Raw genomic sequence first — 72,089 nt, 5'->3', positions numbered from 1 at the left:
ATTAGATAAGGGAGGGTTATGATATTATGGTGATATTTGTTTTAGTTGTCAAGTTGGAATGGTTTGCTTATTTTTGACCTGGAGGTCGCAAAGTTATAGTTATAGATAGATATGCCTGGAGTCTAGTTGATCTGTGTTAGAGTTAGAGAAGGTGACGGATTGGATGAATCCTATTGGCTAATTATGAACTAGAATCGTTGCTTGTTTGTCAGCATGTTATTTTGAAAAATGAAAGTTCAAAATATTTCAGAGGTGCAAAGATTATGAAATATAAAATTAAAGCTGTTTTTGAAATTCGACTTTCTTTAATATTTTAGATTGTGGAATGAATGTTTTATAGTTTTTACGTGGTTGATTTCTAAGTCGTGATGACTCTCTATGTTCTGATTTGTCGATTTGTTCTTGGGGTATTATTTTTTCTGTCAATTTTCTATTTTTCCTTTCTTTTTGAGGTATATTTTGATCTAGCTTTTTTGTATTGTTTTTTGTTGTAGTTGATTTTTTATTTTGGTTTTCGAGGTGAATGTCATGTTGTTCCTTTGTTTTATTTTCCGTATGTGGGTAATTTTGAATAACTTTTAAACCTGTGAAAGAATACAATTGAGTTAGTTCGCGTAGTGCGTATTCTTTTGGGTAATAAGGTAATAGATTGTTTCGGTGTTGTACAATTTCTTTTTTGTCTGAGTCGGTGATTTTATATGTGACATCAGTGGGTTTGGCAATTATTTGGTATGGTCCTTTACGAAGGGGTTGTAATTTTTGAGAAATTCCTTTTTGAGTGTTAAAATTGGGTATTAAAACAAATGTTCCAATTTTTAAATCGGAGGCTGGTGTAAAGCGTGAATTTATTTGTTCATTAATGGTTTGTCTTTGTAACAACTTTTTTGTTACTTTTTGGTAAATTTCATTGTGTTTTTTATCTCTGTTTAAAATCCATTCGGTGTGTGTACCGGAGGCTAATTTGAGAATTTGTGGGCGATGAAAATGATCTTCATCGTGTGTATGTAAAGGTAAGTTGTAACAAATTGATTCTTTATTCGGTTGACAATAACTTTGTGCATTTTTATGAGAGTTTGCTGTAAACATAATTGGTTTGCGTGGCTTTTGATTAAAAACCATTTCATATGGTGACATTCCTAGAGTTGTCGTGATTTGTGAATTATATGCTAAGGGAAATAGTTTTACATCTGCTGACCATTCGGTGTATTTTGTATCATTTCCATTGATGATACATCTAAGATATTCTTGTAGTGAACGGTTCATACCTTCGACTAAGCCGTTTGTCCAAGGTGCATGAGATGTACGTGGTTTGTGTTTGATGTTATATAAATGACATAGTGTGATGATTTCGTTATTTATGAATTCTGTACCGTTGTCTGTAACTAAAATTTCTGGTAGTCCGAATTTGGCTATCCAGTGTTCATAAAGTGTTGTGTAAGCGTAATAAGCGTTACAATGTGGTACTGGGTTAAGTGCTACATAATGTGTAAATGCGTCAACAATTACCATAATGTAGGAGTTTCCTTCGGATGAGGGTGAAATTGGTCCTTTTGTATCAAATGAAATACGGTGGTTAAAGTACAAACTTTGTCCTTTAAAATCTTGTTTTTGTGCTATTTGTTTTTGATTTGGATAAGGTTTATTTAGCTGACATACTATACAATCATTGCATAGTACTTTTATCCAAATTGGTGCATTTGGAAAGTAAAAGTTTTGTATGAAATTTGAATATGTTTTCTCTGATCCAGAGTGTCCTTTAATGTTTTGTGTATGTCAAATATTAAAAGCTATAAGAATCATACTTAGAGGGAGACAGGGAACTATAGATTCGTTTAATTGGTATTCTAGAAGGTCTGTGTTTTCGTTAATCGTTGTATTATTAAATTTTCGAAAATATCTGAGGAGTGTTTTATTTCCTAAAATAGTTGTATCTGCCTTGACGGGTTTAGTTTTATATTTGTGCCATGATTTTAGTTGTCTAATTACTGGGTCAAGATTTTGATATTGTTTCAAGATATTAATTGTAATTTTATCTGTTGGGGGGAGAAAAATGTTTTCAATTTCTAATTTAGATAAAGGAATTGTGTCAAGTGGGTCATGGAGGTCAAAAACTTGATTTATTGTGTATTTTGAATCGTTTGTTTGTGGTCCTGATAAATTTATTTTATCAGTTAGATTTTCTTTTTCAATTAATGGAAAAAGGTCTTTTTTATGCGAGTGTCGTTTTACTCTTTTTTGTTGGGTGTTATTTTTTATCCATTGTGAGTATGGAATTGGTTTGAAAGTTGATGTTCCAAGTAGATCAACTTCGTAGTGGTTATTTTGGCAATCTAAATAAAGTGGGAAGTGTTGTAGATTGTTTATCTGTGATTGTTCAACGTCAGTTTTTACTGCATATTTGCATTCTAGTCGGGGTGATGTTTCGTTTTCTGCAAGGTAAAATTTTATATTTTTGGGTATTTCAACTGTAGCTTTACGTGTAAGTAATTCAGGTGGTGTATTTCGACTTAAAGTGTCTGGTAATGCAAGATTTTTTCCTGCTGTCCAAACTATATGTAAGTTTGGGAATTTCATTAGAATTAATTGAAATCTATAAACTCGGTGATTTGGATTAGATTTTTGTGTAAAGAGAAAAATGATTGGTTTGTGATCTGTGAATAGAACTGTTGGATGTTTTGATCCAAGTATCAGAAATTCATATTCTGTTAGTGTATATATTATAGCTGTACATTCTCTCATCTGAGTTGAGAGTCGTAGCTCTGCTTGAGTGAATAATCGAGAATTTGCTGATATAAGATTCATTTTGTTTGTGCCATTGTGTGATTGTAATAATGCTGCGCCGATGCCAAAATTTGAAGCATCGCACATTGCATAGAATGGTTGATTTGGATCTGGAATTGTATTTGAAATTTGTTCAGTTAGGAGTTTTTTAATTTCTTCAAATCGTGTTTGATGTTCTGTGTTCCATTCAAAATTATTTTGTTGTCTAAGTATATTATAGAATGGTCTTAGGTATAATTGCATTTTATAAACATATTTGCTTAAAAAATTCAACATTCCAAGGAATTCTTGGATTTTCTTTTTGTTTGTTGGTGGTTGGAGTTTTTGAGTAGCATCAATGCGTGATTTTAATGGAGTGATTGTTTTTCTTTCTATATTATGTCCTAAGAATTTAACTCGTGTTAAAAAGAAGTGTGATTTATCGGGGGCGGCCTTCAGATTTTCGTTCTGAAGTATTTTGTGGTAGTTTTCTAAGACATTGAACATTTCTTGTTTTGTTTGTGATTGCATAAAAACATCGTCTAAATAAGTGATTGCGTTTTTCTTTAGTATTAGTGGTCTAAAAATTTTGCTCATAAAAGCTGAAAATGCTGCTGGTCCTATGGATATTCCATAGAATAGGCGGTTGAATTCATATTGCTGATTTCCAATAACAAATTGTGTTAAGCGTCGCGATTGTTCATCTAGTGGCATTTGATTATAGGCACTATTCATATCTGCGGTTGTAAAGTATTTTCCGTTTATTTTTGTTAAAATAACTTGTATTGGTTCAATAGGCCAGTTGCATTTTGATTCGTCTATTAGTGAATTAAGATATCTAGCGTCTAGAACTATTTTTAATGATTCTCCTTTTGCTAGGATGATAACAGGGTTGATAAATGTGTTACCTTTTGGTTGTTCTTCTTTGTTTACCGGTGAGATTATATTGTATTGTTCTAAAATATCGAGTAATCTGTTCACTTTATCGTGTAAATGAATTGGTACTTTACTTGCTCTTTGTTTTTTGAAAACTGCGTCAGGTTTTAATGGGAGATGTAGTGATGAACTGATTTTGCCAACATCAAATTTAGATGTTGCATAGACTGATGAATATTTTATTAGCTGTTTGGCTAATTTTTCAAATTCGTCTTGTGTTATTAGTGAATGTTGAAAGTTAAACATTGTTAAAAACTTCTGTTGAGTCTCTGTGTAGTTACTTATGTTGAATGTAGGTTTGAAATATGGAGTTTTTGTGAAATAATCTGTAATTCTTTTTTCATTACTTATTATATTATTTATGGATAATTCTTCATTAAGAATTGTGGATTGACAAATATCTAATAATTGGAGTATATTATTTACGCGGTATGCTTTTTCGTGTACTGGTGATATCGTAGCGTTGGTTTCGCAATAGCCTAAAAGTCCTAAAGGTAATGTTACTTGATAGGGTGTATTGTTGTATACATGTAGAGAAATAATATCTGAATTCGAGTTTTTCAAATATTTTATGGATGAGATTGTGATTTTGAAAAACTTATGGATAGGTTTCAATTCAAAATCTGACATATAGAGTTGTTGTCTATTTTGCTTTTTATCATATTGGTGAATTTGTTTTATTGAAAAATTATATATGTTTCCTGATAGTGGTTTCAGGTGTTTTCTTTGTTGATTATATATCGGATAAAATTTTGAAAAGAATGGTGGTTGTTTATTTAATCTTTGAAAAAATGTTAGGGATGTGTCTTTTGTTTTTGTGTATTTATCTTTGATTTGTATTTTACTATTCAAAATGTTGATTGTTGGTATATATTTAGAGATAAATGGTATTCCAATGATATTGTGTTTAATATCAGTGATATGGAATATTTGTTTAAATGGTTTATTTAAAATTTTATTTTGCTCTATTGTTCTTGTGGGGAGAAGAAATAATTGAATTTTTCCATATTTTACCAATGTTGATCCTTGTGCTGTTGCTAGTTTACTGGATGTTTCAAGGGGCGTTAGTTTTGGGTGTAGTGATTTTATCTCATTCCATGTGGGAATGTTTATTATGTTTGATTCTGCTCCTGAATCAATTAAAAAATCAATTTCAAGATCTGGTGGTTGAAATTCTTTGCTTCTTGGACTTTCTAAAAGAAATGGTATTGTCCAAATTTTTTCTTTGGGTTGTTCTTTTTGTATATTTTGATAGATGTGATTTGTATTCAAGCATTTTGTTTTGTTATTTTTATTGGATTGATTTGTAGTGTTAATTTCGTTAGTTTCCTGTGCCGTTTGTGTAGAATGGATGGGTTCAATATAATAATTGTGAAGGAGTTCTAATTGATTTTCATATATATGTGATGAAAAAGGTTGTTCGTATATAATAGGTTCGTAATCATTTTCGACTGCTATCATATTGATGGAGATAGTGTTTTCTGTATCACTTTCTGAATCTGATGATTCACAGTTTATTTGATTTAGTTGTAGTTCGTTATTTCCTGTGTCATCAATACCTGGGGGGTCTGATGTTGTTTCTGGGTTTGATTGTACTTGATTAATATTTCTTTGATGTTTAGGTGTACTACTTCTGTGGCGATTGTTAGAATTATTATAATGGTTATTATTCCTGTGTGGTGATTGGGAATAATTTCTATAACGGTTATTATAACTTGAATGTCGATTTTGTGAATTATTTCGTGATCTGTTTTGATAATTATTGTTTGGTCTGTTATAGTTTGATCTATTATATGAGTTATTCCTTGATCGATTGTTCGGGTAATTCTGGTTTCGGTTGTTTGAATAACTTCTATTTCGATTATTGGAGTAGTTTCTATTTCTATTGTATGATGAGTTTCGTGATTGATTGTTTGAATAGTAATTATTCCTTGATTGGGAATTAGATCTAGAAACAAATTGTGTTGTATTTGAATTTGATCTGGAGTAGTTATTTCGACTATTTGGTCTATTGTAATGGTTTTGTGATGAATTTTGTGTATTTCTTCGTTCTGGTGATCTTCCTCTATAACTTGAGTTATATGGTGATTGATTTCTCGTGTAGTTGGTATTGTTCGGAAGTGGTTTTCCTGAACTGTTGTTGCTGTATACATTTTTGTTCGGTAGATTTTGATCTTTCTTCATGTATTGGTAGAATGATTTATTCGGTTCTTTATATTTTTGAGGTTTGTTTTGATTGTCCTGTTGTTTTTGTCTACATTCAGAAATACTATGTCCGTATCGTCGGCAATAATTACACCATTTTTTGAAAGATGGTTTGCCTTTAAAGTTTGGGTGTTTTTCATAAATATTGAGTATTTCAGTGATTTTTTCAACGAGGTCTGTATCTGATTCTTGTATATTATTGATATTTGTGGTATTTGTTTCAATTCCATTAACATATTGTAATTTCAGATTTTCTGTTTCTTCAAGTTTCATTGTGATTTCCGCTTGCTCTAGTTTATCTACTAGTTTTCGAAAATCTAAATCGGGCTCTCGAATTGAGGAGGGATGGGATGCTCTCTTTTTTATTGCTATTTTCCTTAATTGAGGTGTTAAGGTCATCATTAAGATTTCTGTCATTTTTGTGTTTTTGTAGTCATGTGTATTTAGTGAGTATGCTTTTCGAACTAGTGTTTCGACACGTACTGCTAATTGTTTGATGGTTTCATTTGGTAATCTGCGAATTTCATTACATAAAACTCTTTGTTGTTGTTTGTTTCTTTCGGAGTCAAACATTTTTGAAAATTCTTGTGTAAATCTTTTCCAATTTGATTTTATTTCTATAGGCAATACTGAAAACCATTTTTGGGCTGCGCCGTCTAGGGTTGTCTGTATCAACGCTGTGTGTCGATGTATCCAGTTTTGATGTAGTGGCGTATTAATTGGTTCAGGTCCTATATTTAAAATTAAATTTGTTGTTACTGCATTTAAATAATCTTCTACAGAATATTCAGGGTCTGTTCCTGTGAACACCATTAATGGTTTGTTTGATGTTATTGATGATCCACCCATAAGGTATGGATTCATTGTCATTTGTAATGATTCTGCTGCATTTGGCATTTGTGAAAAATTAGAAAGTTGATTTTTTGTTATTTCGTGTTGTTGAAGATAATATGGAAGTGGTATTTCAATTTGCATTTGTGTTGGTTGATATGAGTGTGTAATCATTGGGTTTTGTGGCTGAATTGGTTGAAAAGATTGTGTATTAATTGGGTTTTGCATTTGTATTGGTTGTTGATTTTGTGTATCTATCTGGTGTGGAGAAAAATTTCTATGATGTGTATATGGTTTCTGCATTCCTTGTCCGCGATATTCTTGGGTATATGGTGCAAATATATCTGGTTGTAAATGATCATCATCAGAGGATAGGTAATCCGTTTGATGAGGTGCTTGTTTTTCATTTTTATTCCGTTGAAAGAATGGGTAATTTTCACTATGATCCTGTGGAGGATGTGGATTAGCTTGAAAATTTACTGAATTGGTTGTTGCCATTGGATTATTCCAATATTGAGATCTGATTTGATTATTATTATTATTTCGTGGAGGATAGTTTGTTTTTGATGAATGTGTATAATTATAATTATGTTCCGCAAAGTTGTTTCTTGTGAATGCTCTGCGTGTTTTTGACTGTATTGTCATGGGTCTATATGTTTGGTAATCCATTTGTGAATATTTTGGAGCAAGCGAAGGTTTAACGGTTGATTGTAAGGTTACCTGTGCTAGCGAAGTGTTTGTATTTCTTGGTGTAGTTAAATTTGGACGTATTGGTGAAATACTTTGTTGTGTAGTTGTTGTTGTTTGGACAATTTCTTCATTTATGAAGTGTGATGGTGTCTGAATATCTTGCTGAGTGAGATTTCTAGTTCAATTAAGGTTTTCATTGTGTATGACGGTCGAGTTTAAGCTGTTATTTCGCGTATCCGGTAGAAATGTATTGTAGTTTAATGGTGTTGCATCAATGGTTAATGGTACTACTCTTACATAATCTCTGGTATAAGATATTGTACTTATTGCTTGACTTGCAATTGATTGTGGAATATTTATAAATGCATAATGAGACCATTCGGGGTCCCAAACGTAATCTGACTGTTCTGTGATGGCGGTATCATCGTTTGAATTTTGAGGTCTGAAATTTTTTCTTGCTTGTGAAATTAAATCTATATTATGTGTGAAATAATCTATTATAAACCATGCCAAAATTTTTTGTAAATCATGTTTTGTATGTTGTGAAACATCATCTTTGGTGAAATTTTCTTTAATTATATGTAGAAAAGTTGAAAATAGTGTGATTTCATGTCGTACCTTTATATGTTTAGATGTCTCTGTCGGTGAGACATTTGGGATTGGAATTTCGTTCTCTAATATTGAGATATAACTATATATTATGGCAAAAACTTCATTAGTGAATATGGAGTTTGCTCTTTGTGAATTATGATATTGTATGCTTTTTATGTATTCTGAGAATACTTTTGAAAATTCTAAATCAAGGTCGTCTGTTTGAATTACGTATTTGCGGTGATTCGGGTTTGGTGAGCTGAATTCTATGGTGTAGATTCCGTAGTGTTGTGTTAAATTACATATATCTTTCAGATAGTGATCAATAATTTGTCTTTTTATTTTTACATCTGGGAATTTTGTTTTACATGGGCTGATTCCGGGTTCAAATAATTTTAGTAGTAAATTCTTGCAAAGTATATGCTGTCCTCTATCATTAGTTGCATCTACGAGGAAGGGGAAGATATCGTCATCATCTGGACTATCTTCACTTGGAGTGTGTGTTTGGCTCATTTTTTCGTTTAATGACTGTTAATAGGTAATTATCGATGTGTCTAATTGGTTGATTGCAGTTATATAAGTGTACTGGTTTGTGTTTATATTGCTTTTTTATTCGTCTTTTTCCTCTTTTTGATGAATTTGAAGTTGTTTCTGAGTCGGAAAAATATAATTGATCGTGAATGGGGCAATTTTTATCTATAGATTCTTTTAATTTATAGAGTTCGTCTAAATTGCTGGCTTCTGATTCTGAAAATGCGTTTCTATTTTTGGAAAATCTTTTTCGTGTTAATTGTCTTTGTTTAGTTATTATTTTTCTTTTTAGTGTTTGTCGTTTTGTTCTAATATATCCAACTGTTTGTGTGTGAGGTGTGATTACAAGGTCGTATTTTTCGTTTTCTATTTCACAGTTGTGTAAAACGATTGTTTGTTTGTTTCCTAGATTTTTAAATGACATAAGGTTTAGGATGATAGATGCAGAAAGTTGTTAGATGATTTCTATTTTCTTAAATTGTTAGTCCTTACGATTTTTTGGTTAGCTTAACCTGGGTCTATTTGTTCAGGGTTGGAGAGAAAAGTATATCGATTCCGAAGAATGATTTTTTACTTTCTCGTGGCTAGTATAAGCTAAGGTGTTAACTTACATAATCTTACTTAGGGGTAGTGATTGTGTTCAAGGGTTGGAGAATAGTAAATCGATCCACAAGGTTCAGGTATAATTAGAACGCGAGTAGTTCGTTAGATACTATTTTAAACTTACTAAGTCTAAGATTTATCCTGGGTCTGGTAAGAGGAGGGTTCAAGTGAAGGATGAATAACCGAAGTTCTTCACTGTTTATCCTAATTTGAATGATTAGTTTTGTTCAAAAATTTCTATTAGTCTTGGGTTTTTTGAAAGGGTTGGATAGTGAATCGACGTTTGAGGTCGTTAGACACTAGCTAAGTGGGTGAGGGAGAACAAATTTGTTCTTTTTGATCCAAGGATAGGCCTTGATGATCAAGTTTAAATTTAATTAAATAGAAAATGAATTAAGATCCAAGGATAAGCCTTGATGATCTGATTTTAAAATTAAGTGAATTTAAGTTAAAATGATTTAAATTTGTTTAAGAAAAGATTTAGTGTTTTAATGATATTAGTGAGCTTATGATTGCTGTTATGTTTTAGGTGATGAAGCTGAGACAACTGATGATTTTATGATTACTAACAGTTTATTGTCATGCTACTAATTTTTGTTTTGTTTTTCAATAAATATTTTCCAAACATGTTTTATATAATACTGCAGAGTTTTAGGCAAACGATCTGAGATATTTTTATCAATCGTTATTGTATATTAATATTTTGCTTAGCGCCTGTAATGATTATGAAGATTGACTTCAAGATTTAAGTTTGCAAATGAAAATCTAAATTCATTGCTAATAAGATTCTAAATATAAAAGTTTGTGTTGGCTTTTGCCGTACTATCATATAACTATTTGGTAAGTTTCTACTTTGTCGTATGTCCTCTCTTGTTCGAGGTCTTCTTGCGATTCCGGGTAGTTCTATTATCGTTCGGAATATTGGCTCTGATCTATTGAGTCGTAGAGACATTTCGATTAAATTATCGTCGTATAACATTTTTAAAAATGTTTTGTCTAAATTCTAATCTATTTTTGGTTAATTCTAAGCTATTAAGGTCTTGTTCGAGACTTATGGTCGCACCAGATGAGTTATAACCGAGGTGGTTAACTCATAGAGTAATTTCGGATAGGGTACACCGTCTGCTCGTCACGCTATCTTATTTTCGGCCGGATAGATTCGTGCAACTTCTTAGTCTAATACCGATCCTAATCTTACTCTCTCTTATACTATCTAGTCTCAGGTTGTTTAACTAGTCTCTGCTAGGCTCAATAGATCTAGGGTATACTGGTTTATTGCGGCTGCTGAAGTCTTCTTGGAGAGTCAACTAATTTCTAAGTTAAATTCAAATCTCTCTGGTGCTGAAATTACAAGTAATTTCAGCACTTACAAATAAGTGGGTTGTTAGTTAGATGGATCATGATTGGTTAATATTAAATACTTTACAGTGGTAAAATATCTAATTTATCCAATCATAAAATGTAGTTTAGATCAGGTTCCATTTGCTCCTACTTACTTTTGCAACTCAATATCTCAATTTTGAGTTGCAAAATTGAGATATTGAGTTCTCCATCGCTAGCAGAACTTGGACGAAGAGAGACACCCAAGTCTACACAGAACCAGATAGGAAAAAATGCATTGATTCACCGGTATTGGAGCAAAGAAAAGATATTTTAAAAGTTCACGGTGCAGGTCTCTTATGTTCGTTATTTGCACAGGAAAAAACTCATAAAAAACGGGCTTTTATGATCAAACGGTCGCAAACGAATTTGGTATTTTCAAACTGTCGCGACCAAAATTGGTAATTACCAGACCTTGCAGATCGATGCAAGGTGTCCGCGATCGGCGCTACCGAAGGCAAGTTAACCGAGACTGGCGCGATCAAGGAACGATCAAGGAACGTTGTTTGCATTTTGAGACGACAAATCTCGTGAATGATTTAGATTACCATTTACTCCGTGTCTAAGATCATTGCAAGGACGAAATCATATTGGTTTCAAAACTCAAAGATTCACATGTCGAGATAACAAAAACCTAAAACATGGTGTATTACTGTAAAAGTATGCTCGGTTTTGTTTATTTTCAAAAGTTCCTTGCGGTGCCTTTTGCTATGTGGTATGAGACAACGTAAATACGTTTTGGGTCCCCTTTTACGTGTATATTAAGAGTAAGCTGTAACTCTATATATTTAAAATGTGTTTGGACTCCATAGGTTTGGTTTTGGAATATAATTCGCGTACGGAAAGTTCGAGAGAAGAAATTGATTAAAGCCCCAAATGACTTCATGCCCCCAAGGCATCGACCAAGTTTCAAACTACCGAATGATCATTTGAGCGAAGACAAAAAACTGAAACTTCAGAACAGTTTTCATAACGAATCTTTATAAAATCTCAGAAAATCATGTTTTTGCAACCATCCAAGAAAACAAGAAAACTACCAAAAATAGAAAAATCAATTTAGGCTGATTTCGGTTCAACGCCGTTTGAGTTCATCGGCCATTCTGCATGTCACGTAGTTAATTTCCCTTGGTACGTGACTGAATTATTCATGCCGGGCTCATAGAACTGAAACCCATGTTTTGCCACTTTAACCCACGGCTTAAACTTCCAAATTCCCAAAAGAGACCTGTGGAAATATATGCCGGGGAGACGACGGCCTGCTTACTAATTCTTATATAACTGACTAAACAAAAACTCCACTCACGAAATAGCCCAGAACGTGTATTATATTCAACGTTCTTGCCATGTGAAATACTTGGTCCTGTACCGTACCGTGCGACTTTAATAAACAATTTGTGATTTATTAACAGCGGTACAAATTTCCGACATAAGAAATCATATTTATGTTCGTTTCAACAAATACATTTTTTTTTCTCGTGACCGCAAAGTTAAAGCATCAAAACTATGAAGGTTTTTCTTTCATGGATTAATTTTTCCTAGTCCGAAAATAAGAAAAAACTATACAGCAGCTACTGCCCTTTTTTGTAAGCTTTTGAAAAATTCAAAAGAGATTACACAAAACAAGCCTCCTTTGCCTTATTATCGATATCGTAAAAAAAACATATGTTCTCAAATGGACAAGACTAATCAAGCCACGAATGACGCAGAAGACCCGTTAAATAATGAGGATCCGACTGACCCTAACAGCTCTGGCTCGGGTTTCGCCAGTCGTGCCCGGACTATCCCCGACTTATCCCGACTGGGAGGCGACAACACAACTTCGGCAGCTGATTCATTCGAGGTGAACGAGAAGAGGATGCTGGTTGAAGGGGGAGGAGAGGGGGAGGGAGAAGGGGGCAATGAGTCATCGGCTGGGATCCAATCGGACGCAGAAGACAACGCACAAGGAACAGGTATAGTCACAGAATGAGGTTTCAGAAATTTGATTTCTCCTTCGGAGTGCGTATGTGTTGCGGCTTTTCTCTCACAGACGAACAAAAAGAAAAAACTCGTTAACAAATCTACCAAAATTCAAAAATATGACGAGACAAAACTGCTCGTATCGGGGCGAAGCCCTGAATGTTCCGACTGCCTTTCAAAGTCATTGGGTAATGTTTGCTTAAAAACGTTCAAAATAAAATCGACTTTTGTTGAATTTTTGAAAACCATACCCCGACACGCTTTGTAAAGCACAAAATATTATATGTGACATATAGTGAAGTATTAAATGGGTCAAATAGCATAAATCGTTTCAGTTTGGAACGACTTCTAAGGCACGAACTATATGGCCCTTTCATTATCCCAAATTGGTCCAATTTGCAATCTTTAAACTCTTTACGAAGGTAACATACTTTTTTAATTGAAGCTCAGGACAAAAATATGGTCGAAATTATATTTTGAAAACCTTCAAAACTTGCTATTTAAAAAACCAAAGTTATCTGGGGGAGTGAAAACAAAAGTGCCCTAGCAAAAAAAACTCCGTCACTTTATTGTTCCAACTTTCGATACGAAAGTAACGGAATATTTGTGCTCGGTGTGGGTTTTTTTTTCTTCAGACAAATTTCAACTTTTTAACTAGCCATTTTTGACTGAATTTTTTTTTTATCATTCGAAAGCTATTGTTGTCCTGAGCCTAAATTTGAAAATATATTTTACCTGTGATCATTTTTCGTAAAATTATGGGGGTTTAAAGATTGCCATTTTGGCCATTTTGACCAATTTGGGACAAATAACGCGCGATATAATTCGCGCTATTAACGCGTAAGCGGAGATTTAATCCGTCTTAGAAATCGTTCCAAATTGGCTGAACGAAGCTTATTTGCCATAATTGATATGTTACAAGGAACGAAATCTACCTTTTTCTACTTTATTTGGCGTGTGGGGGGATAATTTTCATAAAAAATTTCAAATTTTAGAAAAAAAATTTTCATTTTATTTTATTTCATTTAATTTTTTTGAATGTATTACTGCTGCTCAATAAACCTTAAAAGGCAGTCGGAACAATCAGGGCTTCGCCCTGATACGAGCAGTCTTGTTGTTCCGACTTTCGATACGAAAGTAACGGAATATTTGTGCTCGGGTGGTTTTTTTTTTCTTCAGACAAATTTCGACTTTTTAACTAGCAATTTTTGACGGAATTTTTTAATATCATTCAAAAGGTATTGTTGTCCTGAGCTTAGATTTGAAAAGATATTTCACCTGTGATCATTTTTCGTAAAGTTATGAGGGTTTAAAGATTGCCATTTTGGCCATTTTTTTAAACCAATTTGGGACAATTAACGCGCGATATAATTAGCGCTATTAACGCGTAAGCGGAGATTTAACCCTTCTTATAAATCGTTCCAAATTGGTTGAACCAAGCTTATTTTCCATAATTCATTTGTTACAATGAACGAAATCTATCCTTTTGTACTTTATATGGCGTGTGGGGGTATGATTTTCATTAAAAAAATTCAAACTTTAGAAAAAAATTTCCATTTCATTTTATTTCATTAATTTTTTTATGTTATTACTGCTCCATAAACCTTAAAAGTCAGTCGGAACATTCAGGGCTTTGCCCTGATACGAGCAGTCTTGTTCTATTTGCTTCGCATCAGAACCATCAGTTGGTTTTGCAGACGTGTTTTGACAAATTTGAAATCAAGTAAGCAGTCGAAATGTCATCGTTTTTCAGCGGAAACGGTAGAAAGCGTATCATGATTTCAAAATCGAACACCAAGACATTTAGAAAAATGATATTTATCTATATCAAACATCTATTAAACTTAGACAAAATTTTTATAAAAACATGGTAAAAACTTATTTGAAATGGTTTATCAGTCTAAATAATGGGTTTTAAAGCAAAATTAACGTAAATTTTATCGCGCTTGTTTTCTGCTATTTTTTGGCCTGCTTGACTGATGATTAGAGCAAATGCCATTTGAAGACTAATCATACATTTTAAAATCATACGGGCAGTTTTTTTAACAGATTTTATCAATGTAGCATGAATTACTCAACCCAACTTGATGAAACAGTTTAGTATCTGATTTGTGGAGAAAAAAGCACAATCGAATTCAACATTCATTTCTTTCCCGACTATGTGGTTGAAACATTATTAAAATTAGATATAAAACAGTCTCCAAGCGTATCAATACAAAGATTTTGATTTTGAATTTGAGTAATTTCAATTAACATTTTCAAGAATCACTTGAACTTTTTTGCATTTAAATAGATGTAAGGTCTTCAAGAGGCAAGCAAAAATAGTACGCGATTGTGGGCTTATATATTTAAATGTGATAGCAGTGATTCTTCTTGAGATGATTCTGAAAACACTGGAATTTTTGCTACGAAAATCAACCCAGCAAAAATTACATCATGGTTATGGATATTTCTATATATAACATATAATCAAGCGATACAAACAGATATTAAATCTACGGGCACCGAACACTCAATGGATCATAATCGATTATAGTGCCATTTTACATTCAGAATGGGGGCGTTCAGTTTGTTCATATTTGAGTTCTTGAATAGTTGAGTTCTTTAGGCAGTTTTGCGTGAATACTGTTTTGCTTTGGAACGATGTCAAGAAAGAAGGAAATCTGAAAAGTTGCTGGAGTTATTTGTTTGCTCAGAAACATTTGTGACGCCGAGCTTGGGGAACTAGCGACCATTTTTGTCTTTTCAACTTCCGTCCATTTGAAAAAAAATAACTCTTGTCAGTGATTTGGGATGAGTAAAAAAAGTATTCAAAATAATTTTCGGCACTATTGAACAAAATTTTGATTTCCGGCACTGCTGTACTTCGGCGCTGTTGTACTGCCCCTTCAACATCAATAAAACTACAAAATAAAGCATTATAATTCATTAAAAATTGATCATAATAGTATTATCCTATTAATTTTTATGTCCTATTAGTCCTATTATCCTATTAATTTCTATAACTTACTATAACTGATTATAATTAATTAGAAGTGATTTTTGAAAGGTTTTTGATGAATTTTATAAAACTGTTCTAATAATTATCTCATTTGCTGCGTAGTTCAGTTGCTAAGTATCACGTTTCATATTTCTTTAAGTTTCAAATTAAATTTTGAATGTTTTTGTTTTCTCGACCCCATCATTCCAAACTCCCTCAGCATTTTCAAGTAACCACCTCAAGCCCCTCCTCCCTCCATCCCCTTAGTTGAAGTTCACCCTGCCGCCAACTCGCAACAACCTCGACCTCCCTCCTTCATCAACAACCTTAATGGTGGTAGGAGGCTCTAACTTTTGTTTCTACGTTTTTATCGCCCAACTTAAGCATGTGGGGTATTGTTTGAATGTAGTTGGGAGATTTCAGCAGAAGTTTATTGCACATTTAATTTTCTGCAAAATTGATTATTATAATTGATTATAATTAATTAGAAGTGATTTTTTGAAAGGTTTTTGATGAATTTTACAAAACTGTTCTAATAATGATTAATCAAGTTTAATTGGTTTTACTGGCATAATTAACCAATATCAAGTGCCAGAAATAGCGAACTATAATCAATCATATGGATTTTTTCCTTCGAAATTAATCGATTATATTGACCATATAATCAATAAATTGGTCTGATTGTTTTGTCTCGGAAATCCATTACAATCGACCTAAGCCCATGGGTGCTCGGTGCGGGTAGCTTTGCGCTTATCAATGACCCTGAATGCAAAAGAAGTTATTCATTCAAAATGTCCTTAATCTCACATTTGTTTGTTAATCGGGCACAATCACGATGTGCGTATGGGTGGGTTGGTTTGGGCTCAACTAAACGGGAGATTGAAACAAATCAGGGGTAGTTTCATATTAAAAATTGCCGTGATTTGGACCCTTACAAAAAACTGTCTCCCTTTTGCGAATAACAGCAGATTTTTTGACTACTCGGACTCAAACTCAGCTAAGATAAGAAGTCTTATGTTTGGCTGAAGTCTTGATTTTGAGTCTTGATCTAAAAGATCTATTTATTTATTATTTTGAACATAAAACGTTGATTAACAAATATTTCAATAAAATTAAAGATAACACTATCAGGAAATGTTGAATGAAAAAAAGTTCGTTAGTATCAAAACTGAAACAAAATCGAAATTTAATTTTTTTTTGTAATTCTTTGTTTATTGCTTGCATTTATAACTGTGATTGGAATTTTCTGTGCTCTTTCCTGGTTGTTCATGTTTCAAAAGAAAAAATGTCTAATATTTTATAATTTAAGAACAATCCCTCTCTGAGATCGAAGAGGACGTCGAGATCAGCGACTGCGACAGCCTCGAGTTAGATCCAGAAGCAGACTCCAGTCGCATCCAGGGCAGCAGTGGGAAACTGGGAGGGGCCACTGTGTTCCTGGACACATATGGGGGAGGAGGGGAGGCGGGGTCACTGACCTGTAGCAGCAGCTGGAAGCGACTGACTGGGAGGGGCAGTAGACGCATCACAGGCACTAGTTCACGCGGTCATCGCGATGCAGGTTTAATCACTATTAGCTTACATCAGCTTTCGCAGTTCGTGTAATCCTTGGAAACAGGAGAGGATTTAAGGGAGCGGGGGTGGAGTTGACCGTTTATGCCTTGCTCGAAGACGGGGATGTTACAGAGATTCAGGGGATACCACTTGACTCCATGAACGACCTTCATAATTAAAATGATCATTTTTTCATTTCGTGATTAGGTTGGCATGAGCATTTTCAAGTGATTACAGGTGAATCTGAGTGGTCGGAAGTAATACAGAAAGTAATAAGAAGACAGAGTTTTTCCCGAGGAAGGAGGCTGATTTTTGAAAAAAAAAATGTCAAACGTTTTGTCAACACTTTTTGAAATCGACCAAATTAAATTTTCGAGCTCTTCCAAAACACTTTGAAGAGTTTTGAAAAAAATGCGTTTTTAGGGGATTTTGGAAGGCTATGACCTCAAAAATAGCGTTAAGAAGGCAAGGAATTAATCCTCTAGGATCATTTTTGACTAGAAATAAAAAGGTCAGCTAAACATGAAGTTGTTTTTCTAGATGATGACATCTTGGCAGACGGTGAAGACGGTGAAGGAGACGAAGACGACGACGAAGACGACTATGAGGAGAGACTGTTGAGATTGGAAGAGGAGGTGGAGTACTACAAGGGGGCACTGGAGGAGGCACAGGACAGGTTCCACCAGGGGGACATGCTGTTCATCAAGGACCTCAAAGAGGAGAACTCCAAGTTGGGAAGAGACCACAGAGTGCTGCAGTATAAATACAGGTGAGCTGAACAAATGGAAACTGGATCAGAATCTTTTTCTAAGCGGCTGGACTTTGGAGAAATCGGTCATTGGGACTACACAACTTACGATCCAACTTCTACTAAAACAATCAAAACCAGCAGTTTGGCCAAAATTGTTTGAGCTGCATTCAATTTTTTTGATAAAACATTTTAAAAATGTCGTTTTCAAAAGGTAACGATTTCTCCAAGATGTTGTCTTTACCCATTTTTGAAACAGGAGAGCTCAAAAAGAACTGGCCGAAATAGAGAGCGAAAGGGACGCCCTCCTGTCGGAGTTGCAGAAGAACCCCGCCTCCGAGACAGCAGACACCCGACTGCAGGAGAAGATCAACGGGGGAGGGGGAAGTATAGTGGGTGCTGGTGGGGATGGGGAGGGGAGTGACAACTTGAGACGCCGGCTGAATGAGTCACAGGACGGGAGAAGTAGATTACAGGAAGAGAACTTGAGACTTCAACAAGAGGTTCAAAGAATTAGTCAAGATAATACTAATAATTGCAGACGCAAAAATATATTTTTTCAAAAGCAACTACAGCTTAAAAGTAGAAATATTTATTCAAGATTTTAATATAGACTTTAGGAGCAGCATTAGGGGAGCATTTCTCGTTTCTATAGGCGTGAGGCGACAATTCGTAACAGGTGACAATTCGTAAATGGCGACAATTCGTAACAGTAAGTTAAGGGGTAAATACTGATTCACGCGAGGTATTCCTCTCGTGCCGGATGTAAGCGCAGCGGAGCAAGCGTATTCTACTTGCCAATGCCTTGTTACGAATTCTCGCTCATTGCGAATTGTCGCTAAGGTCCACGCATCGTTTTATGCTCGTGAACTGATTAACTCAAAAATAATAGCAAAAAATGATTTAAGACAAACCTTTTTTGATATACTTTCATTGACGTTGTTGTTACATTTCAGTAATTCTGTTCTTTGAAATAGGTTCAGAGCCTGCAGCAACAGCAACAGTCCTCAAACCCAGCAGCCCAAATTCAAACCCAGAGTTCGAGCCAGATTAGTAGTCAAGAGGATCTCATTCATCCAGATCTAGATGAAAAGCTACTCACCAGACCAAGGATTAGAGTGAGTTCCGCCGCACTTTCGAAAAACTCATCAAAAATTTACCTAAAACGACGCAGTTTCAATGCAACTTTGATATATCATTGATCTCTTTTCTTTTTTTAACTAATTATAAAAATTTTAGAAAAACTTCATTGCTCAGAAATCTCTTGGTACTACTTTTGGTTAATGAACTGCTGTTTCAGTTTGTTTTTGTAAAAAATGTTTTCTGCAAATGCAAAGTTTTATTGAAGACAAGCTTTTTTTCATTTCAGCGTTATTTTGGATTTCTTACTCGGATGAGAGACTATGATGTTTGTGACTTTGTTTGCAGAGGCGTTCCCGCCGAGACAGTGAGTTGGAGGCGCAGGTGGCTAAGCTAGAGAAGGATCTAGAAGTGAGTAGGCAGAGGGAGGATGAGATTACAGAACACCTTCGGGAGGCAGAGGACCACATCGACCATCTAGAGGGTAAGAGGAGGGAACTCTTGTTAAAACGAAACGAATTGGTTTCATGAGGCGGGAAAGAACTAAGGGGAAGAGGGCGCGGACATGAGGGGTAAATACATGATAAGATTAGCCTGCTCCTGCTAACTACCGCCCCCCCCCCCGCTGCTGGATTTCAAAATTCAAAATTCACGCTGCTAAACACGCTGCTGGATAAACAGCGCTGCTGGATTTCAAAACTCATTTTCCTCGATTTGCAAAAAAAAACAGTTATTGCGGATTGATCACATGAAGTGTCGCCAAAAGCAATCACTAAACTGGAAAACTATGAGCAAATCTAGGTTTTGTTATCTGTAATTTTTCTTTAATCCCAGCATTTATGGCCTGATTAAGTGAAAATTTTGCCATGATTCGTAACAGGGGCGGATTTAGGGGGGGGGGGGGGAGGGCGGGGGGGCGGACGTTCTCCTCCCTCAGGGATTCGACCCCCTGCCGACCCAAAGAATCCCCCCTTTGATACTTTTTCAGAAATCCATTTTTGGCCGACCGACCAGAAAATTTAGCCAAAATAGGGGCAAAACAGTGCTTTGGGAGAGCTCGAAAAATCAATTTGGTCGACCTAAAAAAAAAAAAAGGTCGTCAAAATTTTCGAATTTTTTTTGAAAATCCGCCCCCCCCCCCTCGAGAAAATCCTAGATCCGCCCCTGATTCGTAAACATCTTTCCTTATATATCAAATGTTTATGAACCTAAATGGGTTTAAAATGCAGGGCAACTGCAGTTCGTGCAGGATGAAAAGACTAGACTGCTGGCCATCATGGATGCCCTGAAGGCGGACGACAGAGTCCCTGAAGAGCTAGAAGTGTCCAATGGGGAGACTGTGAACACACTCATCGCACGCATACACGAACTGGAGGTCACATCGATTAAAATCCAATCAAAATAATCAAAATTTGAGGCATTTTCTTCTGAATATGGGCCTTAGCCTGATAAGTTTATGACAAGCATTTGTTGGCAACCCGGGCTGGGCTATTCAATTGACAAAATTAATTAAGTTAAGTTTAAAAGTTAAGTTTTTAGGTGTTTTCGTGCTTGAATGCAGTAACCGAAACAGTTTTACACTCAAAAATGGATCATAAAGTTGAAAACAAAATTACTTTAATAGTTCATTTTTTACCCACTTTTTTGTATAAAAGTATAAAGTATAAAAGACAAAACTTTTTTGAATGAACCGAAATTGTCGCTGACAGGACGAGAACCAGAACGTGAGCAGCCAACTGCGTGGCCTGCAGTCAGAGTACGCTCTGCTGGACGAGACTTACCACAACCAGAAGAGACAGTGGGAGGGGGAGGTGGAGGTGAAGGGGAGGGACCTGGAGTTGGTCCACTCCAGACTGGAGGTGTGTGAGAAGGAGAGAGGGGGGCTAAGTGAGACTAATGATGTGCTCAAGAACCAACTGTTCCAGGTAGAAGTATTTGATTTGATTGTTATCCAGTACTTGTTTAAAAAGTGAAAAGGAATTAAAAAGCTGAAATGATTAGTCAGTTGCTGTGCAAATTTTTTTGCAAATTTTTAGAAAAAAAAATTCTTATGCCAGGAAGCTTTGAACACTAAATGAAATTTCGAAAGCTAGTTTTCTTGGAGTAAAACCAACTTTTTCAAGCTCACAAAATTATCCTACTTTAACACATATTCTCTAGCTTTACTCGCTCGTAATTACTCGCTCGTAATTAGACTAAAAAAGTTCCTCCTCACTTTCAACGATCGGAACAATATAGCCTTTGTGATGCTTAATTGCAAAATTTTAAAGTTTTAAATTTTTTGACCAATTTTCTCAAACAACTTGATTTTTTCTGATTAGGGTCTTTTTAATGAGTAAAATCTCGTGCGAAAAAAAAAGAAATGCAGCGCACAGAAATACGGGCCAAAACAAAGAAAAAAATAAAATTTCAATGGAACGTGTGAGCCCATTGTTTTTTTTTGGAAAAATTGACTCAAAATCTTAATCTGAATGTTTTCTAGCTTGAGAACCAGTGCAGTGCGTATGGGAAAGAAGTGGAGGAGTTGTACAACAAACTGCAGGACACAGAGTGGCAGCTGAAGGAGTGCTACAGCGAGATAGCCAATCTGAAGATAGACCTCAGTTTCCACAGGAGTAGTGGATGCCATGCTGGGTCGGCTTCTGTCATTGAACATGTGCACTCCGAGGACTCCGACTCCAACACTGCCCCTGAGAGTCAAGAGGGGGGAGGTGAGAGGCAATGAGTTTTGTGCAGTCACATTTACCGGTTGACCCCACCCCTGTATTTTTTAGCCCCATCCATGAATTTTATGAAGAACGTTTTTTCACGCGGTCGAAGCTTGATAAATTAGGACGAAACCACAAAAATGTCGTTTATAAATTAATTTATTTACTTTGCGTAGAAAATAAAAGAAGAAAAAACCGAATACAAAGTTACGCCCCATTTTCAATGGTCGGAACAAAAATTATAGGATCGTGTTATAGTTTTGAAGTGGAAAGAAAAGGTTGTCGCTAGTCAAAAGAAATTGTTTTCTAAGCAATAGAAGAAATTTTTGACGCCAAACTCATCAAACAGTTCAAAAGTTGTTGCCTTATCACCAGCGAGCGGAAAAAAATTTAAATGTTTTTTTAATAATCAAAAAGATTAACAAAAAACAAAATTAAAAAAGTAAATCAGAAGGAAAAAAATAAATCCATTTCTTACGTTTTTTAAACTTTTTTGTTCCTACTTAAATTTAAAAAAAGTAATCAAAAAGATAATTTTGCGCCTATTCGCTAAAAGGCAAAAAAAATTTCAGAAAAACCGTAAACTTTAGTTGGTGATGAAAAATTTTGCCAAATTCGTTCATGCGCGGTAAAAAAATCGGTATGGTCTGAAACATTTTCAGTAAAAAAATTTTGAAATCCAATGGTTGCCAAAAAAGTGTCTAGAGCAAACATCCGATATGTCAAACATCCACTATGTACAAACATCCGAACTCAAATAAAAATTATGGAATAAAATGACGTTAGAATTTCAAATACAAGACGTAGTTCAATTAACAGACTCCAACTTAGCGTACTCTCGGTTTGAAGTCGCCGGATAACAGTCTCTAGTTTTCATATAGATTCCTACCCTCTGTTGGCAAATAGCAAGAAGCGCACGCGACAACGACGAATCGCCTTCATTCGATCACTATTGCATCGGTTAAACGGATCTTTGCCCTACTTTTTGAAAAATGTCGGATGTTTTCCCTAATAAATCTGTTTTTTGAATGTTGCAACAGTTTTTTTTCTTCTGATGTTTGACAAAATGGTTGCTTACACTGCACCCGTCATAAAAAGCCAGATGGAAAACATGCAAAAAATTTGCGTTTGTAAGATGAAGTTTGAAAATTTTTGTACTTAACTTTTTTCTTATTAGAAAAAAGTTCAAAAAGTAGTTTTTACGACTTAGTTCTTTAATTTTTTTCCGCTCCCGGCTTAAAACATGCAAGCTATGCTGGGTAGAAGTCAGTTTGCTGAAATGAAATAATTTGGGCGCGAACCGAGGCTCTAAAGCTACATAAACTTTAAAACTGACAAAAAAAAACAGGTTTACATGATGTCGTATTTTCAGGCGTAGGAGGCGATAGGGCGGAAGTGACAAGAAGCAGACCAGGAGGAGTAAAAGCAGAACTGGAGAATGCTCTGTTGGAGGTGAATCATATGAAGCTGGAGATGGAGAGGCTCAAACACTCCATGGATGCGAAGAACAGCGAGCTAGAGGACAAACTGCAGGTAGAAAACTCAATAGCTCAAATTTTTGCTTAATTAGCGGCGCATCTCTGTCTCAATAGGGTGAGAGCGCTAAAAAAACAATTGTCATTTTGGGGTTAAATTTTCAATAAAAGGTTCAAAAAGCAACATACGAAAAATTACCTAATCAGCGATTGATCTAGAGGTAAAGACTCTCCAACTCTCATTATGAGTTTCAATTAAAACTCGATAAAAGAAAAAATTAGTAGACTATTGATAAGTAAATATGAGTGGACCTTGTAGATCATAGAGACTTGGAAAGTAATCATGATTTGGATTGTTTTTCAGACTATCTCCAGTCTGGAGTCCAGACTGAGGGATGCGGACTCGATTGAGGAGAGACTGAACAAGACCATCAGTGTGTTGAGGGGAGAGAAGAGTCTGCTCCAGAAAGAGGTAATACACTGCAAAACATGGGGTCACTTCATCCGCTGCTGGTCTTTAGAACTGAGCTAGCATGTTTAAAAACTTTGAAACACTTGAAATCGGAAGTTAACTTTTCCACTATTTTTGGCAGAAGTATCTTCAGAAATGATACTCGAACTCGCTTCAGCTATAGAAAACATAACCGATTTGAAATTCAGTTTCGTGTAGAAACTTAATTTAAAGCTGTTTTATCGAACTTTGTCCTGGTGATTAACAGGTGACTCTGTACCGGACGCAGTGTTCTAAACTGACTGAGGTGAAGGAGGAGAACAGTGAGTTGAACGCACACGTGGCCAACCTCAAAGTCCTCCTCATAGAAAAGACAACCGAACAGAACAACTCATTTGCTGCAGCCAATAAAAGTAAGTAAAGAGCAGTCCAGTAAACCAATTGAAACAGAAGAGAGCATTCATTTACTTGAGAGAGTGTGTTCACTTCATTTTTGATGTGGACACTTTTTTCTTTCTTTTTGAGATCCGAACGGTTAGAGTCGTGCTACTTACTGGGGCTGTGAAGATCTGGGAGATATCATAGTATGTTGCTGAATCTAGATATACAAAGTTTGATAACGGGAATCTGAATGTTCGAATAGTCTGAGGTGATTCTTCTTACAAAAATCAACACGTCTAAGATGATTTTTGGTTGCAAAGTTGTTATTTTTCAAAATAGTTTTTAAAATGAATTTTTTCTAGGAACCTCAAGCTGTTTCCGCATAAACATTTCAGGAACGAGAGCTTGTTACCGCAACTTTGATTGGTTAAAAATTTCGTTTAGTCACTCCATTAAAAGAATAGACCCTTCATAATGTTAAGATAACGTTTTTTCAAAAAATCAAAAAAAAATACGCTACAAGAACTCGGAAACAAAAAAAATGATGCTTCAATGCCTTAGAACTGCCTTATGTTCTAACTGCCTTTTAGCGTGGCGGAAAATGTTTTTTTTTGCGTGAGGCGAAAAATCATAACGGGTGACAATTCGTAACAGGCGACAAATCGTAACAATTAAGCGTGGAACACTTATTCACACGCAGTATTACTCTCGTGCTGGATGTAAGCGCAGCGCAGCGAAGCGGAGCAAGAGTATTCTATTTGCAAATGCCTTGTTACGAATTGTCGCCTGTTGCGAACTGTCGCCTGTTACGAATTGTCGCCTGTTACGAATTTTTGCCGTATCTGTCTTTTGTTATGAAAAACCAAATTTTTTCAGAGATTAATTAATTCGCCGCCTAACCTACAGTGCTAATTTAATTTGTCCAGCCAAGAAGAAAACTCGGAATTTAAAACGCTCTTTTCCCTAATTGGGTTGATTTTAGACACATTATGAGGAGAGCAAAAATTGTTTAGAAATTGAGCAGAATTAATGAAACTGAGCAAAAATTACGCTAAAGCTGCCACTTTCATTGCTGACAAAACTGTACCAAAGTGAGTTTTTTATGTGGCCTAACAAAGTTTAACAAGGGCATTTTTTTCTCATTTTTTTATTGAAAAAATATATTTTTGTTTGATAGCCACCAATGCAATTTTAGTTTTAAAAATAAATTTAAAACATTGCGAAAAAACTTTTTGTGCAAGTTCTTGGAGATTGCGCCCTTCTCAAATTTAAGCTGCCTTAATTGTTTTGACAGCAATTAAAACTGCCGCTTCAGTGCAATTTTTGACAAACTAAAAGCCACAAAATATCAATTTTTTTAGTAATTTTTGGGCCCAACTTCTGAAAAAAAAATTTCACAATATTAATTCTGTCAAAATTTAAGCACGTTTTGCCCTAATATATTTTTTTCTCAAATCGAGCAATAATTTAGCGCGCAATAATCATTTGAAATTGGACAAAATGCCAATTTTCTTACCCCACTTAAAATTAGAAAACATTATTGAGGGCAACTTTTTTTTATTTTCAGCGTCGAAAATCATTTTTTCTTAAGTATATCCGTGCTTGGGAAGCAAAAGTTCGATTTTTTTGACAAAAAATTTTTTCTGTAATGAAAATAAAAAACACCGAGCGTATGTATTCCGTCATTTTCTTCAAAAAACGGATAAGTTACGCTTTTCTCAAATAGACTCGTAAGAAAAAGAGGCATGGTGCGAACTGAAAAATCAAGCAAGTGTTGTTTAATTGTATTCGATCTAAGTTGTTCGATTAAATTGAAAAGCTGTTTGCAAACTTCAAAAACCAATTCCACAGTTTTTGGCATTTGATTGAGAAATTGTAGGGTTAATTCATTGGATCAATTTAAACTTGTCTCCTCATAGAACATAAAATCAAGGCGCCCATAAACTAGAACGAGAGGTATTTTTGCCAAAAAAACGAAGTACAATTTGTACAAAACTGAAGAACTTCCATTTCCAAGAAAACACTCAAGTTGTATGTGAGCCATGAAATGGGTCCTTAACGATAGCTCTTCTCGTTTTAAGAGCAACTATTTTACTGAGCCTTTAAAATTCCAGTTCAGAATTGACATTATCAAATCAAGGAAATCTTTTTTTTAAAGATTTTAATTTTTGATCAAACATACTCAAATTTGTAGCTCAACTGGTTTCAGTAACCTCTAAGTTTTGTCAGCTTTGAAGGTTTTTGATTAAATTTGTAATTCAGTTGAGCTTTTAAGCTTTTTGTTTAATATTTGAACTCAGTTTGAAAACCAATTTGTTCGAATTATAACCAGAAAAAACCAGTTAACCGCAGTTAACTCCCTCGTCCTGTTTATTTCAGAACACAGTTTGGGTGCCAGCTCTGTAAACACAAACAACCTCGCTTCAGTAGAGACCACTTCAAACAATTCCCAGTCAGTCAAAAACCCAGTCGAGAGTCAAACCCAGAACCCTCAAATGCTCCCCAGCCAGACTAACAAACGGTCAAGTTTACCCGCGGGCAGCAGTGGAAACAAAACCCATTTAACCCCACTGGTTGGTACACGAGTAACTACAAGCAACGAGTCGTCTACGAGACGAGAAGGCGCCACCAGTTCGGGAGCCGAAACGAGAAGAAGCGCGAATTTGTCGTTTTCGGCGGACGAAGAAACGAGAGCAGCCGAGCATGATGGTCAGAGCGAGGAGCATGTGTTATCACCACCGCATAGTGCTTTTGCAGAGACACAAAATCCGGTATGTTTAATCCAGAGTAGTCGTCTTTTATCTTTAAGCAACAAAATTTAGCTTAATTAGCCTAATTCTGCTCAGTTTTTGGACATGCGCTATACGAGAAAGAAAGAAAAAAAGAAGGCAAGAAACCAAGAAAAAATTATGATAGACTAAGGGCGAATAAAATGAGGGTCTACTCGGCTGTTATTTGGCGCAAATTAAATGATAACTTCAGTTTGTCGAAACTAAAATAAATGAAAATATTTTGAAGACCATTAAATTTCAAATCCATGATTGCAGGCAGCACATTTAGTGGTTTTTAGCACCATTGTTATAGTAATGCCACAGGGTGGAGCCACGCTCTTCGTACAGTAAACAAGAAACAAATTTTTGAGAGTATCTGAAAAAAAAACATGAAAAAATCGATAGCTATAGTCTATCGGAAAGAGTTAACAGAAAAGTATATGAAGCAGAGCCCAAGTTTTAAAAAAAATGTCAAAATTTCGATAAAAACATGATATCTCAAGCACTAGCAGTATTTGGGGGTTCAAACAATAAGGGAAGATTTACAAACTATCAGGGTGTTTTGAAGGCATTCGATTAATTGTCGGCCAACAAAAACTCATATACCATATTTCCCTTGAATCCAGGTTCGTAGGTAGCAAGTCAGTCTCTGCCGGTAAACATGCCAGCTTTGAACCCCGATTTTGCAGTAAATGTGACTTATGGTTTTTGACAAAGTGATCTGACAATTTATTGGATCGCCTAGTTTTATTTGAAATGTCAAACGGAATGAACGTGCTGTTCAAAAAGGTTGTTGAATAAAGGCGAATTAAAAAACGCATACCAATTTTCAGAAAGTCATACACATATAGCTCGTAAACAGACAATTCCCTGAAAACAGATCATGATGAATTATAGGTTTGTTGTCGAAATTATTATAGGAAATTAACCTTTTGTCGGTGCAATATGACTCACTTTTGAGACAACCCCTCGGTGGCGACCTAATTTCGATCACAGTTTGACAAACTGATCGGCAAAACTCAGTTTACTATCTGCAATAACTCAAATTAAAAATGAAGAGATTACTAGCCGTTCAATTTCAGAATGGTCAACACTTTGCTGATGATGGAGCAATCAGCAGCAGCGCAGCAAACTCATCGGACCAATTGGGAACAGCAGAAGATGCACTGAATAGAATGGACAGACTAATCCAGGGTACTAATGACTCACAACACTCCAAGGGGGCAAAATACCCCGCAGCTGTAAGTATATTTGAGTTCGGGGAAAATTTGTTCTCAAGACTGTAAAATAGTGAAATGGGATAGTTTTTCGTCACATAATTTCCAGCCGGCTTCGAAAAAACTAGTAAGTTGTGGCGTGAATCTAACGCCTTTCCGATTCTAAAAATATAATTCTTTTTTTTTCACTTCAACGCAGTTTCATTAGCTCAGAAAAGCTCGTAGGAGCTCAAGTGTAGTATCATATTCAAGCTCTTTCAGCCACGTTCACATTCCAAATAAAATTAAGAAATTGAAATTTTTAGCAAAATTTGATGACACTGAGCTCAAATTGATGACACCCAAGTCAGGTCAAACTTAATCAATAACTAGCTCTAATTCTTATAACTTAGCAAAATGGCTTTTTTTAAATCAAAAACCACAGAAAATTTTAAAAATAATAACTTAAAAAAAAAACAACTTTTTTTCTATTTAAAATGTGCTCCAGATTTTGAAACTTTTTGTAAGAATTATAATGGCCGGCTTATTCTGAATCAATTGCATTAACAGCCGGCTAACCTTGTTTAGTATTTGGATTATTTTGTTGATTTTTGCTTCCGTTGACAAAAAAATGGTAGAAACTACGTTCAATTTTGTTTTACACTGATTGCAAAGGCCCAATTAAAGATCGAAGTTTGCAACGATTGAAAGTTCTTACTTTCAATTTGTATCTATTAAAATAAGATTCAGATTTTGAAAATGACACCTCTCAAAAAATAACCAGCCTTTTGATATGCACTTAATGCTTAATGCTTGCAACATAACTTTTCTAAATGACGTTGAGATTTTGGAGTCAAAAAAATATTCAGTCAAGCTTTAACTCAACTCTATAACCTAAATGAGGAGTTACTTCATTCATATATTTTTGTTGTGTGTGTGTCTAGAATTTTCAAAGTTTTGGCATTATCAGCTCTAATCACAACAAAAAGGCGCCTAAAACTAATGTTTTTTTTTGCCGTTTGTGGTCAGAACAAAAATTATGAAATTCTGAAAACAAAATCTGACACAGCGGCGAAGCAGAGCTTTGAACGATTTGCGATACATAAATGAATGACTCCACTACTTGCAGATAACTTTGAGAAAAAAAATTTCAAAAAATATATAAAAATTGCAAAAAACCGAAATCTTGGAATTGAATTACCTTTAACAATTTCACAAACAGAGGTGAAGCAAAATTTAGCACTACTTGGAATACAACAAATACATAGCCTGAAAAATGAACGGACAGAAAGAGAGATAACGCCGCAGAAAAACTTGGAAACTATTTTTGAAGAAATATCGAACATTTGATTGATCCAAAAGTTTCCTATTTTGTCTTGCTTTTAACTGGAACTTTTTTTCAATGAAGTATGCTAAAATCTAGGACAAAAAATAGTTAATTAAGCATAAAAACAAAAAAAACGGTATGACGAAAAACGAAAAAAAATCATGACCAGACACACGCTGCTACCAAAAAAACACGTTATTAGAAAAACTTAAAACCTCGACAAAAATCTCCTCGATCGAAATATTAAATTTTTTTTGCTGCTCAGACGACTGAAAAAGAAGCTTTTTAAACCGACATATTATAAACCGAAAGCCCAATTACGACAGAAAAGATCAAATAAAAGCGAAAAAAAAACTGGGCTCTTTTTCCTTCCCCCCCCCCCACCTCACTCAAACATGAATTTTATGGTCTAACGAGTAGTTTTACAAGGTTCATTATGAAGACCATATATGCTTGTTATGGCCTAATTAGTCTGCATGTCAATTTTCACGACAATCGGCCAAAGTGAACAGTATTTTCAAATATAAAAATTTGCAGGTGGGGGGGGGGGGGGGAGGAAAAAGAGCCAAAAACTGATATACTGGAATCGGAGTTGGTATTTCAACATCAAAATCAGATACAAATTTCAAATAGAACGTGCATTTGAAATGTAGATACGCCAAAAATTTGCTTTAAACTGTTCGCTGACCACCAATTTCACCAAAGTCATCCTGTGAACAAAATTTTTCTTTCAAAAACAGGTCTGGTACCCTATTGCAACACCCTTGCTCAAGGGCAATAATCAATTTCATTTTAAACCTGATAAACTTTTTTTTCCTGAAAAAGTAGGTTGGTTTAGCGCAAAAGCAGGAGCAAAAAAAAGAAAAGCTGATCACAAAACTAGATGATAGTCAAGCTTGCGTTAAGGCAGAAGCTTTGGCACCTTAAGCTCAACGAAAGCTTCACAGAAAGTTATATTGATTTTATTTTATATTTGAAAACAGACTCGTGTTAGGTCGAAGCCCTGTAGATTGCACCGCCCTGTAAATACTATGCATTACATTTTAGAGTGTTTTAGAACACTTCCCTCCCCCCAAAAGTCATGTGAAGTACAAAAGAATGCATCTAGTGCGTTAAGTTATGGCTAATAGCGTTAATAGCATAAAAATTATCGCTCAATGATTGTCTTAAATTGGTCAAGCTAACACTAATTAAACAGCCATTATTTTTTAAAAATATTTGAAAAATTGACTCCGAATTTTGGACAAAAAATAACTATTTAAAAATTGGTCAAATTGTCAAAAAACATGTGTCGTAACGTTTTAATTAATCCAACTAGCTTGCTTCAATTTAATTTGGAATGATTTTTAAGCGGCATCAAATGGTCGTTGATATTGTTAAAAGCACAAAATAAATCGCGCATTGATTTTCCCAAACTCCCCGACAATTTTGAAACCAATGTGCTCCAAATCTTGAAAAAAAGCAGACATGTTAGAACGGCAATTCTAAAAAATGAATCAGGATTGCCGGTTGCTGGTTAAGTAACACAGAATGTTCCGACAAAATTCATATAAAAACCGATTTTTTTAAAGTTTCTTCAAATTTGTGTCGTTTTTATTGGGTGGGGTCGACATGATTTAGGCATGATCGACAAATTTTGATTTCAAAAAAATACCAAGTAAGCAATCGAAAAAAATAAAAATTTATCATTTTTTTCTTATTTTTTTTTACAAATTTTATTTTTATTTGTTTAATTCCATATAAGGAACGTTACTCGATCGTGTTTTTTGCTCAAAATTAAACTAAAAACCAAAATTTTTAAACTATTTTTTCTCGAAACTAGAATTTTTTTTGGACTTTTTTTACTGTCGTTCAAATCACGACTGAAGACTGAAAGGGTTTGAATATGATATATACCACTCAACTCTCTCCGATGATTCTTTGTGGTACTGATTTATTTAGAAAATAATTAAATAAACACTAGAGCACACCCGAATACAAAGTTCTTCCCCATTTTCAATAGTCGGAACATTAAGTTTGACGTATGCAAGAATTTATTCCCTTTAAAAAGAACACTCACAGGAGATCGAATTTGGTCTCATTTTGACGCCCTTTTAGTTATAAACTGAAACGGATGTGAAATTTTTCATTTTGTTGACTAAATTATGAGCGAGATACTAATAGCTGCTATCAGGCATGAGAGTCAAATCTCATCAATCGTTTTAGATTATATTTTGTCTTCAAATTTTGCCTTTTCTCCTAAAAAATGGCAGAAGACTTTAAAAAAATTTTGTTGTTTTTCTCAACTATTTTCAATGATGGGTCATTATAATCAGTGTCAATACAATTAATTTTTATTTTTTCTGTTTGCTAGATGCCTGCTGGCAGTGTCGTGAGTGAGATGCAGGAGAAGTATGAACAGATGGTGAACAAATACGAAGTGGAGAGGAAGAAGACTGAACAAGACGTCTCCGACCTTGAGAACATTCTCAGAGAGGTAAGAACGAATCCGAATGGAAATCAATTTGTTATTTAAGTACGCTTAAGTTAAGTAACATTATAACTCTACCTCAAAAAAAGGTTTTCAAAAGTATGCTTTGTGATTTGCAAATTACATTCTTCTTAAGCTTTTGTTGAGATTGATTTTTCTCTTAGGCTGATTTTTCAGTGATGATAATTACATAATGCAAAAGCTGAACAGAAGTGACTCCATGATTTTTATGGCTTAACTTTTGAATCAACAGTTGTTTGTATTTCTAGGTAGAGGAGGAGAAAGAGAAGGTGGAAAAGCGGCTGAAGTTTGAGAAGGAGAGCTGTGAGTTCCACCACAAGATGCAGCAGAAGACATGGCACAAGGACAAGAAGATGCTGGAAAACAAAATTGCCGTAAGCCCTCAATTCTTCCTCCATCCAACACTTGAAAAACGCATTTTTTCTCTGAAAACCATTTTCAAGTGACCCTGATTTATTTATATATTTTGAAAAGATAATTAAAGAAAATAAAGCAAAGTGTTTACTTTCAAACAGTTTTTGAAGTGTTTTTAACGACTTGAGCCATTTTTCCCGAAGTAATGTTGTTTGTTTCTCAAAAAAATCTTTCCGATTTCAATTTGAACTTTACGAATATTTTCTTGTTTGGATATTATTTTCAACCTATTGTTGTTGAACATGTCCAGTTAATTTTTCGTTGTAGGATCTAGAGGCAAAGATGTCTTCAATGGAGAGTAAGAGACGTGTTGTCCTGCCCCCTCTCAGTCGAGAAGTGACCCCTCCCTCTCTGGTATTGGACTCCCCCACTCGCACCCACTCTGATCCCAACAGTGCCGATGAGAGAGAGGATCCAGACAGCGAAATACTTGTGGTGGGTTCTGTCATTATTATCAGTATCAAAAAAAGCTCATGAAATCAACCTGCTGACCTTTCACATGTCCTTTTTTTTACAGAAAACGGAGCCATAAAATCAGGAAAATTTAAACATGCAAGGAAATACACACCTGTAAATTTAAGCAATAACGTAATTTTTTGAAAGCGAGACTATCGAACTTTAATTAAGCCATACACGTTTATGTTCAATGAGCATACTTTGTCATCAAATCGGTGTTATTTTTACAAAAAATTGTTTGCTGTTTTGAACGCGTTTTCAGCTAAACTTGTTTTCCAGCAACGACTAGCTCCTCTCACTATCCCCTCCTCCGTGTCCAGTAAATCCCCCAACCAGCAACAGCCAGTGCCCTCTTCCCTCCTCCTGTCTGCCCCTGGATCCAGACAAGGGTCCAGAGCAGCCTCGCCCAACTTCCTACCCAAGCGGATGGTGGTCGCAGGACCAAGCGGTGGGGAGGGGAAGTGCTGGGAGAGACAGGACCTGGAGTTGCACTGTGCCCACTTGGAGAGTGAGATTGACAGGTTGGAGAATGACTCGGACATGTACAGGGCACAGGTGGATGAGCTCAACTTCAAGGTCGAACAGGTGAGTAATGAATGATACTTAAGAGCTGATTATATGCTTTGGTAGGAAAGATAAATATTAACGAGAACGTAATAAAATCTGGAGAAAAAATTGCCACACTGGGTTTTCTTCATACAGCTAAGCTAACATAGGCTCATAAGAGAATTCTTGAAAAATAATGTTTCGGGGAAAATTCGATTGAACAGCTTCTCTAATACATGTATTAGTTTTGAGTATTGAGAGTCCCGTTAAACATCTCACTCAGAATTCGAACCTATCTAGAACTTCGAGAAGCAATAGTTCATTAAGCAAAGTAAAGATGATTGTTTCTGGTTCAGCTGGATGAGGCGATCATGAAGCAGAAACGGAGCAACGAACTGGTTGAGAAGGAGCGTGAACAACTGCAGCAGCGCTTCGTGAAATCTTTGAGGGAGAGGAGTGACCAGGACGTGGCCTTCAGGGCGGAGAGACAGCAGTGGGCGTGTGAGAAGGAGAAGCTGATGCTGAAGTTGGAGGAGGTGCAGAGGGCGAGGAGTGCCGAACACAGGAAGGTAGGTTCATCGGGGATGACTGCTGGCAGAATGACCGAATGACGGAATAAAACTAAAATCAGCCTTGAAAAATTTGAAAGTTTAAAATTTTAAAATTTTTAACACAATTGATTTTTTTTCACTGTCTAGACGTCGTCCACCATTATGCATTTTCGCCTTTAAATTAGCATTTTTTGTGTAACGCCAACACTTTTGAATCTGTTTTTTTTGTTCATTTCTGATAAACTGATATATGCACAAGATATTACAAAATAACGGTACTTCAAGCGTTGTGTTATATAAAAACACGTTCTTGGAATATTATGATAAAAAATTTATGAACTCATTTAAAAACCTCACCTGAAAACCCGCACACTGACGAGAAACTTTTGTCGCTCATCAAACGGCGCATTAAAATTCAAATCAGCGAAGCTTAAAAAGTACATCTAACAAAGTGTTCGATACTGCCACATCCAGCATATGCCATGGCCTTCTTAGTAGAGGGGACAGCCGCTTTTATTTGCATTTAAAATATCTGAACCATCGGAACACTCGTTTATGTTTCAGATTGAACAGGAAATGTGTGAAGTGGGTGTGAGGCTGCGGGAGTCTGAGAAGGAGAAGATGAAACTGCAGTTCGAGTTAGAAAAGGTGAAACAAGAATTAGAAGCAGTGATGTCATCTGTTCAGTCTCATCAGGCTGCTACTCTATCCGACGGAGCAGAATCAGCCGACGAACTAGAGGTGAGAAGAGTTCAGAAGTTTGAGGCCATTTATCCATGGCGGAAATGATCAGTACGATACCTTATCCAATTCACCACCGCTCGTCCACTTCGCCAGTGCTCCGTACTTGAAGCTACATTAGCTCAGTCGGAAATGACTATTTTTTTGACCTCACAAACCACTGCAGAAAAGTATGAAACAAGATTGTGAATCATCAAATTATCAGTATCAAAATAAACAAGAAGATTTTATAAGCATTTAGACATATACATACTTCAAACTGTGTCGTTTTTTTTTTTCGTGGTGTGGTAAGAAAAGGGTCTGAAGAAAAGCCTTAAAACTTGAAGGTTTTCGATAAAATTCATGAATTTGGAGTATTTAACAAATAACTTTTTCAAAAAATGAAAGTGAAACATTTTTAAAAAATCAAAAAATTATCGAAAATTTTTTTCCAAAATCGAACCCTTTAAAAATGTTTTATTTTTAACGAACTTTCGAAAACTACTTTACTGTTACAAAGTTAGGCTCAATATAATTTACATGGCTTCTACAATAAGCGTACAAAAAGCCATTTTGTTCATTTTATTTGCTCAAAAGTAGAATAAAAGTAATAAATTTTAAACCGTTTTCTCGACACAGAACACTTTTGAAAAATTTTTGAATCACGACTGAAACTGCTCTAAAAAGATATATTACTCAGCTCATTTTCATAATTATGAGATAGCTAATTTTTTTTGCAAAACAACAAAAAAGAGAAATTAAAAAAGCCAACAGACAGTTGCAAAGTAGTGAATAAACCCAAAGAAAAACAGAAAAAAAACGGACTTTTTGATAAAATTTTGACAATTTTCAATTTTTAAAGAAAAAATTATTTGCTTTGTTTTTTGAATTTCCCAAAAATTGTGATTGATACTTTTTTGAGTGTGCCAATCATAAATTGCAGTCATTTTGTGATAGCACTAATCGTGTTTTGATTTGATTGTGTGATTGAGAGGCAAAGATTTTTTCCGCAGTAAAGTCGAGTTAAATTCCGCTTTCGAAACTAAAAATCGATCAGGCTTTGTCACGTCATTTTTTTTGTAATTGGAGAGCGAACTCTGAGTACCTTCTACCAAATGAATTTGAATTGAACTCAAAAACTGTACAGACACCTAAGGGCATTCATAAATGCATTAATTTGTATGAATGCCTTTTTTTGTATATTTTAGCACACTTCAAGTTTCCCTGAAATAAAACTAAAAAAACATCGGGACTTGTTTAAGAGTCTTAACAACGTTCCTCGTCTCTTAAGAACACACCCGAAGAAAACTTCATTCCCATTTGCAATGGTCGGAACAATCATCATTTTGCTTATTAGATTCTCAAAAAACTCAAAGCTCCCATGATAGTTTTAAGATTTCTCAACCAAAGTTTTTAATTGGATTTACACTAACGTCAGATACTTGCATGAAGAAAATTGTTAAGGTAAGTATCAATTTACCAAAAACTTTCAAATTATAACAAGGATAGCCGGTTACTGTGCAAGTAGCACAGAATGTTCCGACCATGGTCTTTAGAAAACTACGGTTTAGAAAATTTTTTCCAATTGAGTGTAGTTTTTTTTTTACTTCGTGTGATAAAAAAAAATTGATGTAACAATATAATTTAGGCATATTAGACAGTCATAGTAACATAGGCAAATCGGACAAAAGGTTTTGAAGAAAAGTTCCTAGAAAACTCGAAAAAATTATTTTAAAAAATCTTTTCAAATTTTTTTGCAGAAAATTTTTGAATTTTTTTGAACTTTTTGATTCCCAAAATTGCACAAAAAAAACTAAGTTTTCACGGCTTAAATTAAGCTCAAATAAGCAATTGTAATTCTACACGGACACCTTATTAGCTCAAAATTATACCAAAAAATCAAAAATTTCAAAGGTCGTTCGAATCACGACTAAAACGGCTGTAAGATGACATATGACTCGACCCATTCCGATGATTATTAGTGGTACCTAATTTTGCGTGGGAAACAAAAAAAAACTAAAAAATACCCAAATACAAAGTTTCTCCCCATTTTCAATGGTCGGAACAACAATTTCCTGAGCTTAATAAAATCAAATATTTTTAAAATCTTTTGGAATGTTTTGTTTCTTTTTTTTGAGAAAATGTTGGTATTTTGAAATTTAACTTACCGCACTATTAGCTCAAAAAAGTAGAAAAACTACAAGTACAGCTTAATGGTCGGATTTCTTAGTTTGGTCCTCCACTTTTGACTTTGTGCTCTAAATCGGCCCGATTAAAAAAGCAAAGTTTTGAACCGCTCGTTTTCGAAGGGAATATACTTTATAAAAAATTGTCGCACAAATCACGGCCAAAATAGTTTTAGTATCAAATACCAGGTAAACACATCTTAAATATATTTCAAATTTGATCTATTTAGATATCGCACTCAACGACTTCAAAATCAGAGCGCCGTAGTGGAGAGAAATTAAAGGAGCTGGAACGAGAATATTTGGAGACTCAATCTATGGTGGACAAACTAGGTAAGTCAGTTTGACACATTTGAATTGAAAATGATTTTTAAGGACGTCTGTTTCTCATCATTGCCATTTAAATTCGGGAAAAAAATTTAAAAAAGAACTCAATCTTTTTCCGTGTTGAAATAACCAAGAAAAGGCATATGCATGTCTTAATCAAGATCATAACAATAGCACGAATTTATTAAGCCTGAACACTTAGTATATTAATCAGTTCGATCGAGTATAACCTTCTTAGCGTTTACTAAAATACTTTAATACCTTTAATAAAAAGATTTAAAAGATTTTTTATATTTTGTTGTGCTAGAGAGTGAGATCGGCCAGTTGCGGGGTGACCGGGAGAGTCTGCGGCGGGAGTTGAGTGAGAAGGAGACGGAGAACCTCTGCTGGAGGGAATGGAAGGAGTCGGAGGCCACCAAGACACTCAAGGAAAGGGAGAACAAATTCCTTCAAGAGAAGGCTAGTTCACGGATTTTTTTACAACTAAAATTTGAACTAAATTCCCACAGGTTTGACGAAAACGCTTATTTTATTACTAGCCTCGAAAATTTTAATTATGGCCTTTGTTCAATGGTGAAACACAGATGAAGAAGTTTTGTGAAAAAGATGAACTGGATAAATGACCGTTTTATTGCAAAACTCGAGCATAAAAAATGGTTTTGGGAAAAAGCTTTCACTAGCAAAAATGAGCAGACACCTAGCTTCTTTGAGCTTGCGCATTTAATTTGAGCAGTAAACATTTCAAGTGTAACTTTAAGTTACCTTCGGCACAATGACCGAGAATTGTCTTCGGTGAAGTTTAACCTTTAACGATCGTGCGGGGTCTCGAGTTTGCGATGTGGTTACACGGTGTAGGTTCTAGACATTACGACTTTCCAAAATTATGAGAACATAATTTACACGAGTCATGAATGGAACATTGTCATTGACTTGCTGACTGTATTACAATTTGTTATCAAAATGCTACAAACTAATTGAAGAAGATCTTAGATTTTTTTTGATCGACTTGGTACAAATTTTTCAAAATTCGATAATATCTTCAAGTTCAGCAGCCTGCATGGTTTTTATGAAAAGTCTGCTTCGTAGGTTGAAGCAACCAAAATTTTCGAAATATTTCACTTTTAAAGTCTTTTTTATCCGGATAGTGACTTTGTCGTCAATGACTTCGTTGAAATATCGGGTCGCAATGTTATAGACTAAAAAAATTCTCAAACAGTCGGACTTGCTCCTTTCTCATGGGTTTCTTCCTTTTAAAACATAGCTTATACGTATTTTGATTGTAGATTTGACCATTTTGGCCAGTATATCATAACTAGTTTTAGAAATCTTCTTGTGGAAATAACCTCTGTGGAAATAACCTCGCAAACAATATAGAAAAGTTGAATTTATGCGCTCAAATTAGTTCTTTAGGAAGTTGATGAGCATGTATGACTTACTCGTTATGTTGCCTAAAAGTGAAAAATGACAGAATTAATAGAGTTACTTGGTCCGGCGTATGAAAACGGCTAAAACTTTAAGAATAATTTTGCGCTGATGAACGAAATCATTCAACAAAAAATCCATTCCGGCAGAAATAATTCGCAAAAACTACTGCTCCAATCTGAATACAGGTGTCTCATTACTAGATGTGTTGTTTTTTGAAATTTTGTCCAACTTTCTGGTACAAGCTCCCAAGAACTCTGTATCTTTAATAGTTGCAGAGAAAAAGAACAAAACGTGAAGAGAAAATTTGTCCATTTTTTCGTTGAAATCAAAAAGTTGCAACTTCTATGTCCTGTGACTGTACATTTATTCGTTAAATTATTAATAATTTTTTCTAAATAAAGGCAACAAGTTCAATTTTGTATTAGTTTGACTGTGTTTTTTTTCAGGAATCGATTCTTCACGAATTGACAGAGTGTCAGACGCAGATCTCGTTCCTGAAGGGAAAATTGGCCGAACAAGTGTCGGGAGGGGAGTTGGCGGGCAAATTCCACGAGTGGATGGGGGAGGTGAACAAACTACACGAGAGATACAGGGCACGCGAGAACGACGAGAAGAGCATGCTTCAGCAAAGTCAGTATTTTTTTAAAACTTTTCTCTCAGTGAAAATAAGAGAGAAAAAAATTTTATCGTTATTTTTTGTGCCCTCATGACTATCAAAGTGTTTTTGCCATAATTATGAAGCAAAACAGAGCAAAAAAATATTAAAGAGTCTTGAGTTTTCGACGGAGTCATAATTTCAAGCTGCAATTTGTTGTTTGTATGCATAATTGAAAAATCGAGTTGGTATCGGTTGACATGAAAAGGAAATGACGAATGAAACTCTACTAAATGAGACTAATTTCACTCATTTCCTGGTTTACCGTCGAAATTTCCCTCTTTTCAAGCCAAACTGCAACTGAGGACTAACCAGCAACAGTGGGAGGAGAAAGAGAGAGAGCTGAAGAAACAACTGGCCATTCTGCAGTGTGAACTGAAAGAAATGAAGAAGATGAATGAAGAGAGGCAAAATAGAGATAGTGAAACTATTGAGAACTTGAAACAGGAGGTCAAGGACGTAAAGGAAAAGTTGGCGGAAAGAACTAAAGCCGAGGAGAAACTCATCAAAAAGGTGCAAGATTTTACCATTTTTTGTCTCTAAATACTATAATTCGATCGTAATTTTTTTGCTTCGATATAAATTACGGTGGAAAAGGGTATATGAAGCAAGAACTATGCGTACAGCTTTGGGGGACGACAAAAACTGCATGCAAAATTACTTCAAAAACGCAAAATTTAGATCAGAGACTTCATTTAAAATCGGCATTTTGGCAACTTATCTAAGAACTTATCTAAAAATCTTCTTGATATAATGATTGTGGCCCTATACATAAAGAAGTTTCAATTGTTTTTTTTTTCAGACCAAAGAACAGGAAAAAGAAATTTGCAAACTAAAGAAAGAGGAATCATCTCTCCTCGTGAAGTTGAGTGAGCAAGAGAAACTGAGCAAGAAAGTTCTAGAAGGAGTGAAGAGTAAGTTCGAACTGTTTCTGGAGCAGTGCAGAAGGAACTTCCACGAGTCCAGACTGCAGTATGAGTCAGAGATAGTCACCAGCAAACATCTCATTGGTCAACTGCAGGTAAAGTTAATACAAACATAAAAACGTCTATGTTTGCAACAAAAATTACGCTGTTACACTTCGCAAACACAGGCAATAACCCAAAAAAATGACTCTAAAAGGATTGGAAAAAAGGAAGGAAAAGGCAAATTAAGTGCCGGAATCGACCCGTCATCTAGGCAAAAATTGATAAAGAGAGTTTTTCAATAGGCTTTTCTTTAAATTCCTAGAACTATCAAGCCCTACAATTACATTTACAGGTGTTTTAATATTTCATTGACACTGTTCGAAGTCTGATGGCTAGCAAAGTAATTATTCACAACTACAAGATAAAAGTTTGACAATGATTTACAGGCCGAAAAAGTGGACCTAGAACGTCAGCTGGATACCAAATCAGCCCTGCTTCAAGAAGCCCAGAGAAACATCGAGGAGAACCGGGCCAGGATGATGGCACTCCAGCGAGAGTCCAGGAACAAACAGGAGTCCCTGGACACGTGTACACAACAGTTGAGTAAACTGGAGTTCGAACTGCAGAGGAAGCAGCAGGAGAGTCTGCAGCTGCACCAGAAGTTGATGGCAGAGCAGAGACGGGTGGTGGATATCTTCAACAGACACACCAACACCCTCAAGATATACCAGAAACAGGTATTTTATCCTTTTATTTGTTCAAATAAGAGCAAGTTATTATCGTAAACGAATCGTGCACGAGTTTTAAATGCTCTTGGAAAAAATAATAGCGGTGTTTGAACAATTCTTTAGTTTGCGCTTTAGGTCTAAGTTATACATTCATTTTTAATAATTTCAAAAACGTCCAAACAATGGAATTTTTGTTTGAAAATTTCAGGATTTTTTTCGAGGTCAAGGTCTCCATGCCTTTTTCTCTAAAACTCTTGAATAGTTGTCATATTTCCTTGTATCTGCAGAACCGCAACAGTCGAAACATTGAGAACTGGGACCACCAGCCTCCCTCATCCCTCCTACTCCACTCCTCCACATCTGACCCCAACATGCTGGACGTGGTGGGGGAGCTGCGGATAGTGAATGAGGAACTGATGGTGTCGATGGAGAAGAGTCAGAATGCGAGGAAGGGGGAGGTGGGGGTGCTGGAGGAACAGATCGCCAGTCTGAAGGAGGAGAAGTTGAGGCAAAAGCAGAACTTGATGACCAGGATCAACGAGGTAAATGGATTTCACAGTTCCTTTTCAGGCAGCTGTTTGTATACAATGACAAAGAAAAACACAGCCCAAATTTAAGAAAAACATTTTTTAACTTTGAATTAAACATCTGAATTGAAATGCGATTAGTACATATTCGATGAGTATTTCCAAAAAAATCCAAAAAAGCAGCGGTAGTAAAGCCCCCCCCCCCCCGCTAATCTTCGCCCCCATAAATCAGGTCGTGCTTTGATCAAAATTTAAGGATAGAAGTCCGTGTAAACTTATTAATAAAAAGGCACGACAGTCAAAAGAGTGTTTGATTTTCCTCCAAATAAAATTCTTTCGACGAAAATGCTGTTCTTTTTTCATAGTGCAAGTTGCACTCTTAATCTTCAGGCATTCAATCTAGGTCTTTATAAGAAATTACAATTACGTAAATGTTTTTTTTTCAGCTGGAGGGCCAATTGCGTAATGTGGACTTGGTGCATGAGCAGCTGAAGACGGCCATTGAGGGCTGTTCGAAGCAGCAGCGACTGTGGCAGAGTGAGAAGCAGGAGTTGATGAAGAAGAATGCCGAGTTGGATCTGACCAAGTTCTCAGACAGGTCCAAGATATACGAACTGCAGATTGAGACCAACAGACTCAAGAGGTTAATGTTACGGATATTAGCATTGAGATTCAAGGCGGGAATGATTATTAACCAACCAACGAGATTCTTAAACTGATTTTGTTGTGGTATTCTTAGACTACATACCCAGTGGTTTTTTAAAAATAGAAACCAACTACGTGCAGATAGCAGTTATGAAGCGTAACCGTGTAACTTTCCGGGTTCAATAAGTATTACAAAAATTTTTCAATTGTAGAAATAGGTAGTTATCTTAACCTGGTGTTCTGTTGTATCCTGTACTCAATGAACCTATTTTCTAGGTTAACAGACATTGGTTCCGAAAAGGGGTCCAAGATGTCCGGACTGGAAGCCTATGCTTTTGAGAAACAAGATGACCCAAATGCTACACAATTTGATGATAAAGAGTTGGCCAAGGTAAGGAGTTTTTCCCATTTTATGTTACTGGTCTACGACAAACCTACAGGACAGAACATGTAATATGTTGACCTCTGATGAAAGGCTCTAGAATTTGGCAGACTTCTAAGTTTAAGCACTACTTTAACACGCTGTTACTTCAAAATCAGTTTCTACTGAGCTGTTGAAGCAATAATTATCAGTTTATAATGCCCTCCCCTAAATACTGTTTTTCTTTCAGGTGGAGCAGGATTTGGAGAACCTTATGGAAAGTTTCCTCGAACTCAGCATTTCCAAAAGGTTAAAAAATCCAAAATTAATCTGAAAGCAGTAATTATTCTGAACAATTTGTTCACTAAAACCTTCAATCCATTATGGAAAGATGCTAGAAAAAACTATGATGAGCAAGAACGGAAAACAGTTTAAACCATTTCCTCTTTCCGTTCGATTAAAATGTGAAAACATGAAAATATTGGCAGATATTGGCAAAATATTGCATGTTTTAGGAAGCATGATTCGAGTGAGACTAGTTCTCTGTTGAGTCGGGTGGACAGTAAGAAGCTGCAGAAGAGCAAGTCCCTCGACACAGACACAGACCCCCTCTTCACTCCTGCTAGTGCCACATATGCAATCAACATAGACACACCCCACAACAACAACAGCGACAATCTATCCGAAACACAGGTAACAGTCTCAACCAAAACTTGTCTAAATTTGACTATCACACTTAAAACTCGAATAATTTCCGGCGTCGAAAAAATTTCATTATGAATAGTAGCAATTACAACATCAGGGTGGAGAAAAATCTGGTTTTCAGAGAAGTTTTCATTTCATATTTTCGTCGAGTTTTTTTAAGCTAATCAATTAATATAATTGGTAAAGTGGAACGATAAATCTCGTCGACACGCCATCAATCGCACAGTAATTTTCTAGCTGGTTCAGTAAATAGAAGCAAGTATGAACATAGCCAACAGATGGTTGGAAAAGAGTGAACGCAATGAACGCAAATAAACAGAAAAAAAAGGGTCACACGCAAATAAACTGTATAAGATTCGGAACTGCTTTCATTGACTGTGATTGAACGGGTGTCGCTATTTTGTGATTATTTAACAGATACGTGTGTTGTTCTTGAAAGTTTGAAACATGTTCGTTTTTTTTCTATAGGCCGATTTACAGTTGTTTTATCAGCGGTTGTTGGCATGTTTCAGAGCTACTTCAAGTACCCTAGTCTGAGTGGGTCTGAAAGGGAGAGGGATGGGGGCAGTAGTTGTTCATCCTCACTTCCAGCGGGAGGGGGTAACAAGTACCAGAAGAAACAGAAGTCAGTTTTCCACAACAGCCTATCAGACAGACACAAAATGAAGGTAAACACGAAAGCAAACGCTCTTATTTGATAGCCAAAAATGTAACAAAATTTTGGGCCTTTTTGATTAATATCCATTTATATTTTAAAAAAACATGATTAATTCTTTGTTTTTGAAAAGTTATGTATTCTCAGTCAAAACAGAGTTCTAATTTTGCAGATAGATTTATTGTGTTTTCACTTGATTTGAACTATAAAAAAGTTGTGCCAAGCTACGAAGTGCTTTACACTTCACGGAAAGTCCGTCGCTATCAGCTTTTTACTTAGACACGGCATTAGCGTGTGAATTTTGTTCAGGTGATCCATCGCAGCAACACCAACCCCCTCAACCACCAACTGGAGGAACACGACATCCGGCTAGAGGGGACCTCGGAACAGCGAGGCAGTGAGTCAGATATAAACCAGCCCACTACGTCTTCCTCCTTAGATCGCAGGATGTATCTGGGCATAGGGGGAGGGGCACGAGGGGGTGTGTCTTCATCCCCGAGACATTCGACGGCGAGTACAGTGTCTTCGGGGCGTACTCACTCGTCGTCGCAGCAGTCGCAAAAGAAAAGACATCATATATTCTCCTTTTTTAAGGAGTCAAACACCAAAAGTGAGTTATAATCACAAAAAATTGTTTCCAAGTGAGGTCGTTACACAGACAAATTGAGAATTAGAGACTCTTGTACGAAAACATCACTTTATTTTGAGATACAAAAAACAATGATCGCATAGAATTAGGGACGGGTTTAAGGAGATGCGACCCCCTCACCACCCCGAGTTTTCCCTCTTGATAGTATTTTAGCTATTGAACCGCGCGTTGAAATGCGGTTCTAAAAATACATAATGAGACCATTTATATGCGTAAAATCAAAATATAAAACGTTCTTCCTCTCTGTCAAGAAATGCGGACTAGTTTTTCTCGACAGTTTTTCATTATTTTTGAAATCTGAATCACGGCCAATAGCGCTGTGACAGAATGCCACCCTGGGCTTGCTACCAGCTTTTGTTGGGGAAATTAAAATTCGGCACAAGCGCCAACCTTATTCCACAGTTACTTCCCACTTTGTGAAGTGGTCGAAACAGAAAACTTGTCAATAATTTTTGGTGATGTCATAGTTCATCAATAGGTCAGTCAATATGACAAATAGCTCATGGCAGCGAGAAATCTCAGATAAGTTAGAATTCCGTTTTTGGAATTAAGGTATAGTTGTAAGTGAAAAATTAAATTTGAAACATGAAACAAAAAATGCACAATATTGAATTCAACTAGAATCGTGCCTAATAACTAACAAGGATGCTCGTATCAGGGCGAAGCCCTGAATGTTCCGACTGCCTTTTACTGTTTAATAAAATGTAATAAAAATGAAAAAAAAATTCTAAAATTTGAAATTTTTTATGAAAATCATCCCCCCACACGCCATATAAAGTACAAAAGGATAGATTTCGCTCATTGTAACAAATCAATTATGGCAAATAAGCTTCTTTCAACCAATTTGGAACGATTTCTAAGACGGATTAAATCTCCGCTTACGCGTTAATAGCGCGAATTATATCGCGCGTTAATTGTCCCAAATTGGTCAAAATGGCAATCTTTAAACCCTCATAACTTCACGAAAAATGATCACAGGTGAAATATCTTTTCAAATATAAGCTCAGGACAACAATAGCTTTCGAATGATATAAAAAAATTCCGTCAAAAATGGCTAGTTAAAAAGTCGAAATTTGTCTGAAGAGAAAAAAACCCACCCCGAGCACAAGTATTCCGTTACTTTCGTATCGAAAGTCGGAACAATAATAGATATAAAATTGACATAAAACTGTTCGCAGAAGATCGCTTGAAGAATGACCAGACAATGACTCTCGGTAACACACGTTCAGCATCCACTTCTTACCATCCGGAGACATCTCATATGACGTCATCAAACACAGCTCATGAACTATCCTCCTCCACTGACCCCCCACCCACTCCAGTTACCCCCCAGACCCCGGACAGAACAGGGGGGAGTATTTTCAATGTGAGGAACAGTGACTGTTCCCTGTCTATAGCTGGATCCTGGAAGGATAATGACAGCACGTGTAAGACATTGGACTATCCTGTGACTCACAAAGAACACAAGTTGAAGATCACACAGAGCGAAACATCAATAGGTCAGTCAATATTCGTAAATTTGGGGGAGGAGGGTGAAATTTTCAACAGGGAAATATTTGACAATATTTTTATGCTATTACCGATCATTTCAAGGATTTCTTCAACACTTGTTGACTTGTTGAAATAAAAAAAATCTCACTAATTAAACTTGTTTTTGAGAGACGAAACCTCAAATCCATTTGGAACCAGAAATTTGAAACAAAAACTCTTTTCTGTTAAATTATTTGTGGGAAGGTTGCTTTATTTACATTTCATTCAATATGATCCAGAACACTCGTGTCATTCCAGGAATCAGCAGTGGATACATCCAGGAAAATCCAGCCACTCCTGCGACCACTTCGCCTGCTTCTACGATGTCGGTTCCAAGAAGAAAGAAACGAAGCAACAATAACAACAATAGTAACAACAGCTCAACTTTGAACAAATTCACAAACCTGATTCGATCCAGGTCAAGGTCACATGAGAAGCAGCTGTCCGAACAGTGCGAGGATTATCAGGAGAAGCAGCTGGTCCCGTCCAGCGTCGAGGCCAGGAAGAACTCGGGCACAATCGATTCGGTTAGTTGAATTTTAAATGTGAAGTAAAAAAAAACATATCAACGACAAAAAAGTCGACAATGGAGCAATTCAGATCATTGTAGAAAAAAGTTGTTACTCTCTTGTATAATAGGTTAATAGCTTTAGCTTTGTTACTTTTTGTTATGTCGCAAAAGTAGTTTTTATCACTAGCTATGTTCAAAGTAACACCAAATCAGGATCTGTAAAGATATTGATTTCGTTGGTGTTTTCTCGTCACTTATGGTTCACATAGAATGTTTGCGTCAAGCAGTGATGTGACATTTTGTCCCAGCGACTCTTGGTAGCTTTCCAATAAACGAGAATTCGTTGCAGCGTAATTTACCACAGAGGCGAAGCGGAGGCCCGCATAACTTGCGATACAACGCAAGCGCAGCATTGTAAGCTTGCGAATAGATAATGAGACAGAAATAACAAAATTAAGAAATGGAAAAAAATAAAGTTAATTTCAAAAAAACTGCCGAAAACACAGCCACAAGTGTTAAATAAGCTTTTAGAATTTACCCACAGGCCATTTAGCAGAAAACAAGTGAGCCGAACCAAAAACAAAATACCATAAAACATTCTTTTCAATTAAAAAAATTGATTAAGTTTGTAACTTTGAAAATTTTCAACACAAACTACCTGAGTTTGTCAAAAAACATCAACCAATTTTTGTTCTAGAAGCGACACAAAATAAGTTATCTATGCCGAAACAAACATAGGTTGAAACCAGTTAGGCCGTATAAAACTTTTAAGCGAAAAACAAATCAAAAAAGAAAACCAAGGAAAATCTACAACGTCAGGGCTATTACTACTAAAAAGTAGAAGAGTAAATAAAATACACTTCCGTCAAGAATGAAAATTGCTGAAATCACAAAAAGCATCCCCGATGTGCAACTTAGCCGACAAAACACAATCAAACAAACAAAAGTCCAACAATTTCAATTTTCCCCGAAAAAAAACTCAATTTCATTCATACTGAAAAACAAAAAGTGTGGTCGGGACTCGAACCCCATTTTTTTTATACAAATGCAACCGCGTTACCTCTAGGCCAATGGGAAGGAGGCGCGAACTTGCCAGGGTTCACTAATAAATCTTACAGAAGTAAATCACTAATAAATCTTACACTCTCGCAAGTGTTATAAATAAACATGGATAGCCGGTTGCTGCGCAAGTAGCAGAGAATGCTCCGTTCTTCTGTAAAAACGAATATCTTTTTAGCAAATACTTTTTCAGAATTTTTTTCGATTTTGTTTTTAGTCATGAGCGTATGGGGGGAGGGAGGGGGCGTATTTCTTAATTAGGATTGGTTATTGATTAAAGCAAATTGAACTTAGAATCAAAATTAATCCGAAAACTAGGTTTCAGACTTATTAGTCCGAATAGCCATCAAAAACGGAGACCATTTTTTCTTTAAACTAAGATAACAGTTATGAAACTTTTAAAAAGTGAATTACCACTATTAGGAGTTTAAAAAAATTCTACAATTGATTTTCTTCAAGCTTTCTTTCAGGTAGTCAGAATCAGCTGAAAAACAAAATACCTTACGCTAAAGTTCCTTCCATTTTCCTGAAGTGGTAGAAAACCAAGAAACTACTTGAATATTGATTGGGCCAAGCACAGCAACCAAATGGCCATACCCTGGTCGTTGTGCGAATGAATATAGAGAAAATTTTGGAATTACCAGGCAATGATGCCTGATCAAAATAGTTAGCGCGAACTGTCGCTTTTCATAATCGCAACGAATTGTCGCCATTTCAAGTCAAGCACAACAAATACTTCAATGTAAATACCAGAAAAAAGTCTGTTGAAAAAGTATAATGTCTTTTTTGTCTTAGAATGCAATGTTCTAGTTTCTCTGTTTTAGTTTTTTTTTTGTTTCAGGATACAATGGGAGGCGCAGAGAGGAAGTGGTTCTTCACTTTGGGACGCAGGAAGAAAAGCAAGGTAAGCTAAACACTCGCCAATTCATTGGTTCAAATTCAGAGGTTGCCGCAAAAAATTCGAGTGTTTTCTGTTATACGGCTCAAAGTTACCAAGTTTTTAATTGAGCTTCTCTTTTTCAATGATAATCTAGATTCGTATTTGCTATGAAACAGTTTCAACTGATCAGATTCAAGCATGACGATCAGTCATTCCAATATTATAACGAGCATTTTTGGGCCGTCTAACAGAAAAAAAAACTCAATAATTTATAATAAAGTGTTTTGGTTGATATAGAAATATCCATAAGTTTATTTGTAATTTTTCAAGATAGCAACAAGGAAAATTTGAGGAAGCGAGTGTGCATTTCTTAGGTTTTCCCCCACCATAATTTGATTTTACATACTTTTATACTTTATACTTTTACATCCCGCAAACTATAGATGAAATGCTATTGTTTCAGACTCCTTCTGATGGGAATGAAAGTGACAGTGACAATAGGAAGAGAGCATCTAGCAGTTCATCAGCACCAGTAGATAATCAGACGGACAAAGAGTCAAGTCTGTTGACGTCCCAAGGCTCGACAGGTGCGTCCTAAAAACTTATCAGAACAGCCTGAGTATTTTTGTTTTATTGCTCTTCCTCTGACATATCGATTTGTGCATTCTAGTGGACATAGAAAACGTGCAATTTGAAACACAGTTATTTAATGCGTGTATAATAGAAAAAAAACCAAACAAATTCAAAAATCTGAAAAAAAAGTTGAAAATGAATTTTAAAAAGAGTAAGAGGCTGACTAAAAATATTTTCGCAGGGTCTCTCGAAGCAACTTTAGCCCAAGCAGCACGTCTTGTAACCGAAGAACTCGGCACCCTAATAACCGAGGCCTCTGATTTCGAAGTCTCAACTGACAAACCCTCATCATCGTTCGACGCAACCGAGAGCTCTTCGAGAAATTCGAGACGCAGTGGCGAGTCAAGAGTCACTTCAAAAGACGAGAGCAAAGGAATGTCGGCTATCGAGAGAGCAAAAAGAGCTCTGAGCCCCAGAAGGAGCGGGGAAGAAATGGGCAATGATCTTTCAGTTTCAGAGAGGTCAGGGGTCAAATTGAGACCAAGGGCTTCAAGTCCAATGCCGAGACCGATTTCAACAAACTCAGTCAAATTTCCTCCTCCAGTCAAGTAAAAAAGATAGAGAAGCTTCACATTTTTGAAAAACTATTAAATTTCTAGGAGTCTTTGTATTTATCACTTTAAATGCTTTTGAAAAACAAATTATCTGGCTACTTAATTTAAATTTTTATGATCTCTTCCATATTAACCAAAATAACTTACAGAGTTAATACTTCATGCTTACGAGAAAAAATGAGCTTATGCAAGAAAAAGTATAAAAGAAAAAAAAGCGAAAATTAGCTTTTAATTACAAAACCAAAAACATAAGGAAGCTTTAAAAAATAAAACATAACATATCTTTCAAAACCCTTTTTTTGTGAAACTCTTTCTGTGATTAACAGTCTTAACCAAAATTGATGAAATAAGCAGTCACTTCCTAAAAATTACAGCATATATAATTGCGCCCCAACTAACTTATTTAATCAGCCTAACGTTTATTTCAGGGTATCTTCCCAATAACCTCAATTTTGCTTAAGTGTTGCCACTTCATAAAGGAGACAGTTATTTAGATCTGAATAACCGGCGCCCCAGCTCTCTATTGGTTATCTGTACTAAGACATTCGAAAAATTGATGCCTTTTTGATTATATAACTAATATCAGAAGTTCAACTTATATCAGAAGTTCAGCTCTACTTCAAACACTTTGAGTTCCGTCCAAAAGTTGCCTAAAAAGATGCTCTTGCTGATTCAACCAAAAGAACTCGCTTCGATCTACATGAAAATTTTGGAAGCAGTTAAAAACTAGTACTTCATGGAGGTCGGGGTTGTGTCTCAACTCGTTTAAGTTTTATCTGAAATGAAATCCAAAATGACATCAAAAGCATCACGATTCAAAAAATCTGAAAAAAAAACTTGTTGCTATGAGTGATTTAATTTTTACAGCAAAACTATTGTCAAAATATCTCGGTGTTATCGTTGACAACAAGTTCAGCTTTTTCCGAACAAACTATCAAGGTTAAAACTAAATTAGGAGGTCATTGTGGTTTTGTTTCCAAAATGAGACATTTTGTACCAAGGGCAGTACTGTTAACGTATTACACGGCTAATTTAAAACCAATAATACAAAATAGGCTGCTTGTTTTTGATTATAGAAGCTAGAGTCACCTAATTCTCAATTCATTTTCAAAAAAACACCAAGAAAACATACTAATAATTGCCCAAAAAGTCTATGAATGTGGCCATTAACATTTCGCATAAAATACGCCAACAAGCTGCAACAGAACGTTTATTTAGACAGACTTTTTTTAAAATTGAGTTTTCTAAAAACAAGCAGATCGTTGCTCCCATTATTTCACACATCATGCTGTACAAGTGAAATTGGATCAACTTCGCTCACAAATCTGGGAAATAGGCTTCTACACGTGATTTTCGATAACCATCTTATGCCTGATACTTAAGGTTAAACAACCAAAAGGAAGTTTGCCTTTTTGTTCTTAACCTTAAAGATAATTATATTTATGCTAACCATGAAATAACCTGTTTTATATTTCTAAACTTTTTCAAAACCCGTAGCAAAAATGTGATCAGACAAAAAAAACAAGGTTAAGTAACTTTCAATTGTAGAAACTAAGGGGGTGATACTATCTGGTTTTCGAAAATTTCATTTTTTCTAATTTTTTTTAGGTTTTCCGATTTAAAAAACAAGATTGTTTTTTTTTCTGTAGAAAATTTCATAGTAAAAACTGTTCTCATAAAAAATGATATGAAGAAGCATGTAAAAAGCTTGAGTGTACCTTGGACTTATGGTATCCAGAACTCTTTTCAATTATAGTTTTTGAAAATGCGTTCAAGTTGAAAGCTAATTTAGTTGTAGCTTTCTGAAAAATTGCCGAAATTTGTTATTAACAAAATCTAAAACAAAAAATTTAAAATTATTATTTGCATGCTATCAGAGATGACACATAGGGATGTGATCTTATGCTGGGAAGAAGATGATTCTCTCAAATCTTCTGGTTTTCGAGAAATTGCGTTTTTTAAAAAGCCTTGAAAGAAAAAAATGAGAGAAAGGAAAAAAAATAGTTCTGCGCTGCTCTTTCATAATAGTATCCTGGTACATCGCCACCATGAGAGTAATTTGGGCCTGGCTTTACAGCGAAATGTTTACTTTTATAAAGGAACTATTATAGATATATAATAATTTTTTCTTCTTTTGTGTTCCTTTTTTGCAGTAAAAATGTAAATTGTACCGAGCGCTTATGCTATCATGGTTTTTGTTATAATTTCTGCCTGTTTTGCTGACTTTGGAAAATTTTACGAAAGCAAGAAGTTAAAACAAAGACAATAAACCATTATAAAGATTATGGATTTTATAGAAAAAGTTTCAAATCCTAATGACGTATCAGCTGTTTAAATTTCGCGAGTCTGCCAAGTTAGGCTTTCATGAAACAAAAGAAAAACATCTCAATGTCAAAAATTTAAATTTGTTAAATTCTGGGATCCTTGAAAGAAAAACATTGAATTCAGAAAAAAAAGTGTTTTTTTTAATGCTTTAGAAAATAAAAGTCGCCATCTGCACTTCTGTAGCTTAAATTGCCTTTCTTTTAGTAGATGAACTTGAATTGAACATAAAATTCATCCACTGTAAAACTTTTGAATGTATGGGGTACACAACGGTCAATGAGGTACAAAACGGTCAACTATTTTTTGATCGATTTTTCAACAGACTGTAACCTAGTTACAGTAACTCCAAGAAAGATAACCTTAAGTCTTCTTTTGGTTCTTTGGTTTCGCGCTATGATTCTGTTTTTTTTATTCTCAAAAGCAGCCGATCCGAAACTATCATTTCAGTCTTCTTTTCTACTGCTAAAAAGAAACACTTGGATTATAGTAATGGTGAATACAGCATAAAAGGTATATAGTTGGCCTTCTTTACGTCAGTCAGACAGATTTTTGAATATAGTTTTAGCTGCAGTTAGCAAGATCTTATTCCAGTTACTGATTTCTAGTTGCAGATAAAAAATCAATTGGGTCTTTTTTTCTGGTAATCAAAAAAGAATGCGTCGTTGCTGACACTGCGGGCTTTTTCTGAAGTAATAGCAATGGTATTTTCTTCTATTATACTTCTTTGCGCAATATTAATTTTCTGTTCTATCGCTGCATTCCACAAAACTGAATGTTGGTTGTACGATTGGTAATGGAAAATAGATTCGCAGCAGACTTGGTAGAGGGATCAATTTCGATATAGAAGAAAGTGAGCTAAAAGTAGCAGGTTTTTTCGTTTCTCGAGTTTCGCCTGAGTAGAGCCCAAAATTTGGCTTGTTTGTCAAATTTTTTTCGCAACTTACTTTACTGAAGCTACCTCTTCGACTTTTTGCGACTTTGTTGTACTGATGCAGGATGAAATGGGTGAAACCAAAAAATCTAAAATTGATTTCACCCAAAGCTTTAATTATTTCTCTAATAAAATAAATATTTGTGAAATTTTTTGGAGAAATTAGAACTTCCTGAGGACAATTTTTTTTCGAACAATATTCCCACTACTTCATTCTTCGATTAAACGGTTAGATTAGAGTCGACTGGGTTGTTTTCGAGAAATGCAAAAGTAACAAAACACCCACAGAATCTCAAAACATTGACTTTTCAGTGTGCCATTTCTTTTGCAAAAATTGCAAATAGCATTTTGTACAGGGGAGCTTCTCTTAACTCTATCTTTTGATTGAGCCCAAAAACTCGCACTCGAAGGTAGTTTTCGAGAAAAATAAATAAGTTTCAAAACAATCAAACAATCAAAAATTGAAGTTTCCGAGGGCCATGAAAATGTGTTTAAAATTTTTAGACATAGCCGCGAAAGCATGAGCATTTTTCACAGCTCAATATTTTGATTGAACTAAAAACCTCTTATTAGGTTTCAAGACAGGTTCAGTTTTCGAGACCAGAAAAAATTCAAAAAAAATTGGTCAAACAATCAAAACTTGACTTTTCCGAGGGCCACAGCTTTTTGTGCTAAAAACTGAAACCTAGCCGCTTATGCAGAGAAACTTCGCACAACCTGCTATTTCGATTAAAATCAAAATCTCACATTTGGTATGTTATTTTTTTTCGAAGAGCCATAAATTTCATTTTCAGATTTGGGAGAGTTGTTTTCAAAAGCCAAAAAATTTGAAAAAAAAACGATTCAAAAATCAATAAACTTTTGTGGAAGAAAACGAGCGTAACTGCCTAAGCAGCAGTGCTGTCTACAACCTATTCTTTCCATTGAACCTAAAAACTCAAGTGAGTGGTTTTTCCATTGATACCACCTTTTTGCAAATCGCTAAAAAAAGTTTGAGCAAAATTTTCGGAAAACTTGAAAAAAAAATTTCCTGCCTAAAACACGAAAAAACCAAATCACATACATTTCATAAAACATCTTTTTACACAGAGACGAAGCTGCACTTTACAAACACTAGCGGGTACACGACAGAAAGTAGCTCTAAAAACACAAAAGGAATAAAGTAGTAAAAAGCCTCGAATTAGTAATAATTCGGCTACGTCTCGGATTAGAACCTACCACATACTGCGACCTAGAGATTATAATTCTCACGCGGTAACTACTCACTCACGGACGCCTAATTAATGACAAAACTAGACACAAAATAGCAGAGAACAACTATTATGCAATTTCCAATGCTACAGTGAAATTTCAATTTGAGTGAACACTTTAATGAACACTTTTATTTGCAAGTTAGTTAAGAAAATATGAATGTTCGTTCTAATACACTAATGCTCGAAAGCTCGCCAGTGCGATAAAGCAGGAACAAACTGTTTGAATGATAAATTGAAAACCTATGCTTTGGAAAGAAAATGCTGGAAAAGCGTACCAGATAATTTAAAATGCATTTAGAAAAAAAAACGGATAATTAGCCCACAAAAGTTAGGACGAGAATCAAAACCAAAACTTTTCAAATACATTTCAAAAATTAAATAACACAAATTCGCTCAAAAGTATTTTTACTTTTTATTTTGAGGAAATTGAGCATGAAAGTGTAAAAAAAAGAACGTTTGCGGTGAAAAGTCCCAATTCCCAGAAAGCTTGCTGGGAAAAGTCATTTGCTCTCGCAATTAAAAACAAGATAACTTATCAGATTCATTATCGAATCATAACGCGGTAACTACTCAGTCACGGACGCTTAATTATGGACCAAAACAAGACACAAAACAGCAGAGAACAGATATTATGCAAATTCCAATGCTACAGTGAAATTTTCATTTGAGTGAACACTTTAATGAACACTTTTATTTGCAAGTCAGTTTAGAAAAAATGAATGTTCGTTCTAATACACTAATGCTCGAAAGCTCGCCAGTGCGATCAAGCAGGAACAAACTGCTTGAATCACAAATTAAAAATCTATGCTTTGGAAAGAATCAGCTGGAAAAGCGTACCAGATATTTTAAACTGCATTTAGAAAAAAAAAACGGATAATCAGCCCACAAATGTTAGGACGAAAATCAAAATTTTTCAAATACATTTCAAAAATTAAACACATCAAATTCGCTAAGAAGTAGTTTTACTTTTTAATTTCAGGAAATTGAGCATGTCGTAGCAGCAGCAGAAAGTGTAAAAAAAGAAAGTTTGCGGGGGAAAGTCCCAATTCCCACAAAGCTTGCTGGGAAAAGTCATTTGATCTCGCAAGTAAAAACATGATAACTTATCAGATTCATTATCGAATCATAACGCGGTAACTACTCAGTCACGGACGCTTAATTATGGACCAAAACAAGACACAAAACAGCAGAGAACAGATATTATGCAAGTTCCAATGCTACAGTGAAATTTCCATTTGAGTGAACACTTTAATGAACACTTTTATTTGCAAGTTAGTTTAGAAAAAATGAATGTTCGTTCTAATACACTAATGCTCGAAAGCTCGCAAGTGCAATCAAGCAGGAACAAACTGTTTGAATCATAAATTAAAAACCTATGCTTTGGAAAGAATATGCTCGAAAAGCGTACCAGATAATTTTAACTGCATTTAGAAAAAAAACGGATAATTAGCCCACAAATGTTAGCACGAAAATCAAAAATTTTTAAATACATTTCAAAAATTAAACACATCAAATTCGCTAAGAAGTAGTTTTACATTTTTATTTTCAGGAAATTGAGCATGTCTTAGCAGCAGCAGAAAGTGTAAAAAAAAAACAAAGTTTGGGGGGGAAAGTCCCAATTCCCACAAAGCTTGCTGGGAAAAGTCATTTGATCTCGCAAGTAAAAACATGATAACTTATCAGATTCATTATCGAATCATAACGCGGTAAATACTCAGTCACGGACGCTTAATTATGGACAAAAACAAGACACAAAACAGCAGACAACAGATATTATGCAAGTTCCAATGCTACAGTGAAATTTCCATTTGAGTGAACACTTTAATGAACACTTTTATTTGCAAGTTAGTTTAGAAAAAATGAATGTTCGTTCTAATACACTAATGCTCGAAAGCTCGCAAGTGCAATCAAGCAGGAACAAACTGTTTGAATCATAAATTAAAAACCTATGCTTTGGAAAGAATATGCTCGAAAAGCGTACCAGATAATTTTAACTGCATTTAGAAAAAAAACGGATAATTAGCCCACAAATGTTAGCACGAAAATCAAAATTTTTTAAATACATTTCAAAAATTAAACACATCAAATTCGCTAAGAAGTAGTTTACTTTTTATTTTCAGGAAATTGAGCATGTCTTAGCAGCAGCAGAAAGTGTAAAAAAAAACAAAGTTTGGGGGGGAAAGTCCCAATTCCCACAAAGCTTGCTGGGAAAAGTCATTTGATCTCGCAAGTAAAAACATGATAACTTATCAGATTCATTATCGAATCATAACGCGGTAAATACTCAGTCACGGACGCTTAATTATGGACAAAAACAAGACACAAAACAGCAGAGAACAGATATTATGCAAGTTTCAATGCTACAGTGAAATTTCCATTTGAGTTAACACTTTAATGAACACTTTACTTTTATTTGCAAGTCAGTTTAGAAAAATGAATGTTCGTTTTAATACACTAATGCTCGAAAGCTCGCCAGTGCGATCAAGCAGGACCAAACTGTTTGAATCATAAATTAAAAACCTATGCTTTGGAAAGAAAATGCTGGAAAAGCGTACCAGATACTTTAAAATGCATTTAGAAAAAAAAACGGATAATTAGCCCACAAAAGTTAGGACGAGAATCAAAACCAAAACTTTTCAAATACATTTCAAAAATTAAATAACACAAATTCGCTCAGAAGTATTTTTACTTTTTATTTTGAGGAAATTGAGCATGTCTAAGCAGCAGCAGAAAGTGTAAAAAAAAAGAACGTTTGCGGTGAAAAGTCCCAATTCCCAGAAAGCTTGCTGGGAAAAGTCATTTGCTCTCGCAATTAAAAACAAGATAACTTATCAGATTCATTATCGAATCATAACGCGGTAACTACTCAGTCACGGACGCTTAATTATGGACCAAAACAAGACACAAAACAGCAGAGAACAGATATTATGCAAATTCCAATGCTACAGTGAAATTTTCATTTGAGTGAACACTTTAATGAACACTTTTATTTGCAAGTCAGTTTAGAAAAAATGAATGTTCGTTCTAATACACTAATGCTCGCCAGTGCGATCAAGCAGGAACAAACTGTTTGAATCACAAATTAAAAATCTATGCTTTGGAAAGAATCAGCTGGAAAAGCGTACCAGATAATTTAAACTGCATTTAGAAAAAAAAACGGATAATCGGCCCACAAATGTTAGGACGAAAATCAAAATTTTTCAAATACATTTCAAAAATTAAACACATCAAATTCGCTAAGAAGTAGTTTTACTTTTTATTTTCAGGAAATTGAGCATGTCTTAGCAGCAGCAGAAAGTGTAAAAAAAAACAAAGTTTGGGGAAGAAGTCCCAATTCCCACAAAGCTTGCTGGGAAAAGTCATTTGATCTCGCAAGTAAAAACATGATAACTTATCAGATTCATTATCGAATCATAACGCGGTAAATACTCAGTCACGGACGCTTAATTATGGACAAAAACAAGACACAAAACAGCAGAGAACAGATATTATGCAAGTTTCAATGCTACAGTGAAATTTCCATTTGAGTTAACACTTTAATGAACACTTTTATTTGCAAGTCAGTTTAGAAAAATGAATGTTCGTTCTAATACACTAATGCTCGAAAGCTCGCCAGTGCGATCAAGCAGGACCAAACTGTTTGAATCATAAATTAAAAACCTATGCTTTGGAAAGAATATGCTGGAAAAGCGTACCAGATAATTTAAACTGCATTTAGAAAAAACGGATAGTTAGCCCGCAAATGTTAGGACGAAAATCAAAATTTTTCAAATATATTTCAAAAACTGAACACATCAAATTCGCTAATAAGTAGTTTTAATTTTTATTTTCAGGAAATTGAGCATGTATTAGCAGCAGCAGAAAGTGTAAAAAGAGAAAGTTTGCGGGGGAAAGTCCCAATTCCCACAAAGCTTGCTGGGAAAAGTAATTTGCTCTCGCAAGTAAAAACATGATAACTTATCAGATTCATTATCGAATCATAACGCGGTAACTACTCAGTCACGGACGCTTAAATATGGACAATAACTAGACACAAAATAGCAGAGAACAGATATTATGCAAGTTCCAATGCTACAGTGAAATTTCCATTTGAGTGAACACTTTAATGAACACTTTAATTTGCAAGTTAGTTTAGGAAAATGAATGTTCGTTCTAATACACTAATGCTCGCCAGTGCGATCAAGCAGGAACAAACTGTTTGAATCATAAATTAAAAACCTATGCTTTGGAAAGAATATGCTGGAAAAGCGCACCAGATAATTTAAATTGCATTTAAAAAAATCGGATAAGTAGCCCACAAAAGTTAGGACGAAAATCAAAACCAAAATTTTTCAAATACATTTCAAAAATTAAATACCTCAAATTCGCTATGAAGTAGTTTTACTTTTTATTTTCAGGAAATTGAGCATGTCTTAGCAGCAGCAGAAAGTGTAAAAAAAAAGAAAGTTTGCGGGAAAAGTCCAAATTCCCAGAAAGCTTGCGGGAAAAGTCATTTGCTCTCGCAAGTAAAAACATGATAACTTATCAGATTCATTATCGAATCATATTAAAATTAATGCTGCCGATTGTTCTAAAAATACCAAGACAAAGTAGTAAGAGAAACATCCTGTGTTGAATGGGCATTAAAAGTTCAAAACTTCAAGCTTACGCTTACGCTTACGCTTAGCAAATTCTGAGTTGATGAATCCGAAAATACCAAAATCTAATCCACAAAATTTCAAGTGCTTGTAAAAAGCTCGACACGTACGCATCTATCATTGAAAAGTAACTAAAATATTAACTAAACTAAAAACCTAAATGAAAAGTTTACCCAACTGAGAGAAAAGGTTGAAAGAGAAATAAATTGCAGTAGAAAGAACAAGCTTTATAAAATTTGGCATCACGTATTGATAACTCATGGCAAATTCATAAGTTTTTGAATATTGTTGATATTTTTTTTGGTAACAAAAGCCTGATATGAGCAACACTCTTTACGAGTTTTAAAAAATAAATTGACTCTACGGGAATCGAACCACAGACCTCAAGCATCCAAGTCGCAAGTGTAATTACAGAGTTTTGACTTGCGCATTTCCTTTTCTGTGAAATGTTTTCATTTTATTAGGTTTACTAACTTCTTTGTTAGCGCTGGTGTATGCTATACCAGGACGGACGTATTTCATTATATTATTGGTGATTCACGACAATACCCAAGTGAAAACACAATTATACTTATATATTTACTATTTTTTAACTGATTATGCTGAAATATATATTTTTGAGAAAAAAAAAAGCTGAAAACATGTAGCAGTAGCGGATCTACGATATTCTCGAGAGGGGTGCGGCGGCTGTTCAAACACAGAGGCGAAGATGAGCCTCGCACCACTTGCGATACAACAATTATAGGATGAAAGCAACATGACGCTCAAGAGTTTCGAACGATGTTACAATTGTAGGAAGTGGAAAAACGAAAGAAAAAGGAAGTAATTTTTTCATTTTCGTTTTAAAATTTATTTAACTGGTGCCGGTTTTTACCTGGTGCCGGATTCTTATCAATGTATAAAGTGCTACCTGACATTTTAAGATAAAAAATAAACGTCAATAAGTTCTATAATTATACAAAAAAATTGGAGTTAATAATATAGCATGTAAGTGTAGTATTTGGTTCCCAGTAGTTAAATTTGACTTTTATGAAATTGAGCAAGTCAGCCGCATCGAGGGTAAGTGTCAATATTCAAATGACACTTAACCCCTTAAAATTAATATACAATGGCGCCAGTGTCGGTGAGCTAAAAAAAAATTGATGTCTTAAGATCCAAGTGCCAAAGGTGGGACGCTCTGAAAGGCCAGATGTCAAATCCCAGAGTGAGCGGGGAGGTTGCCCACTCCCCCCCCCCCCCCCCCAATGCACCCTTCCTTGGCATAAAAGCCAATATCATGCAACCAGCAGGACCAGAGGTTGTCCGCTCTGTTGCTGTGTTTATTAAGTAAATTATTGTTTTGCAATGCTACCAGATTTATGTACCAGAGAAAAAAAATTCTCATTCTTATATTATTCGCAAAAATCAACCAATTCCTATAATAATATTTCTAGGAAACATTTGCAAACAATAGTCTCGTCCCCTTTCACTCATTATAGTAAGACAATTTGTCCAAAACTCTCAGGTGAGTTAAAATACTGAATTTAGGAAACGCTGGCTTAAAGGAGCAGCAAATTAAAATTAGATTAGAATAGCAAACAAAATAAATCAAATATATTGATATCGAATAATATATCATCTATCTTCATTTAAATGCTTCTCCACTCGCGGTTTCTGTGTGTCGACGAACGAGCTCACAACAAATACATCTATATATGCACTTCTATTACAACTTCACACTTGCATTTCTCGGAAACACAGCACGGAAGCAAAGATGAGGGGGGGGGGGGGGGGGCAGTGCAAAACAACATCGCCAAATTGTCAAACTTGGTTTCTACTGATTAATATCACTTGGTGCACTCTAGTGTGTGGAATCAAAAGGGGAGGAGAGTCTTACATTGGAAAATAAACACCTGAGCTGATCAATCGATACTAGTAGGCAACTACACTCTATATTAGCCCCAATTTTAACCTGTCCAGTAGCTCTTTGCATGAATCCTTTTAGCGACACGTTATTGAAATCCTTCAAATCAGACCAAAATTTCAAAAGTACAAATTCAACGAAATTCATACTTGGTGCAAAGACTCACAAACTACACAACATTTCGGCTTAGAAAATAAATGACATTAAATTTCTCAGAAGTAGGCACAAATAAAACTATGGATATTTAGACTTGGACAATTAATGCTTCTATGGCTAAGTTTCAAAAACAAACTAATTGTAAAGAGAATCCAGGTAAAATACTACATATCATATCACATAGCAGTGGTCTTTTTCTACAAGTTGAATTTGATTAACAATTTAGATTATAACTTCTGGATTGGTTGGATTAAGTTACATGTACTGGTTGGAGATTTCGATGTCAGTGAATGTTAACAAAAGGCCTCTTGGTTTGGTCGTTTAGTTACATTGGTTGGCGATAGGTCGAGGAATTACTCATTCACAATCTTGGGTTGGGGCACTAGAGCATTGGTTGTGAAAACGTCCCCTAATATCATAGTGATCCAATAAAACAGGCTGATATACATAGCAAACTAGCTTAAACTTAATTTCCATCGTCCAATCAAATCTTAGAAAGTTCGGAAAGCCGAACATTTTCTATATTCTATAATTATCTATGATATAAGGGAGAACATTCACGAATGACAACCAGATTCATTCGACTTCTAGTGATTCCTTTAGTAGTTAGTAGCAATGACACGATTAGTCCGCGATAACAGACACTAATTTTAAATCTGCACATTGTATGATGAGTGGTTCTGATGCCAGTCACCAGAGGCAAGCGCCACAAGTGAACTTTTCTGTAGATCGTTAACTTAAATGGTTCAACTGCTCAGCAGTATTTTTTTAGTATTGTAGTAGCTTCAACTTTTAAAGTCTAGAGTACCAGAGTTACGGGCCAGTTTTTCATCCGTTTTCTTCCGGTTATTAACTTGGCGATATTTATGAACACACTATCCAGTCTTAACTGGCCCGAAAAACATAATTGACTACAAATATAAGTACCAAAGTTAGTATTAGTAATAATAAGGAAAGAATTACTTCGCATGTTCATTCATGTTTTGGTACTACATGATGAACTCCTGGTTGTGTTTTTATAGTTTGTTGTAGAGCTTTACATTGTGTTTTGGTTTATTTTGTTTCTTATTTCTCTTTTGGCTAGTTGTAAGTCAGTACGATCCGTTAGTTGCGGCGGCGGCTGCTGTTGCTGCACCGTTGGTTAAAGACACTACGTTCCCCGTGCTACCGCCGCTAGACGCCGACGAAGACACGAAGTTTCTCTGCTGTGATTGGCTAGTCGCGGCTCCATTGTTGCTGCTGCTGCTATTCTTTAGTGCCCCTGTTGAATTGTTTCTTCTATTTTGGTTTCCATTGGATCCCCCGTTATTTAAGCCTCTTTTCGTTTTCCTGCCGCTCTGATCAGCTGATCCCTGATTCTGCAGATTCCCTGTGGACGAGTTTTTGGCAAGAGTCGGTCCATTAGAGGCACTTCCTCCGCTGGACGATGACGTGAAACTAGGGTAGCTCTCTGCTGAAGCACTGACTGCATTTGTGTGAATGGCAGGCTGGTACACAAACCCTCTAGCTCCATTGACTATCATCTCCATTTCCTGAGAATCGCCGGTTCCCATCGTCGGCATTGGAACCGACGTGCTCTGAAATGTTTTCGGGGATCCATTCTTTACTAAAGAAGGCCCGTTGGCCATTGACATTGTATTGATGTTTCCAACGGCTCCTAGGTGTCCCAAAAGCATTGCACGTGACATTTGCAGGTTCATGATATGAGCTGGACCGCTCATGTTTGAGGCAACGTTGTTGTTAGTGTACCTGGCACTATTGCTATCCGAGTAGGTGTCATCTAAATGCTTCGCGGTTATTTTGAAACCCGGTGGGAACTCAAGTCCATTTAGTTTCTGAGATGCGTAGTAGGCCGCAAAAGGTGTAGCGTAATTAACGTAGGCATTTCCATTCGATCCTTGCTTTCTATTATCGCCTCCGAGTCTAAAAGACTCCAGTCCTGGAATCAGATCAAAGATTCCTCTCAACTGGCTTTCAGATGACCTCGGATCCACCGTGGCCAGAATGCGGCAAGACGAGTAGCCTAGAGTTCTACAGGCCATGTTGATATGCTCGTATGATGGCAGTACCTGAGCGGTCAAATTGGTGGGTGCGGGGTTGTTTCCAGCTGGGTGTGGGGGACTAATCCATGAAGTTACTGCACCATCGTCGCCGCAAGCAGCCATTTGAAGCATTGCGGTCAGTCCGGCTCCAGCAGCACCGGCGTTGCTGAGCGCGTGGGGGTGGTTGGTAGGTGGTGGCGCCGGTGGGAAGAGAGGCGTGATGGGTGGAGCACCATTGGGACTGAGACCATTCGAGGAGTAACCAAAGACCGGAGGCTGATAGCCTACAAAATATTAAACAAATAAAGCCAAATATACATATACCATCAAACATTCACAAATTTCTGGTGCCATTTAGGATAGATTAACTCCATTGATATAAAATTAATCAAAGCAAAACTAAAGGCATTTATAGCCCAGCTTATGAGAAAATTAAATGCTCATCTATTATATCAAGTAACATATTGTTGAATGCCTAGCTGTGTTTTAATTTTCTAGCTGTTTTTACCTGGGTGATGCATAGAGTGATGACCAACAGAGTCGTTAGGAGAGGCTCCATTCTTAGATCCGTACATGTTAGGCACAGCAAACGAGTTATGCGAGTTATAGGGTCCTACACTATACGTGTACGACTGGTTCGAGGGGATGACCGGGCCTCCCTTTGGGGGTCTGGGATCCGCGAGAATAGCCTTGTACTCCGGAGCAGCCTCCTCCAGAGCCTGGGCTGCGTGACTCGCTCGGTAGAACTTCACATAAGCCACGCCACGTGACTCACCAGATTCCTTATCCTTAGCAACAAGAGCCATAGTAACCGACACCATAACAAGCCATTTAGAAAACTTTAATTTTAAGTTCTAAATTTTAATGATTAAAACAACCACGGTAGGTGTTTACCTTGAGTATGTGGACGTGATCAACGATTCCAAACTTCTGAAAATAATTTTTGATCTGGTCTTGAGTTTGTTTCTTGTCCACAGTCACAAACAGACGCAGTAGATTGTCCAGTTGTTCCTCCTCAGTCGCAAACGCAGCACCCCTACTACTCGCAAGTCCATGGGAGTTAGACCCTCCGGAGGGGTACGACCAGGACCTCTCGTTGGTGCGGCTCTGTGCCATAAGCACTTTGATAGGTCTTTCCGAGTCTTTTACATGTTTGCCGTTCAGCTCCTCCATCGCTTTACAAGCGTCCGATGACTTGTAAAACTTAATGAAGCACACTCCTTTGCTGGCTCGAGAGGGAGTTTTGTCACGTATTATGTAGACATCCTAAAGAAGATGAAAACCTAGTAAAATAAATACAAACAACAAAAAGCATAGACACTTGTTGTGCACGTAGCACAGCACAGAATGTTCCAACCACATTCAAAAAAAATCATATTAGTGTCGAGGTGCGATTGGAGAATCATATAAGCGTGTATAAAGCTAGTGAATTAAAAATAATAGACAACAGCTGTCTCCAAAAAATGAATAACAAACAAACAAAAAAAGAACATTTTTTTAAATTTTTTCCTGAATTATTTTTTTGATTAAAACTAATTTTGTATATCCAAGGAAGAATTAAAAGTAGCTTCTAAATTTATTTTCCACTACTTGAATTTTACACAACAATGTTTTACACAAAACGACAAACAACAGCTCTGTAAAGTGCAATAAAAAATAGATTTCTTAAATTCAAAACTGCGACCTAGAGATTATGAGTCTCACACACTAACCGTTCAGCCACAGAAGCCTAATATAAGATAAACACTAGGCACAAGAAAAGGAGAGAACAGATGCTATGCAATTTCCAATGCTACAGTGGAATTTCCGAAGAAGTGAACACTTTTAATCAACACTTTTATTTGCATGTTAGCTTAGAAAAAAGAATGTTCGTAATAACACACTAAGGTGATCGCAAGTGTAATAAAACCTCCTAGCTAGCTTTCCTCGCTCCAAATTAGAGTAAAATTTCAAATCGTTTATTCAACACTCGGAAAACTTTTTAATATCTTTCCAATCACGACTGTTGAAGAAATCGTCGGCTGATATCCAAAACTACCCCTTTGCAATTCCTATAGAAATCAATTACCTTCAAATCAGAAAGAATCATGCTCCAAAATACACATTAATTTCATTCTCATAACTATCAGATGAAAAGGAGAAAAAACACAAGTTTCGGTAAAAAAAAAACATGATCCAAAAATTCCGAATAGACAAAAAAAACTTTGAAAAAATCCGGGAAACAAAACACTTCGCATGAGCATTAGTAACATATTGTGTTATTAAAAGGCATTATCAAAGGCTTGCTGTAAACTGAAATAAAAATGAACTAAGAAAACTGAAAAATAAAACTTAACAGAGGTATAATATCCATGTTTTCAATTAAAATTACTGATTTCTAGATAATTATATTCCCGATGTTTCAGTGCAGAGTTAGGCTGTTTCTTCGACTCAGATTGCTTGGCTCAGATGTTCGACAAAAACCTTCAGCTGATCTCTTCGATAAAAATGTGAGCGTTAATTTCTATTTCCTAGTCGGTCTATCGATTTAAATTTGGTTCCAAATGTGAGCAAGCTCTTGTTTCCCGTAAGCAAATTTCAATTTTAAATAACATAGGCTTTACATATTGATTTTCATGACTTTGTGAGTTCAAATATCATAGTGAATTATAGCAACCAGCTAAATGGCGTCGATTTAGGGATGCCACACAACCACTCTTGATTGATCTGCCCTGGCGACGTAAAAATTTAAGTTACCTAAAACCAAATCAGAAACAAACGGATCCAATTCCAAAACTCTGATCCACCGCGTAATTTTATGGAAGCAAGGCCTACTAGACGAATTTTTCACTGAAGCGAAAGCTCTCCAAATTAGACATCCAAAACAGAAGAACGAAGTAAACGAGGAAGTTAAACAATTCGATAAACTAATGAGTACAGGCAAAATATCTTGCGCCATTGTCTGCCTTTCAGACAAAAAATTAAAAGGAGTACTTCTCCTAAACGAAGTCATTGAAGGAAAAACATTCCTTAGTATCCTGAAAGAAAAACGCTCCCAAGGCAAAACAGCGAGCACTAACTATATAACTGAAGTAAGTGAAGACAATGCCATACCATCACTCTGGTACAAATAAACGCCAGGACAGTTCGAAAATCAACCCTGAAAACGCACGGAAGCCACAGTCGCTCAGGTCTAGATGCGTGCGAATGGAGAAGGATATTAACTCACTTCAACCAGACATCCAATGAGCTTTGCAAAACAATTTCAAAGCTATCCTATACAACAGCAAGAAAAGTTCTCACCCATGAAAACCTAACGGCGTACAACTCGTGTCATCTGATACCTCTGGACAAACATCCAGGGGGTAACGCCAATTCGTATAGGCGAGGCTCTGAGACGAATATTTGGCAAAGCAATCACCCAATGTATGCAATCAGACCTTAAAAATCTCAGAAAAAATTTCCAACTCTGCTTTGGCCAGAAGTTTGGAATCGAATATGCTATCCACAGCTTGAGGATCGAGTTTGAGAAACCGGAAACGGACGCCATACTACTTATTGATGCAGAAAATTCCTTCAACTCGCTCAATAGAGAAATTGCTCTAAAAAATAAAGAAATCCTGTCCGGAACTACAACATGTCTGGCCAACTCATATAAACAGCCCTCAAATTTTTATGTCAATAACAGAGTTTTGACATCTACCAAAGGTACAGCGCATGGTGATCCACTCGCAATGGCTATGTACGGAATTGGGATAATCCCACTGATCGAGCTCCTGCAAAAACCAAATGTCACTCAAAAATGGTACGCAGATGACGGAAGCGCTGGAGGTGATCTCAGTCTCCGCGCAATACTGGACAATCTGAATGTGCACGAAAAGGCTTCCGGCTACAAGGTGAAGCCTTCCAAGTGTCAACTCATATTAAAGGATACTAGTCGGGAAAGCGTCATAAAAGTATTCGAAGGCACAAATATTACAATAGTAGACGGTTTTAGAGTCCTTGGATCGGTTATAGGAACACCATCAGCATGCGATAAATACATGAGAAGAGAAACATAAAAAACAACAACTACCCTAACAAAAAAACTTTCCAAAATAGCTTGAAAATCATCACAAATTGCATACTTGAAAATCATCACAAAAGAAAATGAATGAAATCGAGAAAAACGTAAGACAGCAGCTACTTCCTTGTATTACTGGTAAAAACCACATAACCGACGAAAACCGCAGCTTTCTTGCACTACCACTAAGAATGGGAGGATTAGAACTCCTCATTAACACGAACTTTTCCAGAAATTATGAGTGGCCACGAGCCATTTGTGATCCGTTACAAAACATTGATCCTGAAAAAGCTGAAACGGAACAAACTCTGATAATTAGAAACATCAAAATTGAGAGACAGAACATCACACTCTCAAAAAAAGTCAAAATTATGAATAATTGCTCATCAGAAAAAAGCTGACAATAAATCTAGCATCACAGAAAGGAGCATCGAATTTCAAATTGGCTAAGCGTGCTACCCTTAAAATACAATTTTCCCTCGACAAATCAGAGTTTAAAAATGGTTTTCATCTGAGACATGGATGGAACCACCAAACACTCCACATACATACCCATGTGGACAACCATTCACACTGACCCACTCTCTACACTGCCCCAAAGGTGGATAGACTCACATAAGACATAATGAAACTCGTGATACTTTTGCGACACTCCTGGACGAAGTATCTCATGATGTTGAAATAGAGCCGAAACTTCAATCGTTGGAAGGCGAAACCTTTCACAACAAAACAACCACTACTGAAGACAATGCTCGACTTGACATCAAAGCAAATGGACTCTTGGAAGACCGTTTCAGCCGACCCTTTTTCGATGTAACAATTTTCAACCCCCATGCAAAATCCTGCCCTAAAACTATATCTGACGTCTACAACTATCATGACTGTCAAAACATTAAAAACCAACAAATAATTCAGGAAGTCGAACAAAGCAGCTTTGTTCCATAAATTTTGCGTGTAACGGAGGAGCAGCACCAGGCTCTACAAAAACCGTCCAGAAACTAGCAGAGAAACTAAGCGGAAAACGGAACGAATCATACTCGGACACATTAAGCTTTATAAAAACAAAAATAAGTTTTGCACTTCTGAGCAGTGCAATCCTCTGCCTCAGGGTGTGCAAAAAACTTTGAAATACATCCAATATAGACAATTCTATCTGTGCTACAATCGAGAAGGGTAAATTTTAATTGACAATTCTCTGGATGCTTTAAATTCGACTTGATTTACTAATAAAATTTTGCCAATGTATTTATATAGCATTGGTATGGCCCTTTCCAACCTGTGCACGGACCGTCGCATGAAGAAAGGGCCCATTTTAATTGAGCTTTTTTTTAAAGTACTGCATCAACAATTTTAAATTTTCAAGGTATACAGTCAATGTAAACAGGCAGGATAAATAGTCAATTCAAAATACTCTGTCTCAAATGAGATTTTTTCGGCATAAAGTAGAAAAAACTGTTTTAAGCCATAATTCAAAACAGGCGAAGCTGTGCTTTGCAAACACACGTGACGAAAAGTAAGTTTTGAACAGGCCTCGAATGAAAAAAGAACAAATGAAAAATTTTTAACGTTACGGGATCTAACTCAAAAAAGCAGCTTGAAAGGCAGACACATTAAAACCAAAACACCGGACGCTAGCCACCAAAAACTTTCATAGTAAAATTTTCACACATGTTTGACTTTAATTCACTCATGCTTAAAACCATTCAGCAATTAAAACGTGATTGGAAGAAAATATGAACATAGGAAATTGTTAAATAAAAAAAGTATATCCTGTAGCCGCCGAAAAAAAATAAACACTATGCCGACGAAAAAACAACAAGCAAGCAATTTTTCGACATCAATTTCGAAAGCTGAATATTTCCAGTGCAAAACTACTGCTTCAGGTCTGACTCGAACCACTGACCTTAGTCGTCCTGGGCTTACATCAAACGAATAAGGTTGATAGCTGGACTGCTAATAACGAAAGCTGAGGAGTCCTGCTGTTTGGGCAAGCGAACATTTCTTGTAACCTGCTGATAATTTACCTGAATTTCGCCATGCGATGAGAAGATTTCTCTGATATCATCCTCGGAAAAAGTCTTGCTACAAACGACGAAGAGTCTTGAATTGGGAGGACTGTTTGTATCATAGTCTTGCATGTTGTGATGAGGCTCTGCGATTGAGTCAGATCTAGACGACTCCATAGTGGTATAAGTCAGTCAATGCAAGTGGAAAGTCTGAAAATTATACCGTGATTTTTGAAAACGTAATTTTAAACGTGTTTAACCCTTTTTAAAATTCATTTTTAGAAACCTTAATTGCTGAAGAAGAAAAAATACTTTTGTTGCTATACCAAAAAGGCAATGCATTAGTAAAACAGTGCAGAACTATTATTAGTTACGTATTCAGATTATTTACTCAAAAATATTTTGGTTGGAATGGGTTAAATTATTGAGTAATCTAACAATCGCCCGGAAGTACATATCGACGGAAAATAAAGCTAAGCTATAAAACGACTGACCAGCGTCTAAACTAAGCTCTACATGCTTTTCACCGTCTCTACCAAAGCCAGTTCTTTTGGTGGTCTTTCTAACATCGGGTCGACAAAAACGTTACTGTTCTCCGGCTTCGACCAGAACGCTCAAATTAACTTGTTTACATGCAAAATTAGTGAGCTCATGGCTGGGTCTCAGTATCCCCAGACCACGAGGTCACTCCTAAAATCAGGGCTACAACTATTTATTGAATATTATTGATTTTGTTCAGTTGATAAAAATCATCATCTCCATCGAAGATGGATCAACCCTTTCCCCCAACTCCTAGCTTCTCATCCTTGCAAAATGAATTCAAATGTTAATTAAATTAAATTCAAGACATAACTGGGAAGCTAAAAGTTTATATAAAAGTTTCAGTTCAACTCCCGAGACCCCTCCGGATTCCTGAATCCGGGGAAATAACGTCCTTATCTTCCTTCGGGAAGGTTGTCTTCTACCCTTCACCGTTGTTGTGAACGGCCTTGCAACTATTGTAGCGACACAATAGTTGCAACTCGGAGCGGTCTCTGCTAACTCTGCAATTCGTTGTTGTTTTTCAATCACTATTCTCGTAGTTATCGCTATCGCAAATATTGTTTTTCTTATTTTTTCTGGTTTTCTTCCAAAATGGCCGATTCTGACGCTTCTCAGAAATACGACGTTAAAATTCGAAATACCAGAATATTCCAGCCTTCACAGTTTGACTAATCGTTCCAATAACACTGCTAATACTTCAAAACTGCTAATTCGGAAGGTTAGCTGCTAAAATTTCGAATCCATCCAATCTGCAGTTTTGTCCATTCTGGTCGAATGTCACATGCTCCCCGGACAGCCCGGTCAATGTCCCCATTGTTGAATCTCGCAATGTTTGTAAAATTGGTACAGTGTCATCGAACAGAATTTACAAAATGCACGAAATTACTTTTATCCGCGTTATATCGACTCACTGCAGAATATAAATGGCATCATACTACTCTACTATAGCCTTCTAAATTTATTCACTAATCTGCATTTTGAGGAAATGACTTAAGATGAAATATTTTTTCTGACTTCCAACTTCTATGCCCTGATTTAAAACTTTTTCTCCTAGGATTTAAAAGGTGTTAGTTTGCAGGACAGTCCTGCCAACCATCAGGCTAAAATTATCCTCCTATGCTTCTTCCCTTCGGAAGTTTTAGTAGTTATTGTCCTGAAAATTAAAATGAAGGAACTCTGTGGTTAGAAAGAACAATGAAACAAACTCCATCTTCAAGAGATTACCCAAGCCTTTCATGTCACCACAAAATGATCAATTTTCCTAGTTGATTAAAAACAGTCATGCAGGCTGGAATATTCAAATATACTCTTTACTCAAGCCTTTCTAAATAAATAGTAAGTGTCACTAAAGCCACTAAGTAAAATCAAAAAGCAAAACTATAAATGCATCAAATTCTTTAATGCTCAAAACTCAACTGAATGTTTCAGTTTTCAATTACAACTTGGTTGCTTAGTTTCTCACTTGAGTTTTCGTCACACACATTAAAAAAATTTCTGAGTTTTAACTTCATCTCTTTTGTCACTTCTTTGTTTCTTCTTTTTTCGTCGTTTAGAAGTTCTAAAACTTCTAAATTCTTCTAATTCTCTTTCTTTTTGCATCTTGTTTTTCTTCCACTTGTCAATAGACTTTATTACCCAATAATGGGGCTAGCAGACTACAAATACACGTGACCCGAGATTAAGAGCGACAATAAGGACATTTACACTTTTAAAAGAATGCATCGTCGTATTCATCATTTAAAAACACCGGCTCAAAAACCATTTTACGAGAACAAATTTATAACCACACCAAATGGAATTAACGTGGAGAAAACTCCCGGTGGCAGCGGGGCAGATGGGAATGTATCCAATCATCGGTGGTGGATCAGTTTATTGACAAAAAGCGGGTCCGGGTCGCTTTTGAACGTCTCAATAATAGCTGCAGCATTACCCATTTGCACTGCTACTCCCAAAAGTTGTCTTAGATATTCAGTTGCTCTTTTCTCTCCTGTGGCAAGAAATATCCGTCTACCCAAATCATTAACAAAATTGAGGGTGCTAGGGCCGAGTCCACCTAATGTCTCTACTGCAACTGGCTGGAAGAAGTGTGTCTGTGCTATGGCCGAGTATTTACTGACTTTTCGAGACTCGGCAAGTTCAGCGACACATGGACCAGGAGTAGATGATTGGGTGGAATATGAGGCGGCTAGGCAATGCACGCAGGTAAAATCCCACGCCATGGAGCGACCTAAGCGCCAGGGCATCAGGGTAACGCCGTCTGGCCTTTTGTTGTCGTCTCGGAACATACCTGCTGGTTCCAATTCTGCTGGAATATGAGCACTCTGCAGGGCTTTAAGGATAATCTCGTTGCCGAGTTGGTGCCTAGCATGGCGACTCCGACTGCGAAGACAGACGAACGCGTGTGACCCGTCCGCTTCAACCTTGGCGCCACACCAACAGGTGTGTGAGGAGCAAATTGGTGCACCTAGTCTGAAGCTAACGGCGATTCTCAGCTGCTCGTCTGACATATGAAAACCTAGAGATCTCAAGGGCATAGCGTTGAGCCAGTCCATGTAATCTGGCGGCTCCATGTAATCTGGCGGCTCCATGTAATCTGGCGGCATCGCTGGCTGTGGATTCCTGGAGAAACTGGCTAACTTGTTTTTCCGTGATTTTTTCGTATATTTCGCGCTGTTTAAACGATCGCGGGGAGCTCCATCTGCTGTGAAAGCATCGAAGTTAGTAAGGGCGTCCGTTATTACGTCAGTTTGAGAAAAGGCATAGACCTGCTGTGCTAGATCTTTGACTGAAAGGAAAGACGAGAGGTACGAAACGACAGCCAGTTTAGTAGGAGGTAAGATACCAAGGCCTCCAGAACGGGCTGGTAGTGAGGCTTGCTGCCACGCAGCAACATCTATCTTGATGTTTATGATGTTTTCCAGAACACTTATAATTGTGTTCTCAAGCGTGAGAATGAGGTCAGTTCTTCGATAGACTTC

The 72,089-nt window shown here is 36.1% G+C and overlaps 2 protein-coding genes across 2 annotated transcripts; one reads left to right on the top strand and one right to left on the bottom strand.

The window, feature by feature from the left end:
• The first annotated feature begins 11,829 nt into the window (after positions 1-11,829).
• LOC134846608 (golgin subfamily A member 4-like) lies at positions 11,830-49,363 on the top strand. Its single transcript, XM_063863993.1, has 38 exons — positions 11,830-12,479; positions 16,776-17,027; positions 17,561-17,789; positions 18,028-18,271; positions 18,746-18,886; positions 19,197-19,332; positions 20,078-20,223; positions 20,558-20,773; positions 21,331-21,559; positions 22,929-23,089; positions 23,396-23,503; positions 23,751-23,895; positions 26,243-26,634; positions 27,717-27,875; positions 31,511-31,633; positions 31,897-32,022; positions 32,330-32,497; positions 32,798-33,103; positions 33,421-33,633; positions 34,180-34,356; positions 36,752-36,854; positions 37,156-37,307; positions 38,720-38,903; positions 39,218-39,441; positions 39,731-39,949; positions 40,283-40,573; positions 40,852-41,106; positions 41,538-41,734; positions 42,013-42,127; positions 42,348-42,406; positions 42,613-42,790; positions 43,315-43,470; positions 43,767-44,067; positions 45,285-45,605; positions 45,895-46,163; positions 48,048-48,110; positions 48,550-48,673; positions 48,901-49,363. The coding sequence occupies exons 1-38, from the start codon at positions 12,200-12,202 to the stop codon at positions 49,269-49,271; spliced, it is 7,533 nt and encodes a 2,510-aa protein (XP_063720063.1). The 5' UTR covers positions 11,830-12,199; the 3' UTR covers positions 49,272-49,363.
• A 10,559-nt stretch (positions 49,364-59,922) lies between these two features.
• Positions 59,923-68,871, bottom strand: LOC134845930 (uncharacterized). Its single transcript, XM_063863062.1, has 4 exons — positions 68,587-68,871; positions 63,415-63,786; positions 63,029-63,308; positions 59,923-62,804 (listed from the first exon to the last, which is right to left on the bottom strand). The coding sequence occupies exons 1-4, from the start codon at positions 68,743-68,745 to the stop codon at positions 61,570-61,572; spliced, it is 2,046 nt and encodes a 681-aa protein (XP_063719132.1). The 5' UTR covers positions 68,746-68,871; the 3' UTR covers positions 59,923-61,569.
• Between the last annotated feature and the right edge of the window lie 3,218 nt (positions 68,872-72,089).

This window comes from Symsagittifera roscoffensis, chromosome 5, assembly GCF_963678635.1.
Source record: "Symsagittifera roscoffensis chromosome 5, txSymRosc1.1, whole genome shotgun sequence".
NCBI classification, from domain to species: domain Eukaryota; kingdom Metazoa; phylum Xenacoelomorpha; order Acoela; family Convolutidae; genus Symsagittifera; species Symsagittifera roscoffensis.
This window is presented reverse-complemented; position numbering and strand designations above follow the sequence as displayed.

What these genes read in the sequence shown, in the direction of transcription:
- LOC134846608 (XM_063863993.1), top strand. Translation starts at nt 12,200, where the DNA reads ATGGACAAGACTAATCAAGCCACGAATGACGCAGAAGACCCGTTAAAT. An exon ending in AGACAACGCACAAGGAACAG is followed by an intron (nt 12,480 to 16,775) that starts GTATAGTCACAG and finishes TTATAATTTAAG; the next exon opens with AACAATCCCTCTCTGAGATC. An exon ending in TGCTGGAAAACAAAATTGCC is followed by an intron (nt 32,023 to 32,329) that starts GTAAGCCCTCAA and finishes TTTTCGTTGTAG; the next exon opens with GATCTAGAGGCAAAGATGTC.
- LOC134845930 (XM_063863062.1), bottom strand. Translation starts at nt 68,745, where the DNA reads ATGGAGTCGTCTAGATCTGACTCAATCGCAGAGCCTCATCACAACATG. An exon ending in CATCGCATGGCGAAATTCAG is followed by an intron (nt 63,787 to 68,586) that starts GTAAATTATCAG and finishes CATCTTCTTTAG; the next exon opens with GATGTCTACATAATACGTGA. An exon ending in ATCACGTCCACATACTCAAG is followed by an intron (nt 63,309 to 63,414) that starts GTAAACACCTAC and finishes CTTGTTGCTAAG; the next exon opens with GATAAGGAATCTGGTGAGTC.